The following is a 68,713-nucleotide window of genomic DNA, read 5'->3' on the forward strand; positions in this document are numbered from 1 at the left end:
GAAGCTGCAGCTCTGTGAGATCAGAGCAAAAGGTGAGAGGAAGGCGACAGATCAGCGAGCGAGTCAGAGTCAGGAGGATCCGTAAGACGACGCTGGGATCCGTCTACTTCACCGTGAAGGAGTCCAAATCCACACAGGAAGGCCTGGAGGAAACGGACGCAAAGGTGCTTAAAAGTTCAACTACGCTACCAGACAAGAGGCACAAATCCTCACAGAGAACAGAAAACCTGGGAAATGGTAAAAGAAAAATATTCTCAATTGAACTAAAAAGCCATCGTTGATCAAGAGATGACAGAATGATGTCTTCCCTGTTTATAATTCTGTTTGCGGAGTATTTTGTGAACAAAAATCTATTTTTCTGAGTTCTTTTGCGAACGCATTCCCTGTGGAGGGAAACACACATCATGATCATCTAACACAATTACACGTGATTCACCGCACAATGGGGCTTGATGGTCGGCTGCATGGAAACAGCCTTGGGGCTGACATGACCTGTGAAAACGGGTCTGGATGAAGTCTACCACCACGGGCTTAGAAGACTCCGTACTTCTCCTGTGCAGCTGCAGCACCCCCAGCAGACACATGGACTTCAGCATCTCCGTTACAAACATTTCCAGGCAGCACTGCAGCTGGATGAAGAGGCGACAGATTTCCGGAGGGATCTCTCCATCCTCTGGCCTGCAGCAGGAGGAGGGTGATGGGGGGGGGGGGCACAGACAGGAGGAGCATTCTTCATCCTGCAGTCACAATGACGCTCTCACAAATGTATTTTAGCATTTTAGAGCTTTTACACTAAAACAGGTTTTAAATGTATTTGAATAGGCAGCCTAAACTTTTTTCCTTCCCTCTCCCCGGTCTCGGTGGTTCCCCACGTGCCTCTCATTACATTACAGTGAATGGAATCAGATTCTCTGTGCAGCAGATCTGGACCCCCCCCCGCGCCGCCGCCGCCGCCCTCATACCCAGAGACAGAGATGACGGCCAGGTCTTGGTGCGCGGCCCGCGCCATGGAGCATCCTTTGGTCCGCGTGTGGTGCATCTGCGCGCGCAGAGGCGGGCAGTCCGCTGACATCTCCCCGACGGAGATGACCTGCTCCCGGTACAGCGCCACCAGCGTGTTGAACTCCTGCACGGTCTGCGCGGAAAGCAAAGCAGTGTCCTGACGGATGATGTGAGAAAGGCAACCATGACCCCCCCACCTCCATCACCCACCATCCTGCTGTCCTCCACAGCCGCCTCCATGCTCTCCCGCTGCTCCTGCTCCGTCTGCGCCCCCCTGCTGATGGGGAAAACGCTCCCCGCGGACCTGGGGCGCTTCTTCCGCCCGGAACTCATGCATGCACCCCCGCCGCCGGAGCTCCCAGCCGCGGACAGACAGCGTTACTGCGGCGGAGAAATGACGGAGGAACGGTCAGACGCTGAAGCTCCGGTTCACCCCGGAGAACGCGCGGTTATCCTCCGGAACGGCGCCCGAACAGCGGGCCGACGGGACCCACAGAGGCTCCCTGCGCATCCCCGCCAGAGGAGTCACCTTCAGCCCCTCCTGAAGGCCGGGAGGGAGGCTGCTTCTTCCGCCTCTCCCTCACCAGAGTCGACAGCGAAACAAGTCGTCACCCACGGTTAACCGTTTCTGAACATCCGTGACTCCCACAAACCGCTGACGAAAGACGAACCCACGGTGTACAGAAAACATCCACAGGCATGAGATCAGCCCAAAAGATAACAACCGTTTATGCCGTTCACCGATAGATGCCATAGATGCTTTTGACCAGGGCCGTATATGGACCGGGGTGGGGTGGGGTGGGGGTGTGGAAGCACTGCAGATGCCAAATGTGACGTTATTCCCTAGGATCTTATTCCCTAGGATCTTATGACTACTTACACTGTTATAGGGCACATCTGAAGAGAACCCAGAGAAAGGAGTGATATCAATCGGGCAGGGGGGGAGAAGCAATTAGAGGGCCCCTGGGCTATGGGGGACAATAATCAGAGAGCTCTATGATAATGAAAGCCCCTGCAAATGGTTGCTACTTTTTGCTATGTGGTAGAGCATACTGTTAAAACTCTTCTGCTATTTTAGATGACCCCCCCCCCCCCCTTAAAATGACGTGTTCTCCCTACCATGACAAAGGTGGATAAAGGTGGAAAGATCTCATGTAATCCATGGACACCAGTGAAGATCACAAATCATTGAAGAAAAAAGGTTCAGAGCACTGTCTAGTGGGTCTAGATGACCCAACTCCCAATGTTAAATTGTCTAGGACAGCACAAGGAGTTATGAACCCTCTGATTACATGTGATTTTACAAAGGGCCTCTGATTTACGAAGGGTTTGGAAGAAAAGTCCTGTCAGTGGGCCCTAAGGCCCAGGATGTGCTGTGTGACTTAATTTACGTGCTTAATAGCCTGGTGGACACATTTTCTTGATATCAGCGAGTCCTGAGTGACGTTATGACATCACAGTAACGTCATAGTGTTCTTTGCACAAACCCACAATGTTCCCTTCCCCTGTTCTTTCCCATAACTTCATTGCTTGACTCTTCGGTTTCATGCCTCTGTAGCTTCTCTGCAGGTCTCTCTCCTAAAAATGGAAAGCAGAACACTCCTCCATTCCTCAGACATCCTCTCATCACTCTTCAACATCTGGTTCAACCGTCCCGTCAGAAACAATACTCAGCTAAACTCTTCCAGACCTCCACAGGTGTGATGTCAGGACCAACTGTCTTTTCACTCTTCATCCTCTTCTTTTCTTCTTTTTCTCGTCCTGTCCAACCCCTGAGCAAGCAGATCAGAGCTGAGTGCCTCTTGTATTGACAGATTGTATTGTTACAATTGGGGTTTATGGGTCTTCAGACAGACTGAGAGTATATTTGTATAAACCCCTTTTGTATTTGAGGCTAAGCTTTATTTATGAAAATCATATTTGTATACATTCCTTGTTGGACCGGACGGAAAAAAGAAACAAAAGAGGAGAGAAAGAAACAGAGTGGGATGTCAGAGATGGGGGATAAGGGGTTAGAGTGGGGGCTAGTCGGTATTACAAAGTTAAAACGTGTCTTAAATTAGATTACAGAACTTAGTTCACACAGCAACAACAACTAATTACAGATTAGAAATATAATCATGCAGTAATTATTAATGATTTATCTCCCAAGATTTCTGCACATAGACAGGTACACACATTACCGATATTCATTAAGGGGGTGTAGAAAAAGATTTAAAAAAAAATACCCATGCCCGTATTTGTGCAAAGGTGAATAAGCGGGTGGGTTGAAAGAATGCGTTACTCTTAGAGTGAGCCTTGATCACACTGAATGCTCCAGCAAAGGCAGGAGGCCCGGCCCCCCACACCCCAGAGCTAGGGGCAGACAGCGCAGCAACCCGGCCGATCCAGGCATCCAAGAGCATCACCGTCAGACAAAGATCACGGAGCAACCACCCTCCCGTGCACCTGACCCCCACTACAGAAACGGAGACGGAGAAAGGACCCAGCAGCCCCCCGGCCGAGGAGTAGGAGGAACAGAGAACACGCAGAGCCGGAGCCCCAACAGGGACCAGCCCCACCCCAGGGCGCACCCAATGCCCCGACCGCTCGAGACCTACACCAGCGCCCAGACGAGAGGCACGCCACCGCACGGGAGTCCTGATCCCACCCCCAATTCCAGAGGCAGGCAGGCCAGCACAGCCCATGGTCAGCCCACACTGCGCACCCGAGCAACCTGCCCGCCAGCCCCACCGAGGTCAAGAGGGGGGAAGCGGCAGAAGCCGACTGCCCGAGTCAGAAGGCGGACGCAGGCGAACAGAGAGGGGGCCCAGACAGGGCCAGGGGACGCTGAGCCTGAGGACCAGAATCTAGTTGCTGTGAGCAACGATGGAAAATATTGGAGTGTCCAGAAATGCCCAAGAGAGGGGCCCCATCCGGCCCCCAGGGGATGCCGTCCAGCCCGCTCAGATGTTGTAGACTCCCTCCCTGCACGGAAAAAGAGCCGCAAGATCCGGGATGCAGGAGCCCCCACAGCGCCACCAACACCCCGGCAGCAGACGCCGGCCCATCCCACTCAGCATTGGGGGCAGGGGACAGGGAGCAACGTGACCATCCCCCTCTCGTTGTGTGTGTACGTGTGTGTGTTAAAGAAGTGCAGTTAAAATTGGTGGACAGGGGCGATACAGACTTCTCCATTCTACAACAGCAGAGTCTGATCACCCAAGCGTGTCCACCTACATGAGTGTGTTTATGTATGTTGGTGCTTAGTGTGTGTTGTATGTTCTAGGGGGGGTGCCATTAAAATTGGTGGATGCTTCCACCAATGGTCCCTACGTGTCTATAGCAAACAAAGCTTGATTGGGAGAGGGGGTCTATTTAACCATACTTATTTATGTCCTCAATTGCCCCCCCCCCCCCTTGATTGATTCATATTTGTCTATTGTTTATTTATCTAATTATTTATTTAGTTTAGCCCCCCACCACTATCAACTCCCAGTCTTCTTGGTGAGGTGTTAGGTGTAAAGAGGGAGACTTGTCATGCCCTACCATGCATGGTATTGTTGTATCTTCTTCTTCCTCTTTCGGCTTCTCGCCACAGCGAACAAGTCGCATGGTAAACTTGGCAATGTTTTACGCCGGATGCCCTTCCTGACGCAACCTTCTCAAACCGGGCTTGGGACCGGCACAGAGGTAGAGAAGGGAACAGGGAGCAGCCCGGAGTCAAACCCTGGTTTCACGGTTGGAAGGCGCCGCAAACCAGTACGAGCTAAACCGGCTCCCTGCATGGTATTGTTGTATCCCCGCCCCAAAGACCCCCACTCGAGCACGAGGCAGCAGGCCCGCTGGCAATGGGGCAGAGGCACCGCAGAGTGCACTAGCCCCCCCAAGACCACACAGGCAGGGAGGAGCAGGTCTAGACACCACCTCCAGGGCCGTAAAACAGAGCCCCAGGCAACCGGGTCCCCAATGAGAGCTCTGGTTCCCAGGCGCCTGAACCCCGGACCCATCAGACGTCCCTCGCCAACCACAAGCACCCCCACACCCCCCAGGCAGCCGAGTGTTCCACCCCCAACAAGCCCAGGCCAAACCAACAGGAGGTGCCCCAGGGCACAGGCAGGCCAACCAGAACGGCACCAACACCCCCCTGGGACCAGAAACGACGGGGGCCCAGCCCCGAACGCAGGCCTCGCCCAGACCAGGTGTAGTCCAGAGAAGCCGGGGTGCAGGCCGACCCCAGCTACATCCTCTTCAATGTCTTCATCACGTCCTCCTCACTGATTTTTGCCTCTTCCTGCTCCACAACATCTAACTCTTCTCCTCTGTGTTCTCTAACATGTTCCTCATTCATCAGATATTTCAAGTTCTCCTTCCATCTTTCCATCACACTTGTAGAACCCGTCCACATCTTTCCATCCCTGTCCTTCATCATCCAAACCTGCTGCTCATCCTTCCATCTCTGTTTCTCCAGCACTCCTTCCACCAGCGCCCAGCTTCAGACAAACTGCTTGGTGGCGGCTGTTGTTTTCCCGGGTCCATCCTTATTCAGCATGAAAGTTCTGGTAGCGATTTGCGGAACTAGTTCGGCTCTTGTTTTTATGTCAGATACCATTCCTGACACAACCCTCTGCTTTTAACCGGACTTGGGACAAGCACATGAAACCTCCGGGTTGTTGCTCCATATGGCAGCATTTAAAACTGTATGTAATCTTTACAAACTGGTATTATTACATAATAAATTCAGACGTGTTTTGTGGGAGGACCAAAGGTTTTGTTACTCTCCCCGAGAAGGAGCTGCAGATGATATGAATAATGTCATGCGTACACGTTGAACCAGAAGAACCTCACATTACCAGAGATGAGAATGCACGAGAGTTGCATTCATAACTGTCTCATGCTGGACAGTTAACAGGTTGGTAATGGGCTCTAGCTGATGATTTAATGATGGTGCAAAAATTTGCTCTGATTTGAGGCCTCATCAAACAGCCACTGCATACATTTTGCACATTTTTCAAGCGAGAGTTTGGTCTTTTGTGGTTCATGCGTGAATACATCATTCACAAGTGTTACTAGCGTTCATCATTTGTCAATGTGCGCAGACGTCCGTCGAGGTTTTCAACCGATGGGTCTTTACGGGGATTCGGTTTTGAGCTGTTCATAATCTTTGGTCGGTTAAGAATTACGCAGTTTATGCGTGTTTTACGTAAATCTTATGCAGTTTTTATGTAAATCTTACGCAATTGAGTGATTTTTGCAAGATGCATACACGCATTTGTGTCTTTCCACGACCGTTCCACGTATGTCTAACAGACTTTTCATGCGTGTACCACCGATAACTTTTATATCGCTTATACGGCATACATATCATGTACAAATTACGTGATTGCCTCACAAATCACTAATAAATTGCATATAAACAGCACAATAATCACACACACCATGTTCCACATTGATTTACGTGTTCTTTGTGTGGTTTATTTGTACTTTTTCTGTTCATTCGTGACACGTCTGGGAGAATTTCATGTAAAGACCACAACTTTTCTCATCTGTGCAATATGTGCAAAATGTACTTAGTGGTTGTGTGACACAGACTTTAGTTCCAATGTTCTTAGAAAAAGAAGGATCCTGTTTTTTTAAATATTGATTTATTAAAAAAAAAATTCTAATCACAATTTTTTTAAAGAGGTTTTTGGTTTTGCAATATGATAATCAAAGTGAAGAACCCATGTTAAGAATGTCCCCTTCCAAAATAAAAACAAGATGTTTTCAGTTCCCAGTCATTAAGTTCTATTGAAACAGACTGATCAGAAACCAGACCGACAGAACGCGTCCCTTCTTGGCGTCTTTTCAGCACATTTTCATGTTAGAACAGCCACAAATTTATTCCAGGAACCTCAGCAAATAGATTTCTGCCTCAGTGACTGATGAACTCCAATAAACCCCCTGCTACTGACAGGAAGATTTCTGCCAAAAAGTACAAACTTTCTAACAGCAAAGCCCCTTTTTAAGACCTTTGCCTAATTAAAACCAGACAGACTTTTACTTATTCAGGATCATCAGCTGGTGACCGTCACCCAGGAAGTTCAGGAAAAAGGAAAAATGGTATTTTTCTGTTTTTCTTTAAAACAAACAAACAAAAAAAAGCTTTGCTAGTTCAAATCAAGACAATTCAATAGCAGAAAAAAGTCCTCTCTTGTCTTGGGTCATATTGGATTGCTCACTCAGTAATAAACCTGAAACAGCAGCAACAGTTTGACAGAAAGGATTTAATGAGTTTCAGTAAGGCGAGTTTCAAAAATGTCCAGGTTAAATCAGAAAGTACAAAATAATATTCTATGTAAACAGCTCATTTTTATTTTATTTTAGCTTATTTGAAAGAGTCCTAAGAAGTGATCCCAAGCAAAATTCACCAGCGTACACTGTGTTGCATTTTCATGATTTTTTGAAACCGTACTGAACTGTATCCACACCTGAAGCGCCCACATTTACTCCGCAGAGCAGCACCTTTTCAGCTTAAGCTGGCAGCGTTTTGTCTCCATTTGAAGAACACAATCAGCCAGAGCTTCACATCTCACTCTGAAACAAAAGCTGAATTATGATCACTGCTTTGCCCCGTCGTCATGACTCAAATGTTCCACTTAAAGGTTTCACTGTAAAATAATAATAATAATAATAAACCCACACAAACAGGCGCCTCCAACCTGAAATCCAAAGATAAAAACCCAAAACAAAGCTTTTTTCAAGTCGTATTGTTTCAAGTTAAAACACAGAAGATATAAAAGACTGATGGCAACGCCCCCGCCCCCCCGACAGCCTGAAAACAGAGCTGCACTGCAAAAGCTGCCGTGCTTCTGGGACTCAGAAGAAGAAGTAGTACATCAGGATGCAGAGGAAGAGGAGGATCAGGATCCAGTTGAGCGAGTGGACGTAGACGATGACCAGGCCGATGTCCAACAGCCAGCGCCGCATGCTGTGGAAGTTCAGAGCTTCCAGCGTGAAGCCCCCGTGGACAAAGTGCCAGCGCCTTCCCGCCATCGTAGCACTTCGACGGTAATCTGAGTGACGACAGACCAAAAAAAAAGAGTTTTGATAAAACAGAGCAGTTCTGTTCTATTCTCTGATCTAAATAAAATCAAACAAAAAACAGCAAGTTGTTTTTATTTTCTTTGACTCAAAAGTTTTGGGGCTTTTATTGTCTCATGAATTTATGCAATTCATGCTTAGCATTTCAAAATAAAAGTCTTTAGATGTTTCTTTCACACTGGACTTTAAGCTACGCGGATTCTGCACCTCTACAGCCACTACGTACATTTAGCGCATACAACATGGATGGAAATTGGTCCTACTTGAATAAACGTCAAAAGCATGAGAAAAGTTGTGGTCTTTATGTGAAATCGCTGATTGAATTAAAAAAAAAACGTCTGTTTTTCGTTTGAGCTGGTGTAGGTACCAAAAGTGTTCAGCCTGCAATAAGTGTTCGGGGGTCTGACACTGATGATGACATCACACTACGGTAACCCACCTGGACATACTACGTAGCGTGGAGATCTGCTCGGGCTCTACATATTCTCATTTCACATTTCCTTTTGTAACCTAAAGTTCTTTTCCTTCATAGTTTGTGTCCGACATTATTCAGTGTAATTTGTTTGTAGAGATTTTGCCACAACCCACTTTGTAAAAAGATCTGTGGCTATTAGAAAGAACCGGCTGCCCCACGCAGGGGCCATGTTTGCGGGCAGGGGAGGGCGCTTAGTCACGGTATGAGCTCCAGAGTCTGACTCAGGAGAACCGTGTCTCTCGGGAGGTTTGTGTCCCCGAGCAGAGGAGCGGCTTTGGGACGGTGTTTGGGCTAACGGAGGCGTTCTGAGAAACCGTGCAAACAATCGTGTGAATTTGTGCTTCCAGTCGGGGCCAGACAAAATAAAGGCTGACGTTATTCCACGGCTAAATGTTGTTAGCACGTAGTATTAACCTAATCCTAACTTTTCTTCTGGGTAGGGTCTATCAATAAAAAATCACTGGCCGCACAGATTTTAAAAAACTATAAGCAAACATGCACTTAGTAATAATCACAAGAATAATAAAAGCCAGTTTAGAAGATCATCTCGCTCCATGTTGGAGCTTTGTTTGTTAACAACGGACCAACCTACGGCCAGTCAAATACTTTGCTGTCATCATTAGTGTCAGGACCCAAACACTAATTGCAGGCCGAACAGTTTTGGTTCCTACACCGGGAAGGTGAGGACTTCTGAAAAAGTTCAGCAGGTGTTGTGAATGGCTCACAGAGACCCAAACGTTTATGTTTTTAAGGGTTAGGGCTGCTGTAGGCTCAAGCATGTCACATGACTCTATAGTTCCTGATGTTTTAGCTACTTTTCAGGACATAGTAACTACCGTATTTTCACGACTATAAGGCGTACTTAAAAGTCTTAAACTTTCTATAAACTGTAGGGGGCGCCCTATGAGGCGGTGCGCCTAATGTGTAGTTGTGCGACTTCGGCGGAGGAGTAGTAGAAGACGGCATGAGAACCAACTCAGTTTTTCTCCTGCTGCTTTTCTCCACACTGAGTGTGTATGTGTGTGTGTGCTAAAATATGTGTGTGCTGAGTTACCGCGTGCCGGGCTCCCCTGTTTGCAAAAGGAGGGAGCAGACACTCAGCCAAGTGAGAAAAAGGTTTTCCTCCAAAGAAAACAGAGACTGGTTCTATTATGAACCCGCTCTGGAGGCTCCGAGGGTCCAAACGGGGAAGGGAACCCCAAGGAAGATCCGCCTTCAGCGGAGCAAATGTCTCCTGCATTTTCAGACCACCGTCAGAAAGAAAAAAAGTAATGCAGGAAAGGCTCAACACGTGATATATTTACAAAGAAAGACGGTACACAGAAAGAGCTTTTACAGTTTTAATAATATACCTGAGTTTTTCTTTCCACACTGTGCCTGTGCCACGGCAGTAACATGGCAGCACTGTGGTAGTACTAACAGCACTAACAGGGCTGGTTAAAAAAAACATACCAGTAAAAGTCACTGAGAGCAGCAGTAACTTATAGGCGCACGCCTATGCGCAGAGGCAAGCGCTGCACAGAGGCACGCATGCCGGAAGTTTTCTTCCACAACAGTGACACACCGTAACTCAGCACTAACAGGGCTGGTTTAAAAAACATGGACGTAAAAGTCACTGAGAGCTTTCTTCATCTTCCTCCTGTGCACGGAAACCATGTGTGAGCAGCTTAGCTGGCGTTGCCTTGTGCGCTCGGTGATGACGCAGCCTCGGGAGAGGAGATGTGCGGGAGGAAAAAAGGCTGTTCTGCTGTATGTGCGCTCTCTGAGTTTCAAACGTTGGGCTGTATCAACAGTTTGGTCCGAGCAAAGACATAGACGGCTGCTAGCCCTGTTCAAGAGCAACGGTGTCCCGTCTGATTAGTTACCATTTGCGTCCCGACCGGGACCGGACCGGAAATATCAGCAGTTTTCGACCACGGTCTGAAGCCTGAGGCTGGAAGGTAACACATGAAAGTCTTCCCCCTCAGTGTGGGATTGGAATAGCGTCAGATAGTCTTCACCACTCTCTCTCAGTGTCTCCTTCGTTGTTGTCGTCAGTGTCACTCTGAGGTAAATTCACTCCTGAGCTTGCGCTGTTCTCTCCGTCACGCAGCAGACCGGCTTTTCCAAACCCGTTGGTGATGGTGGATTTTTTCACACTGCTATGAACGATTGCTTTTAACTTGAAAGCAGCATCATCTGCATTTCTTCTTGCATTTTCCAGGATGAGGGTCTGTTCGTGCTATTCATTCTCAAAGCAGGAATTTACATTAAACTTGCGTCTTCCTCGACACATATACCGTATCCCCCCCCCCCATTCTTACACTTTCTGCTCGAGCGCCCCTAGTGGCCGTTAGAAAAAATGCATTAGAAAAAGAAAAAAATAAATAAATTAGCCGCATCATTGAATAAGACTTTTGTGACAAAAGTAGCGGCTCAAAATCCGGAAATTACGGTATGTGTCCAATACCGAAAAATTACCCATAACTGAGACCTATAACCTGGTGCGCCCTATGGTTGTGAAAATACTGTAACTTCAGTTGTTTGTTTGGACGGAGTGGAAGAGTTCTCACCCCAAAACCCGGAGAAGTGTTTACGCTGGCTGGGCAGCGGCCACTTGGCACAGGAGGAGTTCCTGAAGCTGGTCTGCCGGCTGGAGTAAATTTTTGGGAACAGAGTCTTTGAGGTCTGGTTGAACTCTGTTGATGGAGGAGACGATTACAGTTAAAAAGGTGAACTTCCTCCCTGTGAAGCAGGGACTCTGTCTGCTCACCTTGGTGGAAGCTGGTGTGGGAGATGACGGTGCGGCACAGCGGGCAGGGGGTGTTGGCGGGCCGGTTCTTGGTGAGCGTGCGGAGGCAGGGCTCGCAGAAGACGTGGCCGCAGGGGTGACAGCTGTACGGACTGAAGTAGATGTCCAGACACACGGCGCAGGTCATGGCCTCCCTGTCCGCCGCCTTGTCCGCATTGTGCAGGGCCCCCCCCTGAGGTCAAACACATGCGCTCATCAGGACAGGCTGCCATGCATCTATGCCCACCGAAAGAGTTTCCCTCGTACCTCCTCTTCCTCCAGCTGACGGTGCAGCCACCGCTCTCTCCTCCTCTCTTTCCTCTTCTGACTCTTCAGATGATTCTTCTCCCTCCGGCTCAGCGTCGGAGCGGGGGGGCTCAGAGTGGCCTGACGCTGAGGAAAACACAAAAACAAACAGACTCGGTGTGTAAATAAATCCATCTGGTGCATCTGAGGCTGCAGAGTCGCCGCCAAGTGAGACGAAATCCGTTCTTTGGGGATTTACCAGGACTTCCTCTTCCCGCTCAGCTGCTCTGTCGAAGCCAGACGTTCTTCTGAGGAGCAGTTCTGAACCCGCTTCATCCCCAGAAGACTCCAGGGGCCGTCGCTGCAGTCCCTGCCAGGGCGGCGCCGGGCGCACCAGCGCGCCCTCAAACACAGCTTCTGAGCGAACCTGCTGGCTGGAGGAGTGCGGGGCTGAAGGGCAAAAGCACGAGCCGAAGTCCCCGTCCTCCTCCAGGCTGCACCTCCTGTGAGGGATGCAGTACAGGGGGCTGAAGGAAAACAGCTGAGCGTCTTCCCTGTCCCCGAGGGGGAGGGCCCCCTCTGCAGGCCTGAAGCCAGGCGCAGCGGCAACGCAGTGGAGCTGCAGGACGTCCGGCACCGCTCCCCTGAGCTCAGACGCCTCATCTCCCTGATAGCTGTCCGTCAGCAGGCCGTTCTGTCCTCCGCCCGGCCTGGAGCTCCTCGGCTGGACCAAGAGGACGCGGTGCCTGTGGTCCTGATCCACCCTGCTTTTGCTCAGGTGCACGGCGGCGTCCAGACCGCACGGGCACACGGTGCGGTTGACGAAGTTAAACCCTCCCAAACGAGCCCTGCAGTTATGGCAGTTCAGTCTTCCTGCAGTCCACTGGCTCTGGAGACAAACAGAAACAGCGTTTTCTCAGCAGAGACGTCTCTAGCTTCACACCTAAAGGGAAGTCCTGTACACCACTGACTGAATTTGTTGGTCATCGTTTCTATGGCAACTACTGTCGCCAATCACGAATGAGCTCCTTCCACTGAAGGCGAGCTCAGGAGAATCTGTCAATCAAACATTGAGGTGGGGGCAAGCGGACACCACATGCTTTTATTGAGACACCTGATTGACCAGTTTATTACTTGAATTACTTGCAATAAAAAATTAATGTGAAAAAAAGAGGGTTATGAAAAAAGTCTTTAACAAACAAAGTATCAGATCCAGAACGGTTATTCTGACTGACGGAGTGACAGCTGTTTGTTTCTCTACAGACGTCTATGGGATTATAGATTCTTGGAGCCAGCAGTTACTTCCTGTTTGGATCGCCAGGGGGGAGGGGCCACTCAGTCCAGTTATCTTACACAGTCAATGCTGTGAACCCAGAACCGCTCTGAAGCCACATTTCTGCTCCAGGAACCAGATCGGGTCTCTATCGGTGGAGGAGAACCTCAGTGTGCAGAAGTAATTACTGGGAATAAGGCGTTCACATGCAAGACCACGGGAGAGAAACCAGTTCACAGGTTGCCCGCCCCCTCCTCAGCAGACTTTATTCAAATGCGCTTTCAGAAAAAAGACCCTTTCCTCCATCTGCAGCTCCTTCTAAGGTTTGTGGTTCCATTTCCTCCATGAGACAGCTCTGTCTGTCTGGTGAGGACAACACCCGAACAGGAGGGGTGAAAACTGGATCTCTTAAAAAACGGACTTCAAAAAGAACCCAAAATAGACCAGAGGGTCACATGACCACACAGTCAGTCCTCCGTCAAAAAAACCAGGCCGTTGATCCTTCCGGTTCCCCCCCTCCACTGATGCCGTTTCCTCCCTTTGATGCTGATCTCCTCAGAATCATTTCCTAAAGATTCTGGATTGGTTTCAGGGGTTTCATTGGTCCCATTCGATTCCCTTTCAAACATTTGGGTTGAACCCAATGAGACAACCACAGCGTGGGTCTACAGCCACGCTGGTCTGAAGACCCGTCTGTCCCAGCAGCACATTTCCTTTGTCATCTTTGGTAAAGTTCTTTTTAAATCATCCACCGTTTTCTGTGACAAAAAACTCAAAACTTTTTAAAAAGACTCACTTTATTTAATGAAATTGTTGTGAATCAGCAGCAGTTGAAAAAAAGCCGTCTGAAAACGCTCTTTGTTGTGATGCCACAACCGTGCTGGGTGGCCCAGAAGCTCCCTGCTCCACTCCATTCTGATCGTTGGGACGATAAATGAGAACTGGACTGAGTGACCCCTCCCCCATGGCGTTCCACACAGGAAGTACCCATTGTTCCAAGTTCCCATTGATTTCTATGTAAGGGTTAATTGTGCATTATCGACGATTAACCTGCTTATACAACGGTCACTTCCAAAAGAAATAAATATTCAACCAGATGTTAGTACTTTATTGTTATTTATTCTGAATTTTCGCCACAAAAAGCGGACTTTTGGTTACGTGGAGCGACGGAGCGGCCGCCACGACCTCCGATCTCATCTGCAGCGGTAAAGGAAATAAATCCATACGCTGATGGTCACGATGGGTTGAATAAAGCATCAGTTCAGAGAGAAAGTTCTCCTCTTACCGTTTGTTTTTGTCCAGATGATGAAGATAGAGTTCGTTTTAAAGAAGCCAGCGCAGTGATACAAAACATTTAAGCTATGTGACCAGAACTACATTTTAAAAGGGCGTTATCACTTTACAGTCCACACCCAGCATCCAATCAGAATCAAGAATTCACCCGGACCGTAGTATGAAGAGAAATAAGCAGCTATAACTCATTCATTATGTTCAGAATAACCATTATTGCTCTACTATCTTTCATGAACATGTTCCTGCAAATACTAATTTATTTTTCTTTGAAATTTTTTACTGTAGTGCAAGTTATTCTATAATTATTATTATTCTGTTATTATTCTTACACGCTCAAGCCTGATTGGAGGGAGTGGTTGCCATGGAAATGTAGACGGACCAATCACGGCTTGATGAGGACGTCCGGTTCCAACATGGCGGAGGACATATCGCAGAAAAATGGCAACTGAATTTTGGTTGGAACCAGAAGGAAAGCCTTTTCTACAGGTGATTCCACACGCGATTCCAGTTATATATTTTACATACAATGCTTTTGATGCAACCACCTGCAGACAAATAGATCCTTGAACGTCTTTGTTTTCCTCGTCTGAGCTGGAATCTGGATCAGAACTGCACGGCTGGTTAGATCTGACATTGCTGCCATTTTCGTTGCACCGCTAACGTTAGGTTGTGGGCGTGAGGGGCTGTAAGCTAGCGGGAGAGAGTGCACATGACTGCTTGATGGGAGGTGGGGGGCATGCTTAATCCATGCCAACAGTTCCGCCCACAACGCTATGGAGTCTTATACTGTTCACAATCAGATAAATAAATATTTAAATAAATAAATATGACCTCATGCAAATACACAATAAATCTCTCATAAATATATAAAATGATCATGAAATTGTGAAAAACCTGCACACTGGTTTTAAATTAGCCATTATATTATTCAATATATTTCATTTTGGCTTTAAAAACCTGTTCATTATTTTAAAACAGCATTTTAAAATATTCATTTTTAATCATGTTGAATATTATTATAATTGTTTTTTTTCAGAAGCTCGTATTTCAAAATCAATATTTTCCAAAGTAGCTTTGTTTTTATTTCATGTTGCTGTTTTTCACAATGACTTATTTATTTCATGAAGAGCTTTTTTAGGAGAATGAGTCTGTCAATCAGTGAAAGTGGGCGGGATCTAAACCCTCATTGGCTCATCCCTGGAAATCGACTCTTATTCCTCGATACCTGCTCAGCGGTGTGCCAGTCAGAGAGATTACATATTTCAGCGATATCCGCGAGGATTTGCTGACATTAGAGGATCAAATAGAGACAAACTATCTGTCTGCTGCAGAAGATGCAAACATTCACAACTCTGTTTTTGTAGTTTGAGGGTTTGTGTGGACCAAACCACAAAGGAGCTCCGGTCTCGAAGTCCCCGGTTGAAACACTCCTCATTCTTACCCCATTCACTCATAGCTCACATCGTGCCTGATGTCGGCTCGCAGGAGGTGAGCTGGCGGACCGACAGTCAGACCAGGCAGCTGCGCAAAGCAGGACAAGCCTGCTCAGGCCTCCTGAACCTTATGATATTTTTTCTATTTTCATTGAGACAATGGCTACGTTCACACTGCAGGCTGAAACGACCCAATTCCGAATTTTTTGCCCCTAAGCGGCCCAATTCCGATCTTTTCATGACAGTCTGAATGACACAGATCCGATCTTTTCAATTGCGACCCAGGCCCCGTGGGTTTGCCGGCCTGATTCCGAATTGTAGCCGTTCTTTTCAATTGCGACCGCCGTCTGACCGGCCAGGCGACTTGATTCCGAACTGTACGTCATCGACACGCAACAAACGTCATCATTTTGCGTTGAAGTAGGCGGGAACGAGAACGTAAACATTAACCATGGTGGACGATGCTGCTGAGATCAGTCAGTGGAAGGGAAGCGAGATCCCCGATTGGATTAATATTTGCATTTGGGCTGATCGCTCTTTTCAGGCCAAACTCCAGGGCTCTGATCGCAACTGGGCGGTTTTTGAAAAAATTTCCAGATAAATGGCAGAGCGTGGTGTTGAACCTTTACCGCGATAACTTTTTTTTTTCTTTCTCCCCTTTGACCGTGCTCAAGCGCGGGGACCCGAGTCGGTCCTCCTCCTCCTCCCTGTTCTGATCCTTAGATTCTCCAGAACGGGTTAATAAAGAGTCCATAGCATTTATTTTGGGGGAAACCTTCTTTTATTACCGTCCTCCGTAACACACAACATGAATGCGCGCACACACTGCCCCCCCACCTATTCTCTATCGCGGCACGCGCTTGCACACACGCGGGCGAGCGGCTCCAACACATACACATTTCCATTCCACAACAGTGGGTACAGACGATCCCGACTCCATTGCCTTCTTAAAATGAGAAGATTGTAATTCTGCTGCTCCTTCGTGAAAATAAATTTAATATTACAAAAAGAGCTCCGCTTTTGACAACACTGTTGTTGACATCTGCTCCGCAAACAAGTGACGTCGTTCACCGTTGAGTATTCTTCTGGCTTCTGCGCATGCGGGTCTCGTTTGGGTCGTGTCACGGTCACACTGGAGATCACAAAAGTTCGGATTTACTTGGAAATGTGAACGGTCTAGCAAACAATTCGGATTTTTTCAAAAAATCCGAATTGAGCATTAAGCCCTGCAGTGTGAACGTAGCCAATGATTATAAATCAGGTCCTCTGATTTTATTTTCCCCTCTCAGGGAAAATGTTGAACCTTTCCAGCGATGAGGTTTCGGACATCTTAACACTCTCCATGTACATTGTGCATCCATGCATTGTTACTGAGATAAGCACAAGCAACCGCTCCATGTGGCTATCAGGCTAATAACATTAGCTGATAGCTCCTCCCACACGCAGCATGGTGCATTCATGGAAACTCCAGTTCATAGAAGCTTAGTGGAACTCCAACCACTCAGCCTAACTTAGGCCACTACTAGATGTTCATGAGAAGATGAAAATTGCCGAACCGACCACAAAATTACCCGACATATGCAGAGTCGCCCAAAGCCACTTTTATCCGCAAATTTAGAACCAAAACTGGGGGGGGGGGTTACTAGGCAGTGGCCCCCCTCCTATGGTTGCCGTATGGAGTGGGCCCCCCCTCTTTCGGTTTTATTTGCACCTTAGACATGTAGGGTCCTTGGTAGGGGGGGGTGCTTGGACATCACTGCCAGCAAGCAGCGGATGTCCTCCTAGCACCCTACCCGCCAATTTTAACCGCACCTTAGACATTTAGGGCCCCTTGGTGGGGAGGGTGAGGGGACATCACTGTGAGTAATCAGGAGATGTCCCCTTAGTGCCCTACTCGCCAATTTTAACTGCACCGCCCTTAGTACACACACCCCTCCCCCCTCAATATATACATCCCAACATAAACACACACACATGCACACACACACCCTCTCAAACACACATACACGCACACACATTTTGCAAGGAAGGTGGGACCTAGGACCATCTGTCCCCTACCTCTTCCCTGGTGGGGGGTACGGGCCCCTTTGCAACGGCAGCCGTGTCCCCGGGGTGCCGGCTTCCTGGGCCCGGCGGTGCTCTCTCCGCGCGGTGGGGGGGGTTCACATTACATCTGAGCCGGGGGTGTTCGTGTCCCTGGGGGGTGGGTTCTGGTCCCTGCTCCTGAGCGCTGGGCCCCGCCAAATTTCCAACTGTGGCCGAGCCTGGTCGGGCCATATTTACAACACCCCTTGTGGGCCCTCTTTTTTTCCCCGGGGTTCCCCCTCCTGGGCGGGGGCGGCGGGCCCCTGCCTTGCTCCTCCCTGGACCAACCGTGGGCCGGGCGGGTGGCTGCCTGGAGTGCGGAGCGGGTCTCCCTTGGGGGGTCCTGGCTCGTACCTGGGGTGGGGGCGGGGGGATGCCCGGAACTCCTGGGTGGTGGTGGGGTGCTCGTCTGGGGCTGTGGGCGTCCTTCTCCGGTGGGGCCCTGCGTTGGGCGCTCCCGGCGCGGCGGGGGGCTGCTCTCCTGGTTGGGCTGGGGCGGCGCTCTCTTTCCCTCCGTGCCTCCCTGCTCTCTGGCTCTGGGGGCCTTGCGGCGGTCCTGCTGGCCCTGGCCTGGGTGGCGGGCTTGGTCGCCCGGGCGGCGGTTGTTCCCTGCCGGTTCCCGTGTGGCGTTGGGGGGATTTCGGCTGCCGCTGCTGCTGCGGTGGGGGTCTTGGGGTGGGGATGGCTGGGCACTCTCCCTCCTTCTTGTCACGTTCCACCATCCATTTTAGAAGAACATAAACACTCACCTGAGCACAGGTGTTAGCTCACCTTTGCAATAACAGTTTGCATGATTGAATTAAATATTTCACACTAGTTGGTTTTAAGGCATAAGTATGCGTGTGAACACTATCTGTTTTGTGTACATGTCGACAGGTGGACATTTTTGCAGCTAGCAGGTGTGTTTATAACATTTGAGTGTGTGTGTGGATAGGCCCCGCCCTTTTTGTACTACATTTGAACCTTACTATAATGATTAACAACCAGTAAACTTGTTGCTTTATGCTGCTTCATGGTCTTACCCCCCTTCCCCTCCTATTATCACCCTCCTACCCCCCCCTCTCTCTAACGTCCCTCTCTCTTCTTCCCCTCTTTCCTTTTCCGTCCGGTCCATCACCAAAGATTTTCAAACATGATTGAAATTAATAAAGTTTGGCGTCAATTACAAAAGGGGTTTATTCAGACATACCTTTGGTTTGTCTGAAGATTAATAACCCCTCTTGTTAAAGTAAAATATGTCCAACACAAGAGGCCCTCAGCTCTCATCTGTCTGCCTAGCTGCTGGACAGGACAAGTTGTAAAAAACAAAAAAAAAAAAACAAAAAAAAAACTGCCCAATTTCTGGTAACACTGTGGATGTGTTGAGGTGCATACTCCCCCTAGTGTTGAGGGGTGTGCATTGCACCATCACGTTTGCTGAAGCATCTTCGATCGATGTAGTCAGGGTGCTGCTGCTCATGTCTGAGTAAAGGAGTAGCCAATCACAAAAGTGTCTCCGCCTTGTCTAGTTTGATTGACAGACAGACTCATTCTCTTGAAAAAGCTCTTCATGAAATAAATCAGCCATTGTGAAAAACAGCAACATGAAATAAAAACAAAGCTACTTTGGAAAATTTTAATTTTGAAATCCAAGGTTCTGAAAAAAGACGTAGAATTATAATAATATTCAACATGATTAAAATGAATATTTTAAAATGCTGTTTTAAAATAATGAACATGTTTTTAAAGCAAAATGAAATATATTGAATAATACAATGGCTAATTTAAAATCAGTGTGCAGGTTTTTCACAATTTCATGATCTTTTTATATATTTATGAGAGATTTATTGTGTATTTGCATGAGGTCATATTTATTTATTTAATTACATATTTATTCATTTAATTATGAACAGTATAGCACTCCATACAACGCAGAGGTGAATTTCTGATTAACTATTGCAGCTCTGCAGAAACATTGTCCTAGAAAACGACACATCATCATAATAAGAGAGCACTGGGATCACTTTAACAATAGATTTTTAAAGATTAAAGAAGACTTCAGTCCACACTAAACACATCAAAGCCTACAAAAGCACCTGTCCTTGTACCAACAGGCTCACCTGGTGAACAGACGTCAGGATCCACTCCGGCAGCTGCTCCACATTCACGTGCCAAACGCTGCAAACCGCAGCTGAACTGTCATCTGAGGCCTGCTGGGAAAGAAACACCGGCGGCGCCAACCGTTAACCCGCTTTCACCCCGCAAACACAGGCGACAACAGCCACATCTTTGAGCTGAACTCTCAAACCGGTCTTCAGCTTCTGACCCACTTCTAGATTTTGGCCCAGGCCGGCTTCCCGTTTGTTTGTCAGACAAAACCCTCAAGAATGGAAGGAAAGTTTGTTCTGTTTCAGGCAAACTACCAAAACTTAAGAGTGCTCATCAAGGACTGACAGCTGAAAGAAAATGGCTTCAATGTATTGCAATGAACACAGAAACTCCAACCTTTACAGAAAAAAAAACAAGGCCCAACCTTTGACAGGCACTCTGAGTGGACGATGGCTCTGCGACACTTCCTGCAGCGCAGCATGGCTCCTCCTCAGGTCAGGCTGTGGCCTCCATCTGGAAAAACGGTTGAAAACAATAAAAATAAAATCCTCTCCAAAGACAGAAACACAGGAGTCCTCAGACAAAAGCGAAGGCACAGTCAACCACACTTCTTTCAACACAACATTCATTCTATAACATGATTTCTGCAGAGACCTCTCTGCAACCATTAAAGCTCATCAACATATCAATGCCGTCCAGCTTTTCTGCTAAAATCCCAGCTTCACTTTGATCGTTTCCACAGCTGGCAGACAGACAGACAGACAGACAGACAGACAGACAGACATGCTCTCGCTGGAGACTTCTGCAGAAAAACACCTTCAACACCAAACCGCAGCCCTGCAGAGATTCCCCCAAACTGCTGGAATATTCCTGAAGAAGCCGGTCTTTCAGGACATTCGTTCTGTCAGCTGACTCGACCTGCTGCCAAAAGAAACACCTCCGCCACCGGATGGATTTTTCCAGGGAAAAACATTAAAGCTCTGTCAGGTCAGGTGCAATCCAGGTATGGACACCTTTGTCTGCAGTCAGGTGATTTCCAACTAAATGTGCTTTAGATCAGCCACGATCAGCAAAGTTTGAGTACAGATTGTAGAATTTTATTTTTTAAGTCCAGTTTATCTTATTGCTCTCACATGAGGGAGTCGTTTTCCAAACTACGCCTTGCTGGGGTTGTGCGCATGCGCGTGAAGGTGCGGGCTCAGCTCCAGGCAGGCCGACTCCTCCACGTGAACTGGAACGTTGTAGCTCGTGATGTTGTTTAAACTGTCTTCCCAATGAGGAAGTGAACGTGGGTGTTACATGTCTTCTAAAGCGGGAGCACAAAGCCGTCACCCCACTCTGCGCCTGCGCAGAAGCCGTCCACATTCCTTCACCCTTTGGTCCAGCTTGGCGAACGTGGACGGCCACATTTAGACTCTTCGGTCGCCGTTTTTGTTCACCACGTGACGTCACCGTTTGTTTCAGAACAGCACGAAGCAGCAGAAAAGAAGCAGCGCTGCCTGTTAGCAAAACAAACCACTAAGCACCACAAAACAACAACAACAACAACAGAGCCCTCTCCCCCGCAGAAGATTTATTTCTGCCCGCTTTACGACGCGATAACCTTCAGGGTCGGTTCTTACCGGATAGTCCTACAGATTGGGTAATCTGAAGTAGATCCGAGACAAAAAAAAACTCAACAAAGAGGCTTTATGTGTCTTTAAATATGCACGCGACGTCACAGAAAAAATCTACGGAACGTCTGAAAGGTCAAAAATACATCAACTGTAACGCGTTTAAGGGAACCGATTGCGTAGCATAATTAAAAGTAAAAGTCAAAACCAGAAATGCTTTTTCATTTTCAAAATGAAGCTGAAATTTTTGACTCAAAATTAAAATGGAAAAGCAATAATGCTTTTTCATTTTCTTTTTCAACACTGCTTATTCTGTCAAATAGTTAAAATGATATGGAAAATGGTATTTGACATTTCATTTTCAAAAAGTTATCTGGTAAATGTGTAGCAAAATTCAGTTAGAAATGTCTACTTTGACAATTAAAATGGATTCACAGAAATGCTTTTTAATTTTCAAAACGAAGCTGCATCAAAGACTCAAAATAAAAATCAATTCTTCAAAATGTTTTTGCATTTTCTTCTTAAAAACTACTTATTCTGTGTCATAATTAAAACGAAAATGCAAAGAAGGGATTGCATTTGCATTTTCACATCCACCCTGCGAATAGTTTTGCACAGTTCAATTCCACTTAGCATTTCCAGCGGGGAGGCGGGGCGATGACCTCAGTGCCATATCTGTGTGTCCGGCTGCGAACAGACACAGACATGCTAGGAGCAGTGTAGCTTTGTGTTAGCGGCAGAGGAGAGGGCTTTGAGACGGTTGTGCACTCCTGATGATTTTACACAGCTTCTCAGGACTACGTAGCAGCATTTCCGCCTTCTGCAGTCCTCCTTTGGACGCACCGCGGTTCGTCGAAATTTCCTCCGGGAGTAGCTTTGTCTTCGGACCGGCAAGCGGATCGCCGAAGGCGAAAGTGCTGCTACGCAGACCATTTTCATTATCATTTTAATTAAGTGACAAAATAAGCGGTGTTGAAGAAGAAAAAGAAAAAGCATTTTGAACGCTTGTTTTTTCATTTTAATTTTGAGTCAGAAAATGCAGCTTCATTTTGAAAATGAAAAAGCATTTCTGGTTTTGACTTTTATTTTAAATTATGCTACAGAATCGCTTCCATAGAAACTGGATTCAAATAGTAATTTTCTGTTTTTCCCACTTATATGTATTTATTTTTAGATGCTGTTAACCAAAGCGACTTAAATGTGAGTTTGTGTGGTTACAAATAGTGATTGTAAATCATTGAATTAGGTTATTTTTGCATAGTCCCAATTACAGACTTAAACCTGACTGACTGAGACTTCTCTGTGTCAAACAACCCCATGGAAGAAAATCTGAAAACGTTTCTTGTCTACTATAAGCTCTAAAAACAAAAGGGGTTGCCGCAGTGAATCAGCTTTCACTGATTTGCACAGTTGGTTTTGCAGAGATTTTTTACACCAGTTTTTATCCAGGCTGGGGACCGGCACAGGGGGACCCGGACTTAAAGCGTGGACACTAGAGGAAGTTCATCAAATTTTAGGTTTTTGTGTGTGTTAGAAAATGTCACAAGTTGGGTTTTTGTTTATAGGATTGTTGAAACATCAAGCTACTTATTGGAATGTTGAAACTTGTGATTACTAGTTGTCTGTGAACGAAATCACAAAGTTGCAGTGTTTATTTTATGTGAAGGAAATAAAGATAAAAAGTAGCTTGATATTAGATGGTTACAGGTAGATGTATAGGAGACCTCTATATGCAGATGTCTTTCAGAAAACTTTTAATAAAGTTAATGTATGAGATGTCCAGTATAGTTGTCCTATAGACATCTGTCCTTGAAAGGATTCTCAGTTCGGCTGCTAGCCCCACCCTGCTTTCCCTCACAAGCAACAAGCAAAAAAGTTTTTTTTCTCATGCTTCATTTAAACACTAAAATACTAAAGACACGTTTTGTTACTTGCTGTGCTAAATTTGAACCCAGTGACCTGTAGTTCTTGCAGTTTTTAAAATCTGCTTTTTCTCTGTCCTGCATTTTGATGTTCATGAAATATGTTATTAAAAGTGAAACTAATGCAGATTAAACGTTTAATCCACAGTCTGGTCATATTTGCAATTTTTAAATATTAACAAAGGCCGAAAGTATGTATTTTTGAGCGTTTGTAATGAGTATAGATCATTGCCAGGGGGCAGTGTTGCATGAAGAAGGTTAATGCAAAGGTTTCTCTGACCGCGGTGCTGAAATCAGAGGACACTGACAAGTGAAAGTCGCGTCTCTGATCAACTCCAGTGAACAGAGATATTTATTCTGTGGAGAAAGTGAGAAAGTAAATACCCACAACGAGACTTTGAAGAAAATAAAGTTTCTTGAGAAAAAAAAAAACTCTTGGAGGAAACATTCTGATGGGGAAGCTGGCACTTCCTGGCCTGTAGACTTAAAAAAAAGGACAAGAAAGTGAAATGGAAGTTTTGAGTGATTATTCCGTAGCTCCCACGTCCTCTCAGTCTGAACCGTCGACAAACAAAGCAGGCAGAGTCTCTAACATCCTCACAGACAAATGACGCATTTTCCATCACAGGTATAAATACTCAGCATCATTCTCCCTCTGAAACCGAGACTTGCAGTTCAGAGCGTCACTAGCCCGCTATGCGCCCGACACGGCGTCCCCGAGCCACGCGCGCCGGGCACTCCGCGGAGTGACAGAATCCCCCCAAACTCTGCCAACAATGGAGGGCACAAACAACACCACAACCTGGCCCAACTTCGACAACTCCACCAGCAAACCCCCCAAACAAGAGGAGGAAGACATGAAGTTGAGTTATCAGGTGGTCACATCCTTCCTGCTCGGCGCGCTCATCCTGTGCGCAATATTTGGGAACGCCTGCGTGGTCGCGGCCATCGTGCTCGAGCGCTCCCTGCAGAATGTGGCCAACTACCTGATCGGCTCTCTGGCGGTCACCGATCTGATGGTGTCCGTGCTGGTTCTCCCCATGGCGGCGCTCTACCAGGTCCTGAACAGCTGGACGCTCGGGCAGGTCCCGTGCGACATCTTCATCTCTCTCGACGTGTTGTGCTGCACGTCTTCCATCCTGCACCTGTGCGCCATCGCCCTGGACAGGTACTGGGCCATAACCGAGCCTATCGACTACATGAAGAAGAGGACGCCGAGGAGAGCCGCGGTTCTCATCAGTGTCACCTGGCTTGTCGGTTTCTCCATCTCAGTTCCGCCCATGCTAGTCATGCGCTCCCAGCCGGGCAGCATGGCAGAGGACAGGGCGAACCCCAAACAGTGCAAGATCAGGCAAGACCCCTGGTACACCATATACTCCACATTCGGGGCTTTTTACATCCCTTTGACCTTAATGCTGGTTCTGTACGGACGGATATTCAAAGCGGCCCGGTTCCGGATCAGGAGGACTGTGCGTAAAACCGAGAAAAAGAAAGTGGCGGACTCCTGTTTGGCGATCTCGCCATCGCTTTTCCACAAAACTCCTCACGGAGACGCGCAGGGAAAGAGCTGGAAAAGGAGCGTGGAGCCGCGGCCGCTGGCGCTGCCGAGCGTCAACGGCGCGGTGAAGCACGCGGAGGACGGGGAGTCTCTGGAGATCATCGAGGTGCACAGCAACTCCAGGGGTAACCTGCCACTGCCCAACACCCCCAGCACAGTGCCGCTGTTTGAGAGTAGACACGATAAGGCGACGGAGGCCAAGAGGAAGATCGCGCTGGCGCGCGAGCGCAAAACGGTGAAGACTCTAGGCATCATCATGGGCACCTTCATCCTCTGCTGGCTGCCCTTCTTCATTGTTGCCCTCGTCATGCCTTTTTGCCAGGAGTCGTGCTACATGCCCCGGTGGCTGGAGGATGTCATAAACTGGCTGGGCTACTCCAACTCCTTACTGAACCCCATCATTTACGCATACTTCAACAAAGACTTTCAGAGCGCCTTCAAGAAAATCATCAAGTGTCATTTCTGCAAACCGTGACCGTTCAGTCTTTAGCTCCTTTCTTTATATGTGTAGTGTCTCCTTGACCCGAAAGAACCCGGGTCAAACCTCCAAAAGGACCGGATGAGGCTGTAGGTGATGGGAGGACTCCTGGCTGATTGTTGTTGATAATCACCGTCGTTCAGTATCTGCAGAGATGTGTGTTGCTGATGCATAGATGCAGCTGTGATCGTCTGACTGAAGCTCCTGTCACTCGTGTAAAACCCAATAAAGACCCATTTTCCAGACGTTGCTGATTTTCTTTGTCTTGGTTTCAACCAACGCAGACATCTGTGCTAAACTCTTTTAGAAAAACAGCTGAATGCGGGTTCGCTTCACCATGCAGATGGTGAAACTTTGGATTTTTACGCAGCTTTAGTGAAGACATTTCAGGATTTTAACTGTTGATTTGGAAAATATTTGAGAACCTCTTTATTTTCAAGTAAACATATTTTTGACAAATTTTAACTTACAGAATATTCAATTTAAACAGCTACATGGCATTTTCCTTAAAAAAAAGAAGTACAAATTCATTCCAGATGAAGTTTGTGGGTAAAACCAAAGACAGACACAAAGGCAGAAGTTGATATAAAGTTTTCCAAACCACAACACGCTCAAATGCACACACACACGCACACACTCACACACACACACCTGTTACCCCTTTCTGGCCTTTTCCTCCGTCACTTTCAGGACTGTATGTTTGTCTTGAAAGAGATGGGAAAAGCGGCACATAGATGGAGGCTGGAGAGCTGGTCGCCATAGAGACAGATGGGAGATGCAAACTCGGGGGGGACGAGGAGCAATTACCTGATCAAAGGCCTGCTGGGGCGCAGGGATACAGAGGTGTGTGAGGACCCCACAGCTGGCAGCGGCAGCAGACAAACAGGTGTTTTTCCCATTGTGTTGACTTGTTTCTTTATTTGTTCGCAGTAAGATCAGTCTGCTCAGCCTTTCTAGCTACTCTCTTCTTTACAGTTACAAAATAATAGAAAAGGGATGTTCAGGAGTGGGACATTTTTTCATTTCTATTTTCCCTTTTCTACTCTGTTGAACGTTTTTCCAAATCCTGCGTTAGGTTGTGTTTCAAGCATTTGAATCTGCAGAACTGTGTGTGTTTGTGGCTCTTCAACAGAGTGGCGATCCGTTCAACAGTATCTGGGTCGGTTACAGCAACCCTGTAACCCCAAAAGATGTTCAGCAGGTTCTGAAGATGGATGGATGGATGGATTTACAGAAACTTTTGGCAGGAATCCTTAATTCCAAATCAAGACGCTGATGGAGACGAGAAAGAGAAAACTAAAGAAAAGAAGAATACCTGCAGCCTGGTGCAATTGGAATCAAATTCATTTTTCTGATATTTTTTTGTTTGAAATCTAAAAATAATGCAAAAAGCCACAATTAAAGCTTAGAGCTTTTATCATCTCTAAATACATCTTTCTACGTGAGGGTTTCTTTCATCAACAGTGATTCAAAGACCACTGGGAACACTTTGACAATAGATTAAAAGATGATCAGAGTGGCACTTTAAAATCTCTTCTAGTATGCCCCCAAAACTCATTTATGATTAGGTTACTCATTTTCTTTAAACATTTTTAAATGATTTTCATGTTTTAATCACTGGATAGTGTTATTTGTTTATGCAAGTCTACAACAAAGTAATAAATGAAATGCTTGAGTGAACATGCATAGAAACTGGACCTGACATCACTTTTAAAGTTCTAAATGGTAAAAATGAATCCAGAAGTGGGTCAGTCTCCTTGTCTGGAGGTTACTACACCCACCTCTTTTCTGCACAGAAAAACCTAAGTGGGTAAGTTAGTTGAGTTCATTAAACGTCCACCTAACCCCCCCCACAATGTCACTACAATCAACAGTTTTGAGTTTTATTTGAGAAAACAGCTTATTAGAAGGCCAAAGCTCCTCCTGCTATCCAGTGGTCATGAAAGAAAAAACAAACTCAAACATCCCAAAAGTTTATGAGTGTCACGACGCTCTTAGCGTGAGGACCCAGACGCTGGAACCCAGAAGAAGAAAGGCAAGTGGTTTTGGTGAAAAAGGGGTTTATTGTTTCTCCAGGGATGGTTGTGTAAATAGTTGAAAGGTGTCCAGGCTTGAAGTCAGCTGGTGGCGTGGCTGGAGGGGTTAGTGCGGTTAGTGTGTGCAGTGGGATCTTCTGGCTTCACCGAGCAGCAGAATGGCAGGAAGCTGACATCACTCGTGTGATGATGTTGATCCTGAAGCAGAGAGCAAGGATAAATGCAAGGCTGAGAGCAAAACAAGACCATGAGAGCATAAACTGAAGCCCAGGCTTTATTCACCATAAGGGGTAACAAACTGGCATTGAACTGATGAGTGAGGTCTCCTTTTAAGCAGCATGGTAGATGAGGTGAGTGAAGTCAGCTGGTGGCAATCAGGGAGCAGAGCAGGCAGTGCTGGAGGGGGAGGAGTCTGACAGGCACTGTTACAATGAGCCCAGTGTTTAGTTTTTAGTACAAAGTCCAACTTTTTCACCCTGGTCAAAGGCAAATTCCTCCCGGCTGATCCATCCTGGATACAGAACATAACACGAACCAAGAAAACTCCACGTAAAATATTATGTTCCTGCTTGGATAAAAAACAGGATCAGCAGATTGAAGCCCTTCTTATGTGTTTTTTATCAAACAGGCGTCTTTCTTATGAAACTTCCTAATCACAAGATTACGAACACACATCCCTTTAAAAGCCAAGTTAAAAAAAAAGGAAGGTGCTAAACTGACGTCTTAACTGTACATCATTTAGTATTTTCCTCCTCCCATTAACCCTTGTGCTATCCTAGGCACTTTGACATTGGGAGTTGGGTCATCTAGACCCACTAGACAGTGCTCTGAACCTTTTTTCTTCAATGATTTGTGATCTTCACTGGTGTCCATGGATTACATGAAATCTTTCCACCTTTATCCACCTTTGTCATGGTAGGGAGAACACCTCAATGAAAGTGGGGGGGTCATCTAAGATAGCACAAGGGTTAAGGCAGGGTTTGGCAGACATGTCACCTTTTTGTACACAATGAGCAGAAAGGGAAAAAACGCAACGACTAAACCTCCAAACTCTCTTCTCAAAGAAATGAAACTTAACAAGGTCATTTAAAAGCTGCAGGATACTCAGATCACTCGAGCACGGTTGCCTTGTGTAAAGCTGAATGCTCTTGTACTCTCCAGGTTGGCTTCCTGAAGTCTGCTGAGTGCACTTGGCTGTGAACCAGTCTGCACGGTGGAGAAGGACAAGAGGCTGGATTGAATTTCAACGAATGCTCATGAACTGTTCAGTCATGTTCCCCCTGCAGGGCTGCTGGTGGCTCTCTGCTGTCAGAGGAATTATGTTCCGGCTTTTCAAGACATTGCGGGATGCAGAGATGGAGCGCAGCCTCCTTTTTTTCGTTTTTTTTCTTTTTTAGTAAACGTACAGAACAAAATACAAATATTTGAGCTGTAAAATGAAGAAAATTCGATATCTGGTTGTTGTGGATGCAAAACAATCACATCAACATCAGTACATATTTCCCGGTCTTTGTCCAGTTTACGGTGTTCCAGTCAGTACATCGAATAGTTATTTCCTTATTTTATTTGTTTAACATTTATTTATCCTGGCGAGATTTAAAAAACTTTTTTTTACTGTGCCAAGACCTTTTTAGAAAGACGAAGACACATAGACGGAAACAATCAAGAGAACACAGCAATAACACAAGACTATCATAACCGCATTTTGATGCTGAATTCTTTGTCTTGTTTTGTCTGTTTGTCCGTTTTTTTCTCATGGTTTTTCCATCTATCAGAATCTAAAGCTATGACGTATGAGCTCTTTGAAGTGATGTTTTCCTGATTTCACATAGATGTCTACGGTGGCCCATAAGGGTCACAGCAAAACACAAAATAACACACCACAATTCATCACAACACGAAACAATTAACTCAAAACTCAACAAAATCAGCTCACAGCACAACACTATCTTAAAAAGAAGGATACCTGCAACAGAATGCATTTTAGCGTTGTGATGAATTGTGTGTTATTTTGCGAATCTAAAGTGTTGTGAACCTTCTGGTCCACCGTCGGATGTCCAGTCAATGTGCAGTTACCTGCATTCAAATCTCTCACACCCCACTTTCCATGACAAAAGGGGAAATGAAAAAAGTGTCATGAAAAGCCCTCTGTGTCTCCAAAAGCACAGTGCGCTTTTATCTCACATGTGGATCAGGTGCAGACAGCATCACATAAATGTAACCCCTGGGAGGCAGCATGTCAAAGTGGATGCTGAGCAAATCCGACTGATTTAAAGTGTTAGCGCTCGTCTCGTTAGCTTGGGCTGCAGTGTGTGCGTCGTTGTGCTGATGGGATCATCATGTGAAACAAGCATTTGTGGTCATGCATGAGAGCCTCTACTGGACTAATCATCAAGCAAACGGAGCCTCTGGTGGGGGGGTCTGGATGCTTCAGTGGGCACCCCAGGGCCCCTCCAGGCCATGACTGAGTGTGTTCACAGCCAGTCTCCTCCACCTGAAACATCTGTAAGGATTTCTTTGGTCGTCAGGAAGCATTCAGCAGACATTAGAGCTGCACCTGAAAAGTTACATCATGCAATAAAAAGTCATTTTTTAAAGCTATTTAGTCCAATTTGATGAAATGTGGCCTTTAGAAAGAAAGCGGGACCTCCTTCCTGTTAGTGTGGAGCTCAGACAGCTGTGCCCGGCGGCTGAAGACAGTTATCCATTGTTGAGTGAGAATCCTGACCCGTCTGAACCTGCAGCAGGTGTCAGTGCGGTCACGCAGACAGTCATTTAGAGTGGAAGATCAGAGGTTTGCTGTTTGTTTGAGACCATCTGCAGGTGCTCCTTCTCAGAGATGGAAGTACAGATGTGCGTCACGTCTTTCTGCTTTGCTTTGATGCTACCTCTGTCCTCCTGGAAACCTGCACTTCACATCTCTCCCTACATTCCATACACACTTTTTTCCTGTGGATAAAAGCGGTCTTCCATTGTTATGGGACCCTCACTCTTGTACTGCAGTATTTCAATATTTTTAGAGTTGGTCCAATTATTTATATCCTTTTACACATGCCAGCGTTTTAAATGTATACACACATTTACATATATTGGAGTATCATAAGTTTCAGTTATTTGTGTTTGTTTTTTTTACATTGAAACATCTTTGCTGTCTGAAAATCCGGCCTCAGTTTGAGTTTAATTCTGTTCCACGTCTGAGCTTTTAGCTCAGCAGAAACCCAAACTTTCTATCCGTTTACCAAAACTGAAACCTGCTCTGCTCATTTTCCTCAACCACTTGCCTTTGGAAACTTACAAAGTCACCATCTTCATCATTCGTCATGAATCTGCTTTAGCTTCCCTGACTGTAATGAACTAACAGCAAGGTCTAATAAACTGACTTGATTACTAATTAGAGTCAGGCTGATCAATTACGATGACCTACATTCAGAAAAAAGTCTGGATTTCAAAAGGAACAGCTTTATTTTTGTCATGCTATGTCGTAACGTGAGCAGACCCAAACGCTAAAACCCAAAACGACAGACATTGGAAGTGGCGAGAATAGATTTCATTCTGACAAGTCTTTGATATCTTGGAGACTAGTGGCAAAGATGTCACCGGAGCAGGAGAGGCCAGATGCTGAGGAGGATTTCGGAGTCAAGCTGGAGTGACTTCTCGGAGGTAAGTGGAGCTTGATTTGCAAGGAACGGGCTTGAAGACGGGATGGAGTTAGAGCGCTGGAATTTTGAGGAGCTGGAATACGGACTTGAGGCTGATGGTCTTGTGGCCGGACCCAGGTGGGCGTGGATGGATGCGAGAATTCTGTAGGCAGATCGAGAACTTGGATCAGGCGTGAGCAGGGAATTAACAAGAGCATGAAAAAAATCAAAACAAGAGCTTAGAGAAGACCAAGTAAGCACCATAGAGGGGAAACGAACTGACAATGAATACTGGTCTGGAGCCGTCTTATATACAGGTGCAGGTGATGATGTGAATGCCTACAGCTGGGTCCAATCAAAGAGGAAGCAGAGAGGGAGGGGTAGGAGAAGACTCCCGGGGGCACCATGACAATTTGTATGATAAAGAAAGACACATTACCTAAATGTGCTGAACGCTCACAGAGATGTCTAAAGTTTAGCTTGAGTTTGGCTTATTTTTTTTGTCTTTTATCTTGTTCAAGTTCAAAATGTCAAACTTAGACTTAGTTCAAGTTCCCACGCTGAATCTGACTCCCCAAACCACAATTCCTGCTAAAAATAATCAAAACACAAATGTGTCAAAGAAAGAGTTCAAAAATGTACAACTACAAAGTAACAAGAAATCCTGCAATATTGATTGATTGATTGATTGATTGATTGATTGATTGATTGATTGATTTTTAAGCATTGTGGTCAAAGCAATAAACATAGGTCATATGAGGACTTGAATGACAGGTTGGACTCAAAGGAGGGAGAGGAGGATCTGTACAGAGAAACAGATGAAAGGATGAGTAGCAGGTTAGGATGATGAAGGACAGATGGAAATGTCTTGACAGCTTCATATGGAAGGAGAACTTTGAAGACCTGATGAATGAGGAACACGTTAGAGAAGAAGCAAAGATCAGTAAGGATGACGTGAGGAAGAAGAGGATGAAGAGCAGAAAAGTCTCAACAACAAACCTGTGGGGGTCTGGAGGGGTTTAGGAGAGGTGGCACTGGAGTTTCTGACTGGACTGTTTGACAACGTCTTGAAGGCTGAGAGGATGATGAAGAAATGTTCTGGTTCCATTTTTAAGAAGATGGGAGACATGCAGAGAACCTGCAGAGGCTTAAAGCTGATGACTCACGCTGAAGTTATGGGAGAGAGCGAGGAAGCTAGACTGAAGTCAGACGTGAAAGCTGTAAGACAGTGGTGAGATGTGCTGTAGGTGTGAGGGAGGAGTGCAAGTTGGAGGTGGGACTCTATCAAGGATCAGCTCTGAGCTCCTTCTGGTTTCGTGGTGATAGACTCAAAATATCATTTTGCTCAAAGAAAAGCAAAATGGTATGTGTGCTTACAATGAGGACCATGGACTTCCACGGAAATAACAGTGATCTGTACAAATTCTCCTTGCAGAGTGGACTGAAACACCGTCACTTCACAGCGTTTACTGCGCTTGTTTCTCTTACCATGTAGCTGGAAACTATAAATTTAAGTGCGGTAGACTATATTTTTCCTTCTATATTTCTCAAATCTGTGTGGGGCGCGCCATATATGTCACTATGTGACATAAAAGAGCCCCTCTGTTTTAGAGTAGCAGTTATCAGATCTTACCTCAGTGACAGTGATGGATAAGTAGTAGACTTTAAAGACTTTAGAGATTTTTACTTACCTGGGACCAGGTTTGGAAAGATGGTGGAGCTGCAGCGTACCTGTACAGCTGCTGCACTACAGATCACTGTGGGACATCCCAGTTCTCCTTCAGATTTCCAGAGCTAGCTGTTTTCAAAGGACTTGATGAACAAAAGCCCTGGTTACTGAAAGTTCTCACAGTGCAGCTGAAATGGTCGGCAAAAATCTAAAATGCAGTCATGTTTGTTTTCCCAGTTTAGCCTAATTGGAGTAATTGACTGCACATGCATTGCAAACAAGGCAGAGAAATGAGTTTGTCATAAATCCGACTCATAATTATTTAAATAATGTGCAAATAACTTCTGCTGCTCTGCCTCAACCCATGACTCATTTCACAGAGGCCAGGCAGCGTGGGAGAACGCTCCAGGACAAAACTCAACACTCCACACAGACTGAGAGTAACTTCTTAACTCATAACACTGACTGATCAGCAAACAGTGTTGGGTAAATTACTTTTAAAGAGTAATTGATTAATTTGCTTTGAGTCCTGGATGACATTGTAATTAAATTACTTTACTCATTCCCCAATGTAATAAGTAACTCACTACTCGTTACTTTACTTATTTTTTACTCATAAACGAACTGTCGGGGAAATAAAGCTAGCAAAAACAAGACACTTTAAAAAAATCCAACTTTTGTAGAGTGGTTAACAGTCAAATTAGAATCACATCCTTGTTTGTGTGCAATTTTATTTTAAATGTGAAATTTAAAGATGATGTTCATGAAAACTCAGCACAGAACAGTTGTTCTCTTTTTCTTAAGCTTTAAATTGCCCCCTTCACAAGAGCCACGATCAAAAATTCCTCCATGCATCCCAAATCTCTGTGTCTCCATTTTTCACCACATCCATAAATCTGCTCTTCGCTCTTTCTATGTGCCTCCTACTTGGCAGCAAACTGGACTTTGCATTGCTGCACACCAAAACCAAGCAGCTTAAGATCTCGTGTCCACTGAATGTCTTATTTACTTATTTATAGTTCTTTTCATGTTTAGTCCTTGCTGTGTTCCCTTTTGTACTGATGCTGCACTTTGGTTATTTATTTATTGGGTATTTATTTGGTGAATTGAACTGAGTGGCTGTTGTTGATGCTCCAAACGTATTTTCGTTGCTTCAATGACAATGACAAATAAATCTTCTTGAATCTTGAATCTTCTCCAACCTCAGCATCGTCTTACAATCACAGTCCCAGCTCTGAATGTGTCCAAACCGTCTCGTTCTGTTTTCCCTGACTTTCTCTCCAGCTGTCCCTCCGATGTTCTCAGTCCTGATCTAATCTGTCCTCGCCACTCTTCAGTCACACCTGGTTCTAACCTTCCTGTATCCACCTCACCTCTTCACCTCCTTTCCCCGCTGCTGGACTGTCGACCCGAATACCTTTGTCGTGGATATTTGAAACAACCAAATGGACAAACCTATTTGGGAAACAAACTTCAAAACGTGTTTTTCTGTAGTACAATTCAACCATTTCATACAAACATTCATTTAATTCTTTAACAGGTTCACTTGTGGTTTGTGTGATTTCAGCTTTTGAACCAGCTACGGTGTGCAGGGCTAAAGCTCCAGTGTTAAAGGTTTAACCCAGGGGTGTGAAATTCCAGGCCTCGAGGGCAGACCTACCCCTAGTTTTCCAGAAATCCTGCCTCATCTGCTGCTGATTACCTGGTTTAGGTGTGTGGAGCAGGTTGGTTGGAAAGCATAAAGGACACTGGCCCTCAAGGCCTGGATTTTGACATCCCTGGCTTAAGCCTTCCCCCTCATTGATGCTGCCCTCCTAAAAGGCCCACCTGCAGGGGGCAGACTTGAGCAGACATGTAGAGAGCATGATGTGTAGCATTTTTGCCTTTTAAAAAAAAATCTAAACTTTTAATAACTAGACATTTTAACATAAAAAACAGAAATCTGCCTTTTACTGAAAAAAATAGAACATAAAGGAAAATCAACTCAGAATATTTTTAGGATCTTCTGAGCACAGATAAAAAAATGATTTTGTAAACCCAGCCCTATTCTTACCTGCCTGCAGAAACTCAGTCAGGTCAGCAAATTCTAAATTCATGAGATATTTTCTTTAGAAATTTCTGAAATAATCACACAGATAACATTTCTTTCAAATCCATCTGTAAAAGTTTAATCTGTACTTTTACTGCTGAGAGAATATCAAATTTAAATCATCCCAAACGGATGTTTTGCTGAGTTTTATCTACATGTCAGAGAGTTTTCTGAGCGGGCCGCCCCCCTCTTCTGTCAGGCAGGGACAGAACTCAATTCAATGAAACCGGAGGAAGACTAAACTCAGATGTAACCCAGACTTCTGAAACACATGAGACTGGAAATGCCTGAAGTGAAAGCAGGTCCTTTTTTTTATTAAAGGAAGTTTTAAGCAGATTAATGCATTTATACAAAATAAAATCTTATTGGAACAAGCTTAAGGTCTGACAATTTGTAAATTGATAAAAGTATTCCTGGAAGTACGAAAAATATTCTCTTTGGAAGGTTTGGGGCAAACGACTCTAAAGCGAGGACCTCAACAGAAACTGTTGATTGAAGCTTGTGACTCTGAAGGAACCAGAGGTCCGTCTGCGTCCTGGAAGCTGACGCTCACAGAGCCGAGTGCTCAAACAGGATCACTGTCGACTGGCTGGAGAGACTCGACAGCCTGGAGGGCCTGAAAGCTCCAATCCGAGAATAAACATCTACATCCGAGCACGCGCCCCAAGACAGGTGGGGGCTCGGTGGAGTGGTGCCGATCACAGGCAGGGGGAAGGGGAAGGACAGGACGCGAGGCGTTGACGGTAGAAAGGGTGCGGCGTGCAGAGGTGGCGGCGGCAGGACCGGATGTGAGGGGAGTGGAAGGCAAAGCTGAGGGGTCACCGGTGAGGGCAGCGCAGGGGCGGAGACAGCGGGGGTCACTGCTGTTACGGTTTGGATGGAGGAAACGTTCTCAGTAAGGATCCCATTCTTGACTGGCAGGTCCTGACAGGATGTGGGCTGCCTGAGTGTGTAGGTGGCGCTGTGGTAGCAGCCGCTGTACTCCAAAGGGTTTCCTGCCCGGACCAGATTTAATCTGTCGAAAACACCAAGCAAACAAACGTTTAGCTTTTTTAATGGGATTTTTCAAACCAAACACATGAAATTCTGCAGCAGGACAGGAACACCTTCCTTTCTCTTTCGGCTTTTCCTATCAGGGGTCGCCACAGCGAATCATCCTTTTCCACCTCACTCTATCATGGACATCTTCTACCCTAACATTAGCCAACTTCATGTCCTCTGTTAAGACATCCATATATCTCCTCTTTGGCCGTCCTCTTGCCCTCCTGCCAGGCAGCTCCATCTCCAACATCCTTCTACCAATATATCCACTATCCCTCCTCTGAACATGTCCAAACCATCTCAGTCTGGCTTCTCTGACTTTGTCGCTGACACAGGCAACATGAGCCGTCCCTCTGATGTACTCGTTCCTTATCCTGTCTAACCTGGTCACTCCTAAGGAGAACCTCAACATCTTCATCTCCGCTACCTCCATCTCAGCCTCTTGTCTCTGTCTCACTGCTACCGTCTCTAACCCATAGAGCAGAGCTGGTCTCACCACTGTCTTGTACACCTTTCCTTTGAGTCTTGCTGGCACTCTTCTGTCACACAACACTCCTGACACTTTCCTCCAACCGCTCCAACCTGCCTGCACTCGCCTCTTCACCTCTTTTCCACAATCCCCATCACACTGAACTGTTGACCCCAAGTACTTAAACTCCTGCACCTTCTTCACCTCAGTCCCCTGTAACCTAACGCTTCTACCTTGATCCCTCTCGTTCAGACACATGTATTCTGTCTTACTACGACTGACCTTCATACCTCTTCTTTCCAGAGCAAACCTCCACCTCTCTAGCTGTTCCTCCACCTGCTCTCTACTCTCACTGCAAATTACAATGTCATCCGCAAACATCATTGTCCAGGGAGATTCCTGTCTTACCTCGTCTGTCAGCCTGTCCATCAGCATAGCAAACAAAAAAGGACTCAAAGCTGATCCTTGGTGTAGTCCCACCTCCACCTTGAACTCCTCTGTCTGACCTACAGCACATCTCACCACCGTCATACTTCTCTCATACATGTCCTGAACTACTCTGACATACTTCTCTGCCACTCCAGACGACCTCATACAGTACCACAGCTCCTCCCTCGGCACCCTGTCATACGCCTTCTCTAAATCTACGAACACACAATGCAGCTCCTTCTGACCATCTCTGTACTTTTCCATCAACATTCTCAAAGCAAAAATGGCATCAGTGGTGCTCTTACGGGGCATGAAACCATACTGCTGCTCACAAATCTCCACCTTCTTCCTAAGCCTGGCTTCCACTACTCTTTCCCACAGCTTCATTGTGTGGCTCATCAACTTTATTCCTCTATAGTTGCTGCAGTTCTGCGTGTCACCCTTGTTCTTAAAGATTGGGACCAGAACGCTTCTCCTCCATTCCTCAGGCATCTTCTCACTCTCTAGAATCCTATTGAACAACCTCGTTAGAAATTCCACTGCTGTCTCTCCTAAGCACTTCCATACCTCCACAGGTACGTCATCAGGACCAACGGCCTTTCCGCTCTTCATCCTTTTCAGAGCCTTCCTAACCTCATCCTTTCCAATCTCTGCTACTTCCTGCTCCACAACAACCACATCTTCCTCCCTTCTTTCCCTGTCATTTTCCTCGTTCATCAGCTCCTCAAAATACTCCTTCCATCTTTTCTGTACACTCTCTTGGGTTGTTAGCACCTTTCCATCTCTGTCCTTAATCACCCTTATCTGTTGCACGTCCTTCCCATCTCTGTCTCTCTGTCTGGCTAGCCTGTACAAGTCCTTCTCTCCTTCCTTTGTGTCTAACCTGTCATATAGCTCATCGTAAGCTTTCTGTTTGGCCTTTGCCACCTCTCTCTTCACTTTACGCTGCGCTTCCTTGTACTCCTGTCTACCTTCCTCAGTCCTTTCTACATCCCACTTCCTTTTAGCCAACCTCTTCCTCTGGACGCATTCCTGTACTTCCTCATTCCACCACCAAGTCTCTTTACCGTCTTTCCTCTTTCCAGATGACACACCTAGCACCTTCCTACCTGTTTCCCTGATAATCTCTGCTGTAGTTTCCCAGTCCTCTGGAAGCTCATCCTGACCACCCAGGACCTGCCTCAACTTCTGCCTAAATTCCTCACAAGTTTCTTCATTCTGTAGCTTCCACCACTTGGTCTTCTTTTCTGTTTTCCCTCTCTTCTTCTTCCTGACCTCCAGAGTCATCTTACACACCACCATGCGGTGCTGTCTGGCTACACTCTCTCCTACCACCACTTTGCAGTCATTAACCTCTCTCAAATGACCTCGTCTACATAGGATGTAGTCCACCTGAGTACTCCTACCTCCACTTCTGTATGTCACTCTATGTTCCTCTCTCTTCTGGAAGTAAGTGTTGACTACAGCCATTTCCATCCTCTTCGCAAAGTCCACCACCATCTGTCCCTCCAGATTCCTTTCCTTCACACCAAACCTGCCCATCACCTCCTCATCACCTCTGTTGCCCTCACCAACATGCCCATTAAAGTCTGCTCCAATAACAACTCTCTCTCCTCTGGGAAAACTCTCTATGACCTCATCCAACTCACTCCAGAATCTCTCCTTCATTTCTAACTCACAGCCAACCTGTGGCGCATACCCACTGACTACATTCACCATCACCCCTTCAATTTCTAACTTTAGGCTCATCATCCTGTCTGAGACTCTTTTCACCTCTAGAACACTGTTTACAAACTCCCCCTTCAGAATCACTCCTACCCCGTTTCTCTTCCTATCAACACCATGATAGAACAGTTTGTATCCTCCTCCAATACTACGTGCCTTGCTGCCCTTCCACCTTGTCTCCTGCACACACAGTACATCTACCTTCCTTCTCTCCATCATGTCTGCCAGCTCTCTGCCTTTCCCTGTCATTGTGCCAACGTTAAGAGTCCCTATTCTCAAACCTATGTTCCTGCCTTTTCCCTTCTCTCTCTGGCCACGGACCCTTCTGCCTCCCCTCTTTCTTCCACCAACAGTAGTCAAATTTCCACCGACACCCTGTAGGTTAACAGCATCGGTGGCGGTCGTTGTTAACCCGGGCCTCGACCGATCCGGTATGTCTAAAGTGTTGTGGATGATTCGCATGGTTATTTTGGCAATTTTTTACGCCTGATGCCGTTCCTGACGCAACCCTCTCTATTTATCCGGGCTTGGGACCGGCACAGAAGTTACTGGCTTGCAACCCCTGTGGCTAGATTAGCAGGACAGGAACACAAAGGACTAAATTTGATTTGAAAACTTGAGTCTCAGCCAGACAGAAATGAGGGTGAAGTATTTTATTCAAAAAAAGACATCCTGCCCTTTTATGGCGTCATTTGGTCAGTTCCAACTCATTTCATGGATTTGGGGATCACTGACAACCCCAGAGAAAAGAACAACCGGAATTCTGTCAAAAAAAAATGGGTCCAAATCCCGCCTGAAAGATGTGAGACTAACTATTTTCCGTAACGATGAGACGTATGGAATCTGTCGTCTCAAAAAAGACCTGATCAACATGTTCAATGGTGTGATCTTTGCGTTTTTGATGACCCAAAGACATATGGGTTTTAGTCTGCTTGCTTGTGTGGATTGCAAAGATTTGCATCAACTTTCAGAAAAATTGTTAAACACTTTTGCAAAATTCTAAATCCTAGCTATTAGACATTTCTATTGTAGACTTCTACCAGCAGCTTTTTTGTTACAAAAAAAAGAAATATTTAGGTTGTATATTCATTAGTTTGACTGTTTAAGTCATTGTATCTACTTGTAGTGGTATTTAGACTAACAGTCAGATAAACGTATCTGCTTAAATTTGGATTTTCTGCATTGCTTGGTCTTGACACATCATTCTTTGGCTTTAGTGAACAAAGACATTTTAAAGCAGTGTGTGAAAAGAGCGGGTCAAGTCTTAAATTACTGTGACTGTAATGAATCCTTTACTGTTTATGCTCCTCAATGTTTTTTCTGTGCACAAACTACTGAAGGTCTGCTGCAGCGTTTGGATTATGAGAAGTTCTGAATCCAAACACACCTGAGAGTTTTTCTGCCGATAATCCACTTTGTCACCACAGACTGAAGAACAGCCGCCTCTGCTGGAACACAGAGCCGCAATCGGAGCCCCCCGCCCCCCCTCACCTGAAACCTTTCCTTTTTTAAATCATGTGTTTGATTGAAGCCAGAGGTGGATGGGCGATCTGGAAAGCGTTTTTTTCTGGAGGAAGTCAGTCTTTTAACTGGGAATCGTAACCAAGAGCACTTACCCCAAAGCCACTGATGAATTCAGTTCTTTGCAGAAATATTTGACTTGGAATGAATGGAGGATTGTCAACAGGAAAGTCTGTTCAAGGAAAGAAACTAACTCAGAGTCAGACTCAAGTCTTGATTTGGATTTAAACGATCCAGAATCAACAATCTTCTTTTTAGTTCACAAGTAAACCTGCTGCTGTGTGTGGATCTTTGGTCTTCAAAGAAACCTGTCCTGGTGGATGTTTTGGAAGAAAGCAGAATTTAGGTTGTCTCCATACGTGGATGAGGGATCTCACTGTGATTCTCTGAGCCTCAGAAATGTCTCTGTGACCAGTTTAGACTTAAACATCTCTGGTCAAGCTTCTTTTTGAGATCTTTCAGCTGCTTTGCTTTGTAATCTTCTGTTGAAGATTCAGAAAACGGTCTGAAAAGAGGCAAGAAACTCAAGCTGATACTTTAGCCAGCTCCTTTTCAACCAAGAGGTTTGGACAACGTTTTATCATTTAAGTGAAATTATTGTTAAAAAATGTTACAGTTGCCCAAACAAGTTGAAACACAGATGCAGCAAAGACAAAAACACAGCTAAAATAGTTCCACTTACTGTTCCAAGAAAGACAACCTCAGAGTAGAATAATAAGACACACCAGCAGTGCATAACACAGGAAAACACCTCCTTATATACCAAAACTCCTAATTAGAGACTGCAGGCAGCTGTGACTGACAAAAAAAGTTACTTATTGTATTTACTCTGATTACATTTGGCTAAAATCTGTTTATAAATGTAAAAATGAAAAATAGTCAGACTTCTTAGAAATGCAAAATATTTATTTCCAAAAATGCTGAATCCCACAGAGGACAGATTTGAAACGAGATGGGGTGGAGAAGAGTCGCACCTTAATCTGGCTCCCCTCCCCGGAAATCTTTTGCCTCCTTACAGAGAGGCCTTGTGGAAAGGTGAACATTTGCATTTTATCTCCATGGTATTTTAGCCAAACCGTGTCGCTGCTGCTTCCTTGAGACGTTAGAAAACTGCCTGATTGGAAAATAAGAAACAAATAAACAGACGGGGGAGCTGCCAACGATGAGGGTTCTGGGCTGTTCCTCTGCATTTTGCAGATTGTAACAGTAAACAGCAGATGCAACTTCAGAAGATGCATGAGATGCATCCATCCATTCAATTTCAATTCAATTCAACTTTATTTGCATATTCCCAAATTCACAGTCGTCTAGATGGGCTTCGTATCGGTAATTGAAATAGTAAAACATAAAATCAAAAGGATCATAAATACATTAAATTCAATAGGAAAATACTAAATTGAACTAACAAACTGACTAAACTAAACTGGACATCCCTGCCCTTAGACCCCCCCTTCGCGGTAAGGAAAAACTCCTAAAAAACAGATTCTGGAAAAAACGAAGAAACCTCAGGGGTGCCCACATGAAAGAGGGATCCTCCCCCAGGTCCATCCATCCATCCATCCATCCATCCATCCATCCATCCATCCATCCATCCATCCATCCATCCATCCATCCATCCATCCATCCATCCATCCATCCATCCATCCATTTTCTTCTGCTTGTCCAGGACCGGGGCAGAAGTCTGACCATAGATGCCCAGACTTCCCTCTCCCTGGGCACTTCCTCCGAGGCGTTCCCAGGCCAGCCTAGACACCTAGTCTCTCCAGCATGTCCTGGGTCTTCCCCGGGGTCTCCGCCCTGTGGAACATGCCTGGAACCCCTCCCCAGAAAGGCATCTAGGAGGCATCTGGACCAGATGCCCTGAGCCACCTCAACTGGCTGCTCTGGCTGTGGAGGAGCAGCAGCTGTACTCCAAGCTCTCTCCAGGTGACCGAGGTCCTCCCCGCTAAGGGGGCGCCCAGCCCCCCTACAGAGGAAGCTCATTTCAGCTGCTTGTATCCGGGACCTCGTTCTTTCGGTCATGACCCAGAGCTCATGACCCTAGGCGAGTATTGGAACAAAGATCGACATTGAGGGCTCTGCTTTCTGGCTCAGCTCTCTCTTCACCACAAAGGACCGGTACATCGACAGGCGTAGCAGAGGATGCCGCACCAGTCTGCCTGTCAATCCCATGCCCTGACCTCATTTGTGAACAAGACTCCAAGATACTTAAACTCCTCCACCTGGGGCAGGATCCCTCCACCCACCCAGAGAGGACAAACTACCTTTCTCTAGGCAAGAGCCTCAGAGGCCAGTACAAAGTTGTGTTTGGGTTACAAAACCTCTGTCATGAATAAAAGGGATTCTTTCCCTATAATAACCAGGTGTGTGGCTCAGAGGGGTGTGGATGTGTGTACCTGTGTCTCAGCTGCAGGAGTCTGAACAGCAGCAGGAGGATTAGGGCTCCAGCCAGCGTCACCAGGATCAGTGCAACCTTCAGGTCCCAGCTCCAGCATGGTTTCCCAGCCGGTCCCGATGAGCCGCAGCTCCTGGGGGGCTGTGGCGTCTGTGGCTGGAAGACCCTCTCCATCCCCCCTTTGGGACTGATAATAACCCTGGCTTGGATATTGTCCAGAAGAAGTCGGTGTAGGCTGCTGAGAAAAGTGCGCCAGGCCTGATGAGGGGTGTGGATGGAAGAGCTGCTGCTGGTCTGAGGACCAAGCTCCATCGCTGCCAAGCTCAGATCAGGGAGAGCAGGCAGGCTCCTGGATGTGGACCCCCATTTGTGCCCAGGAAAGAGGGCAGGAGTCTGCAGGCCTTCAGAACTTCTATGGAACAAACAAATGGCCAAATCATCTCATGTTTTCCACAGTAGAGGTCAACTACATGATACGCACATGCTTGTTTTAATCTGTGTGTATCTTCCTGTTATTTTGTATTTTTGTATGCAATATGTTAACTCGTAGTTTGTATTTGCTGACTTCCTTGCAAAACAAGTTTTTAATCTCGATGCAACTCTCCTCTGTAAATAAAGGATAAAAAATAAAAACATAAAGAAGACGACTTTAAAAAAAAACTCACACTCACAGCAATCTTTGCTGAAAGATTAAATAGGTTTGCAGTTTGCTGTTGAAATAAAAAGTACGTTGAGTGGAAAATAAATCTCCACCTTGTTCTGTATTAAACATTATTCACTTTCCTTTGTGGCTGAGTAATTTTACAAGCTTTTTAAAAAAATAAATAGTTTCTTTGATTGAAAATTAAAACCACCAGTATCAGAAAGTATAAATTATTTGTACTTTTAATGTTTAGAATCCTTTCAAGAACAATGTTGAACTTGTGAAAAAGTATACACTGTGTATCACTTAGTACTTAGTACCCTGGTTACTCTGTTATTACCTTTGAGCAACAAGACTCAACTGTCATGGAGAAGCAAAACTACAAAAGCATTAAATACTTCAACCGCAAATAAAATGTATCATAGAACCAAAAGCTGCAAACATTGAGACGAAAGTAAGTGTGAAATAAAAATCAAACTTACACGTTTTACATGTGATGGAGCTGCAGGAAATGAAAACAAAACTTAGCAGGAGAATAATGAAAATGTTAATTCACTTGAAGGGAATGAACTGGTCCTGCAGTTTTCCAGGACCAAGTACTAAAACAAAACCTCGAAGAGGAAGTCAGTGAAACAGCAGGAAACGGCGCACTTCCCTGACTCACAATACAAAAAACTGAGATTGGAGAGAACTTCCTATCACCATGGTTACAGGAAATGAGTCAAGGATGTTTATTTTTTTTTTAGATTTAGTTGGAAATTGAAGCCTGCTCACTTTAGTTAATGATAAACTATTCAGTCATTAGCATTGTAATTCATTTTAAAGAACATTTCTAATTTGTTTTGTAACGATTACTGTACAATATGAAGGACATAAATGAAGACAGTTTATTTGTTGTTTGTATTTGTGTCTCACCCAAATGTTTCAGTTAAAGCAAATGTAAAAATATAACAAAATAATTCAAGTAAACACCAAGTTCTCTCATACTGTTCAAACCCGGAAGGATCAAATGTTGCCGTTTCTTCTAAAGACCTCTGGAGGCAGGTTGCAGAGTGGAGCGATTCCCCATTGATTCCTGGTTTAACCCTTGTGCTATCCTAGGCACTTTACCATTGGGAGTGGGGTCATCTAGACCCACTAGACCAGGGGTGTCAAACTCATTTTCACCGAGGGCCATATCAGCATAGTGTTCGTCCTCAAAGGGCCAGATATCACTTATACATGGAACTAAATGTAATGAAAACTAAAAGCAACTACTCCTTAATGTTAAATAACTTATTTTATTTATTTATTATAACTTTTTAAAGTGACAATTACAGTTGCATAGAAAACATATATTTGCTTGTTACTCTAACATAAATCCTTTTATATTTGATTCTGTCAGGTTAGGTTATTTGGACAGTGTTTAAGTCCTAATGTTTAGTTGCATTTTAAGTCAGATTCACCCTAGATATGAATAAATACACACCAATTTTTATTTTTTATTTTAAGAAATTACAAACTTTTATGCTCTCGAGGGCCACAGAAAATGACATGGTGGGCCACATTTAGGCCCGCGGGCCTTGAGTTTGACGCATGTGCACTAGACTGTGCGCTGAACCTTTTTTCTTCAATGATTTGTGATCTTCACTGGTGTCCATGGATTACATGAAATCTTTCCACCTTTATCCACCTTTGTCATGGTAGAGAGAACACGTCAGTGTAAGGGTGGGGTCATCTGGACCCCACAAGACAGCACAAGGGTTAAAAGCCTGATTTTACACAAAAAAATAAACTAATGTACAGCCTGGCCTTACTTTTTTATTTTTATTTCTATATTTGGGATGTTAGAGTTACAGATATGTATCGTAAAATTGAGTAAGCACTAGGAGTAACAGCAGAATCCATTGAAAACCACAGGTATGAACAAGATTAAGTTGATACAAAGGTAATTGATTTCTGGTCTAATTGGTTTTTGGCAAATTTCTCTTCCTGCTGTGTCCCCACTGTCTTTGTCTTTTAATGTACATTTGATGGAAGCAAAAAGACATCCAATCACAGACTCGCTTCCAGCGAGTTGGCTCAACTACAATTAGCTGAAGGTGAACCACAGTGAGGGATGTGAGTTGTGTTCTTTAAACCTATGAGAACCTTTTTTGCCATTAACAGCAAACAGTCCCTGAATAGATTAAAATGACACATTTAGGTTAAACCACAAAACAGAACAAAACAGTCTTAAAGACCCAAAATGTCAGGTTTTAAAGTTTGAATCTAAATGTCAACGACAAGATGTTGAGGATGAAAAAAAAAGTTCTAGCGAGAAGAAAAGAGTTACTCCATTTAAATGCCAAAAGAATACTAAATATCTGGGGGAAAGACCTGAACCAGAACATCAATGGGGAGTTTGCATGTTCTCACTGTGCATACGTGGGATTTCTAGCTTCCTCCCAGCGTCCAAGAACATGCTCCATAGGTTAATTGGTTACTCTATATTGTCCCTAGGTGTGAATGCGAGTGTGATTGTGGCCCTGCATCAGACTGGCAACCTGTCCAGAGTGTACCCTGTCTTTGCCCACGAGTGTCCGGGATAGGCTCCAGCAGCCCTGTGACCCTGAAAAGGACAAAATGGGCTTAGAGTTGGGAAGAACCAAGTTCTGGTCCATGTGTCGTCCAGCTTCAGGCCTTGATTTGCCTTGCAGAAACAAAAAGGTAGTCTGGTGAAAATGTCAATCCTTCATTAATTTTCTTCCGTTTTTTCCCATTCTGGGTCACGGGGCTGCTGGAGCCTATCCCGGCCACTTGTGGGCAAATGCAGGGGACAACCTGGACAGTTCGCCAGTCTGTTACAGGGCCACAACCACACGTCCATTAACTCTCACATGGACAATTAAGAGTTGCCAATTGACCTATGAAGCATGTTTTTGGACAGTGGGAGGAAGCCAGAGTCCCCAGAGAATTCCCACATATGCACGGTGAGAACATGCAAACTCCACACAGAAAGGTCCCCCATTGATGTTCTGGTTCAGGTCCCCCACCCAGGACTTGAACCGGGGGCCTTCTTGCTGTGAGACAAGAGCACTATCCACCGTGCCACCGTGCACAGTAACTAAAAACAGAAATCTGCATTGGCCTTTGTGAGAAATGGACGCCTCTTTTCCTGTAAACACAAATGCGCTGGTGTCTATCACTTTTGTATATTTTAGTTCAATTTTTCTGTTCAAGCCCAGAGCTGGTAACAGCCCCGTGTGTAACAGAACTTGCTTGACAAAGAACAAGAGATGAGCAAAAGCTCAACGCCATATCGGACCAAACTGAAAGAAATTCAGTGATTACTTAATGTGGCTTTTTTAAGAGAGCGTGACAGGCTGACAGAGCTTAAAAGTAGAAGTTTGAGGATTCAACTTTTTCTTTTCTTTTAACATCTTTGACTAATCATCACCAAATGGCTGTTAAGTGCTACTTGGTGGCTGCTGTTAAATTGGAGGACGTCCATCATATTCTTTGCAAAGCAGTTAACATCAAAAGTCTTGACGTGACGCAGTGAGGGGGAGTCCGATTCTTACAGTAAGTCGCCTAACAAATGGTGTGATTTAAAACGCAAATGAGGTTCAAACCTGTTGGGCTTTGACTTTCATGCCAGCAGAAAAAGCTGTGTTTTTTTTAGCCTTTAATGTTTAACCATCTGGACTCCCTTTAAACAGGCTGCATGGTGGTGTAGCGGTTTGCACTCAAAGCGAGAAGGCCTTGGTTCAAAACTGTGTCTGATAACAAAAGAACAAGGAAGTCAGTCGGAAATGAACCGTGTTTGGAAACGGAACTGTCTTTCAAAGACTGTTATGCAAAAACATCTGATTTAACTAGATTTAATTTAGGTGATGCAAGGATGGATTTAGCATAAAATCTAACTCTTTGTACTGAAGCATCAGGCTACCTTCTCAGTTTAGCAAGTGTTCATTTTTCTTACCAAAAACTCTAAATGTCTTATTTCGAATTATGTCATAGAAGCTACTCAATAGATGAAAGCTCTGTCAAGAATAGTACTAAGAAATGGTAATAATATTAAGTAATGTTAAGTAATTTTAAGGATCATGAGATTTTCTTTGGTACAAAAGATCTGTCTTTGATAGAAACAGACTGTTGGGTTGTGAGTAAAATAACCATTCCCTGTTTTTTCCAGTACAGTAGTTATGAGTCATAGATGAGTTAAAAAATTAAAATGTTCTTGTAAAAGTGATGTTTAAAGACCCATTTCAATTAACAAAAATGTTTTTGGTGTTTTTTAACATGTTTTTGTAACAGTTTTCTCAAAGTGGAGGTCAATATTAAAAAAAACAAAGTATTTCTGAGAATGTATTTGTTGAAATCATGGTGAATCCGGGGCAAACAAAAAAATGTAGTTTGAAAAGGCTTGTAGGTGTTACGTAGGTGCTACCGTCGGTCAGCCACAAGCTCCCTGTTCCATTCTGATGCATCTTGCAGACAAATTGTAACGGTTTCAGTTCTTTGTGTTTGGTTTCTTGATTTCCTGTTTTATTTTGTAGTATTTCCTGTTTTATTGTTGTTTTCGAGTTTTACCTTTCCCCCATCAATCCTGAGTGTTTCCACCTGTGTCTCGTTTGTCTGCATGTTTTTAAGTCTTGTCATTCCCTTCCTCCTGTGCTGCTCCATAGGTTAATGTTTCCCTGTTTCTAGTGGTTCAAGTGTATTTCGAGTTTTGAGTTTTTCTAGCCTGCTCAGCAGTGGTTTTGGTTTTGTTAGTCTGTTTTACTTTATTAAAGCACCTATTCCCCTGCAACCTCCTGCCTCCTCTCCTCTCTGCGCCTGGGTACGTCCCCTACCATTCCCCGTAACACAAATAGATCCATGGATGTCTTTGTTTTTCTCGTCTGAGCTGGAATCTGGATCAGAACTGTTCGGTTGAATAGCTCTAAAAGTGATCACCATTTTAGTTGTTGGGGTGGTGAGGGGGTGTGAGCTACCGGGAGAGAGTGTGAGCACAGGAATGTTGGGAAATCTGCACGGGCCTACTCCACAACCACAGTCCTGCCCTCAACTCAGAGGCCAATTTTCAATGAACTCCTGCCGCTCTGCAGAAACTATGTCTTAAAAAAAACGACAGTTCTTTTTTTCTACCCAAAATGGATTAATTATAATTAAAAGACCATTGGGAACAATTTTACAAAAGATCAAAAGAGGACTGGAGCGAACTTGGAGGTGCGAATAGCTATTTTGCAGAAAAATGTGCACAATTCTTAACCTCTAGGAGCTTGATTCACAGCATCTTAACAGAGGAAAACTGTCAGATTGAAGTCCACCTATTGATCTATTGTCCTTTAATTACCGTTTTTAGCCAAAATAAGAAAAATCTGTCATTTTCTAGGACATCATTTCTCCAGAGCGGCAGTAGTTCATTATGCGTCTGACTTGTGGTTGGGGCCTTTGACACAGAGCAACCCCACCCCCACTTCTCTAGTGCAGCTTTGTTCATTGCTTTCTTTTAACCAGTTTAACATCTTCTGTCCAGTCACAAACCTGTCCTGTCTTATCTTAGCTGTCATGGTTTCAGTTTGTTGTGTCTTGTTTTGGTCCTTGTTCTGTCTAGTTTCTGTTTCCTGTTTTATTTTGAAAGTCTCCTGTCCTGTCTGGTTTCTTCAGTTTTACTTCCTTTGGTCCCCATCTGCCCTGATCGTGTTCACCTGTGTCTTGTCTGCCCTGTCTGTATTTAAGTCTTGTCTCTGCCTTCCTCCTGTGTTGGTCCATTAGTTACCCCTGTTATGGTGTTCATGCCATGTTCCTCGTCCATGTTTCATGCCACGCCAAGTAAGTTTTTGTTTCCTTTGTCATCCTGCTCTGCAGCGCTTTTTGTTTGTTGGCCATCAAACCCCCTTGCCCCGGAACTTTGTGCCTCCTGCCTCTGCATTCTGGGTCCTACCGGCTTTCGAGCCTCCTCACCGTGACAGAATGGACCAACCAAATTGTCTGGACCCAGCAGAGCAGGACTACACTGGGAGCCGTCTCGCCATGAGGGGGGGTCGAAGTCGCCGTCGTCCCCGCCGTCCCCCACAGTCACGTTCAGTGGTGGTCCGGGATGCACCACAGCCACGTTCAGTGGTGGTCCCGGATGCACCACAACCTCCCCCAGTGGTGGTCCCGGACGCACCACAGCCATGTCCAGTGGTGGTCCCGGACGCACCCCAACCCGTCCCGGCTCCCAGGGGGGTGCCGCCTGCACCCCGACCCATCCCAGCTCCCAGGGGGGTGCCGCCTGCGCCCCGACCCGTCCCGGCTCCCAGGGGGGTGCCGCCTGCGCCCCGATGGGTCCCCGGTTCCACTGCCACGCCTGACCCGCCTGAGCTCGGCTCCACGCCTGACCCGCCTGAGCTCAGCTCCACGCCTGACCCGCCTGAGCTCGGCTCCACGCCTGACCCGCCAGAGCTTGACTGCTGGCCCGACCCGCCAGAGCCTGACTGCTGGCCCGACCCGCCAGAGCCTGACTGCTGGCCCGACCCGCCAGAGCCTGACTGCTGGCCCGACCCGCCAGAGCCTGACTGCTGGCCCGACCCGCCAGAGCCTGACTGCTGGCCCGACCCGCCAGAGCCTGACTGCTGGCCCGACCCGCCAGAGCCTGACTGCTGGCCCGACCCGCCAGAGCCTGACTGCTGGCCCGACCCGCCAGAGCCTGACTGCTGGCCCGACCCGCCAGAGCCTGACTCCATGCCTGACTCCATGCCTGACTCCATGCCTGACTCCATGCCTGACTCCATGCCTGACTCCATGCCTGACTCCATGCCTGACTCCATGCCTGACTCCATGCCTGACTCCATGCCTGACTCCATCATGCCTGACTCCATCATGCCTGACTCCATCATGCCTGACGACGCCTCCAAGCCTGACTCCATCATGCCTGACGACGCCTCCAAGCCTGACGACGCCTCCAAGCCTGACCTGCCTCGCCGGACCGCTCGGCCCCCCGGCCGTCCTCCGGACCTGCCTTGCCGGACCGCTCGGCCCCCCGGCCGTCCTCCGGACCTGCCTCGCCGGACCGCTCGGCCCCCCGGCCGTCCGCCGGACCTGCCTCGCCGGACGGCGCGGACCCCCGGCCGTCCTCCAGACTCCTTGGACTCTTATGCCCGTCGAGGTTTGACCTCCGGGGCCCCCCCCTCAGTTGACTTTGGGAACCTCAGAGCGGTTCCTTGAGGGGGGGGTACTGTCATGGTTTCAGTTTGTTGTGTCTTGTTTTGGTCCTTGTTCTGTCTAGTTTCTGTTTCCTGTTTTATTTTGAAAGTCTCCTGTCTTGTCTGGTTTCTTCAGTTTTACTTCCTTTGGTCCCCATCTGCCCTGATCGTGTTCACCTGTGTCTTGTCTGCCCTGTCTGTATTTAAGTCTTGTCTCTGCCTTCCTCCTGTGTTGGTCCATTAGTTACCCCTGTTATGGTGTTCATGCCATGTTCCTCGTCCATGTTTCATGCCACGCCAAGTAAGTTTTTGTTTCCTTTGTCATCCTGCTCTGCAGCGCTTTTTGTTTGTTGGCCATTAAACCCCCTTGCCCCGGAACTTTGTGCCTCCTGCCTCTGCATTCTGGGTCCTACCGGCTTTCGAGCCTCCTCACCGTGACATTAGCCAATCACCATTGAGTCAGGAAATCTTCTTCCTCCTCACTCATGCAGCCTATCATGGCAGACTCCACATGGTCACCACCGGCGCAGACCGAACAAGGCCCTTTTTTGACCCCCTTATGGCGGCTTCGTAAATGATGGTGGAGTCAACGTGTTTACCTCTGAAACCATTCAATGGGTGTTTATTTGTGTACTTCAAAGTAAAAAGAGATGCAACATCCAGACAAACTACACTGTGGTCCCAGCATTTTGTCACTTCAGTGTAAACATCTGCATGTAAGGAAATTAAACCAGAAGTGCATTACTTGATCTGCATGTGACCGTCCCATCCTGAGTTGCAGAATACCCTCTCTGGTGTATTCCAGCTCACAGTAAATTGGTCTATTTTTTTCTACGCTTCTCCTGACTTGTCACAATTGCAACAAGCATGGAGCTAAAATACTGGCTTCCTTCATGTACCCTAACCCCCCTGCAGTTTAGAACATTATGCTGACAATAAATGAATGTTTCTCCTTTGATCTCATATGTCTCCTGTTTTGTTTTTCATTTTAAATGGGAACATCCATAATCTCCACCCATTGCTTCACAATAGCACATGTAAACATGTTGCATGATTCAGGGCTTCCTGCTATTTTGTGTTTGCTATCTGACCTCCTGATGTGGTTTTAGGATAAAATAATCTGATGATAATCTCTTTGAGCCGCCCTGAGAGGCACGTCTCTCCATTTTGTCTTATTTTTGCTGGGACTTTCTCCGCTTCAGGGTGCAGGAGTGCATCTGAGCTGACATGGAGGAGAGGGAGAACATGTTTCCTGTCCAAATCCATCTGACGTTCTCCTCCTCTTCCTAACAGAGCACACAAAGGTTTCCTCCGATAGTTGGCAAAGGTCCACCTTTCTGCCCCTGTGACCCCCCCCCCATAAAAACACACCAACACCCTGCAAGAGACAGCCGCCCCCAGTGCTGGGGGGGCTGAATCAATCCATCCCTTTTAGCTGGAGCCTTCCTCTGCTGTCACTGCAGGAGAGGACAGGTAGACACAGGAAAGGCTGTCCGTCCATCATAGAGACAAACATAACCTCTGTGGACAGATCCTAGACCCCCCCCCACACTCAGTCAAATGGGGTCAGTGACACTGGCGACGTTGATGCTTTTGTAAATCTCAGAAAACCAGGACACAGAGCTGACTTCTCACTACAGCATCATGTGTTTGATGAAATGACAGACTCAAACTGTTGCAATCTTTGTGAGTAGAGACCCAAGCGCCCAGAACAAAATCTATCCCGTCGTTCGCGTCGCATGAAGATCAAAGTTGGCGGCTGGGACCAAACTACTGACCCGTGTAATGTGTCACACTCTGGACCACTGGCTCGCTGCATGTGCCCACTCAAAGGGGGAAAAACGGTCTAATTGCTTAATTGACGTGCAAAGTGCGCGTGTTAACAGCCCGACAGCTCCCAGTCCTCCCACTGCCCCCCCCGCGCCCGTTTGCGTCCTGGTGGCTGTCTGCGCTCCTGCATGTGTGTCCGTGGCCTCGGGCCCCGCGCTGTCAGATTAACTTTCCATGGCAGACAGCACAAGGTCATCAGAGAAGGACCCTCAGCCGGGGCTCCCCCGCCGGCGCCCAGCTGTCCATATTCATTTTCTGTTATCCCTCCTGCCCCATCAAGACAGCAGCAGCCTGCAGCCGCGTGGAAAAAACAGATGCACACATTCATATCTCCATCTCATAGTTTGCCTCCTGAAATTTAGTGAAATTGTTGCATAAGTTCGACACCAACATCAGTTCAAAGAAAAAACCTATTGTAATCTTTTAACTGATCATCAGAAAAAAGTTTGTTTTCTTCCATAAAGATGTGATGAAGTATTATAAAGAAAACTGATAGTATCCTCAGTGAATGTAACCCTTTTTTTTTTCTCAAAAAAGATTAATTTACTTTCACAAATTATGGCTGAAAGCCTTTTTATCCATGATTAATAAAGTACACTGGAGAAAGCGTATTTGTACTGGGATGACTGTGAGAGATGTGGAAGTGCCAGTAATTGCCTATTAGTCGGGTAAAACACCATTAATAGCCCTTAAAAGAGGTCACTAACCTTTCTTTTATGCAGCCCGAGTCTCTTCCTAATGCTTTGACAGCTGAAGCAGATGGATGCCCCTTGTTGTCAAAGCTGCAGTGAGCCTTTCTAATTTTTCCATGATGAAGAAGCTCATTGACTGATCGGCTCTGGGGTAAAAAGGGCTCACTGTCAACACACCATGCCTTGCAATGCAATCACTGCTCACTGACAACACAGCTGACCTACAGCCACATCATGAAAAATGGCAACTGAATTGACTTTATGTCATTGGAACTGGGAGTATAGACCATTTTTCTTGGGTAAAGTCCCACTGACCCGGTCCAGTTCTCATGTTTTTTCTAATATAAATGTCATTTGTGATGTCCTTTATTGATGTTATATTATATAGATTATTTCTGAATGTCGTGTTGCTGCCACAGAAATGAAATTTCCCCATTGTGGGATTAATAAAGTCATCTATCTATCTATCTATCTATCTATCTATCTATCTATCTATCTATCTATCTATCTATCTATCTATCTATCTATCTATCTATCTATCTATCTATCTATCTATCTATCTATCTATCTATCTATCTATCTATCTATCTATCTATCTATCTATCTATCTATCTATCTATCTATCTATCTGTGCAATCAATGGTTCCGACACAGAATGCCTGGTGTGCTTGCAGAACTATGCCACACCACTGTCACCTGTATTCAAGTACAAACTCACCCAGGTACAGTTATACTGTGAGCTCAAAGCCCAAGCTCTTCCCATTTAGAATGTTGCATCTGCCAGTGCATTAAGAACCCAACTAAAAACTAACAAAATTTAAAAAAGTATCAAAATAACCATGAAACAAATAAGAACCAGAGAAGTGCTGTTTGACTGCAGGAGACGCTGGAGTTTAAAACAAGTAACAGTGAATAAATACCAGAGGCTGATCCATAATTTAGCAGACGTTTGATATTTTGACAAGAATCTGTATCTGTCGGTTAAATGAATCCAGTGAGCCGCTGTGAAGTCAATGTAAAACATGGTTATTTGTTGTTTTAGGAAAATAAATCACTGATTTGAATGTACTGACAGTATTAATATGGAGATCACATCATATGTGATGGTAAATGTTCACCATCACTGGCTTTGACAGCAGTTATTAAACCGAATACCGTTATTTTGGGAGGATTCTCCGTTCAACTGAGCACCGTCGGCCTGCAGCAGCTTCTCCATCTGTTCTAGTTCATTTAGTGTCCGGTCTTTGCCACTGTTCATCAACATGCAGTACGAATCCACTTCTGCAGAGCCGTGTTATTGCCGAGCCCAGTTTACAGGTTCTCTGCCTCTGAAATTTCACTCAGAAGCTTTGACTTGACATGCACTTGATGATTCACACCTCTGATAAGGTGGCAGCGTTCAGCTTTTACTGTCAGAGCAAGCGCACTCTAATGTGGACGTGCAAGCGAAAGCTGAAATGTACATGAACATACTCAACGTGTATGACTATTACTTGTTTTTCAGCACAAGAATGAGATGTTAAGGTTTTGTATTTGCAGCTTTGCTTTTGTTTTTTCAACACAAATATAAGTTAAGGAGCTTAAGTAGATGCAAAAGATTTTGCAGCCAATTAATACAATACAAAGATCAAATAATTAGCAAAAAAATGCAATAAATTAAACCATCAAAATTCAAAGAAAAAACCTCAGACCTAATAATGCCTTTAATGCATACTGACCATTTTTTAAACAGCAGCATTTAAAGTAAGAGATAACATTTTACTCTCATAATACTACAGAAGCAAGAATCAATATATTTAAAATATAAAAAAGAAACAATTTTTAATATCCTCAAAGGGTGGAAGGTAAAGAAAAAAAAACGTAGAAGAAACCAAACAGAAAATAAGAAACTATGTTTTGTGTTCTTATCATTCTTTATTTTGTTAGTTTTTTTTAACTGAAAACATAACAAACTGTTTTACTTACTTACTGAAAGATCCTTAAAAATCTTGACTTTTGCCAAAGATTTTAGGGTCCATTCTTTTTTGATTCTGTGTTTCATTATGAATAAACTGCCTAAATGCAAACAAATGTATTTGTTTAGTCAAGAACATGAGACTAGCCCCCAAAAAGAAAGGAAACATCTGGATTTCTGCGATGAAACCTTAGCATGTAAAGTGGATGGAGGATTTTGTTTCTCTAACCTGATACACTTTAACCACATGCAAAAATCCAAAGGGAGCAACTCCATCAAATAAAGAAAATTCATCAAATTTACTCTTTTTATTGATATAGGATTCAACTTTGTTTTTAGCCATGTTCAGAACATGGGATGAGACTGTGAATGTGAAAATGGCAGTGAAAGGACAAAAAGCTATAAGGAACATTCTGGCTTCTAAACTAAGTATTGTAATGGTGAAACGTTATACTCAGTGCAGAATAAAGTCTATAGAGTGAGCAGTCAGCTTCTTCTTACGGCTGAAACATGCAGAGCCAACACTGCTGCTTACAAACACATGCAGCTCAGATCCACACAGGTCTGATTATGCTCTCAGCTTGGCTTTTATTGTAAAGCACTTCACTGTTTGTGATCTACAGTACCAAAAAAAGAAAAACATTTTATTTGAAAACACAGGAAAGGAAACTCTAACCTTGACCTCAAAGAGAGACTGCTACTTCACCTGTCTGGTGGTCGTCCTCTCAACAATCGATATTTGGTTGAGGAACCTGAGAAGCCTCAACAGTTCTTGTCCCAGAACCAGCTGTTTTTTTCTGGATCCGTACCCAGATTTATGAATACAAGTTGCTAATCTGCCAGCAGCAAGCACTAAAAACACTGATGACAGTTAACGATTTTGAAGGAAAATAAAAGTCTGTGAGATTTCTGAGATTGAAAAAAAAAAGGAAGGAAAAAGAAAAGGAAGGTGAATAAGTGTCCAAGGAGAGAAGTCAGAATAAATTAAACTATCCACAGGCTAATTAGCAATGCCGGTTTCTAAAGCTCTGGTCACAAATCCCTAAATTGCCACTGTGTGGCGACCTAATTGATCATTTTTCTCCAAATTTGGTCTTTGTACGGAGCCCGTGTCCTGACATTAAAAAATATCTCGTTCCCACAGATTAAGATCTTGTTCCCACAAGATAATAGCTCTTAGCTAAGTGTGTGCAAGTTGTGAGCAATGTCCCGTCATGCATCACGCATACCCAAAATGCTTTTCGACCAGCCAATCATTGGTCTTGTTGTTACACTTCAGTTACAGGGACACAGTGATTGGTCGAAATGCATCTTGGGTATGTGTGATGCCTGACGAGATCTTGCTCACATCCATGTTTGTAATGCTAGGAGCTAAGAGCTAAGTCCGGGAGGCAAAGCAGCCAGCCTAATCTTATGATATTTTTCTGATTTTCATCGAGACAATAATAGATCGATCATTCCTGCTTTTATTTTTACCCCTATTGAATGCTCACAGAGACACAGAAGTGGCGGCAGAAAGCGGCTTTTGCAGCAAGATGGACAGAGAGCGTACCACCAGGATGTGAATGAACGTGATTACCGATGCTTTTGTGCTTTTTAAAATAAATAAATCTGATCTCTAAACATCCTCCGTGTCTTCAATGCAATGTAATGAGACACACACAGACAGAAATGTGAAGGTATCTGCTGTAAATCTATGACGTGAATAACAGGATAAATGATCGGCTAGTTAGCATGTAGCCTGCTAGTTCAAGAGTATGTTAATAAGAGACAAGTCCTGATTATTATTATTCCTATTCGATCCTAAACTACAATATCAGCTGGCTGTCTGTCTACCGGCCAGCCAGCTGCCCGAATGCCGGCATGACAAGCAAAAGAGCTCCGCGGCGGAGCTAGTAGGAGCTATGTCCGGTGAATCGTCTGGCAAAGCAGCAAGCCTAGGAATAATAAATCTTATGATATTTTTCTTATATTCATTGAGCCAATAATAAGTTGATCATTCTTGTTCATTGGTCCATTCTTTTTCCTTTCTTGAACGAATGTGGGTCACGGAGACACGGAAGTTACCGCTGAAAGCGGCTTTTGCGGACAGACGCAGAGCACATATATCCGTGTTTATGAATGACTTATGACGTGAATAATTATTTTGTTCGCAAGAATTAATTGTTTTAAGGAACAAAATATTATCTTGTGGGAACGGAATATTATCTTGAGGGAACGAGATATTAATTTGTGGGAACGAGATATTAATTTGTGGGAACAAGATATATTTTAGTTTTTTAATGTCAGGACACGGGCTCCGTACCTTTGTAATGGGGAGGAGGAAGTTGCATTTTTACACAGTGTTCGATGACCGGAGAGGTTTTAAGAAAAAGTTTACGTTTACGGTGACCATATTTCTCTAAGAGTTGACATCTGTCAGTAGCTGCCTGGGCAGTTCAGTGACAGACAGAATGGCCTGCTTTTTACATACCTCAGAGCTACTGGTGGCCGGTGGAACTTGATATGGATGACCGCCGTCCGCAGACATTTACACATAATCGAATCTGAGCTGCTGCCGGCCCGCTATCCGGCTGCCACTGCCCTGTGGTAGCCCAACCGTTGCCTGATTTCTTTATGGCATCATCACAGCCTGACTGATGGTTACGTCTACATTAAAGACCACGCCAACAGTTTTCAAAAAATTGGGTGGCAGCATAAAACCTTAAAGATTCTCCTGAACCCTCCCCATCGCGAGGCAGCAGTTGTATTTCTGACGGCCGTATAAACAGTATAAATGTTGTATATGTTACGTGAAACCAAGGGAGGTAACCCAGAGGCAGGAAAGACAAGGAGGCCGAAGGACTAGGAAGGCTATTTAATGCCAAGTGCGAAAGCCAAACAAAGATCATCCAAAATGATCGCTGCGACAAACACAGACAGGAACAGAAACCTTAAAAAGGATCCAAATCAAAGCATCATAAGAAACAGAAAAAAGGCTGACAGAGAAGGAAGAGCGACCTCCAGAGGCAGTACAGCTGAGCAGCAGGGACTAAACGTATCACAACCCCCTCCCCGAAGTCCGGCTACCAGACGGACCCCGACGGGGCTGATCCGGGTGGAGGCAATGGAAACGAGCGATCAGCCCGGGGTCGTGGATGTGGCGTTCTGGGACCCAATGCCGATCCACAGGACCGTAACCCTCCCAGTCCACCAAGTATTGGACGCCTCGTCCCACTCTCCTAGAGGCGAGAAGCTCCCGGATGGTCCCGGATGGTGTAAACAGGTCCTCCGTCCACTATCCGAGGAGCAGGAGGAGGAGCTGGAGCAGGCTGTAGAGGAGAGACTTTAGCAGGCTTCAACTTGCAAACGTGGAACACCGGATGGATCTTCAGAGAGCGATGCAGCTCCAGTCTTACAGCCACAGGGTTGATAACTCGGGTGATGGAGAACGGGCCGATGTACCGGGGCTGCAGCTTCCTGGAACCACCCTTCAAGGGAACGTCGGTAGAAAACAACCACACCCTGTCTCCCACCTTGTACTCCGGGGCGGGGGTCCTCCGACGGTTAGCCACCATGGAGAGCCATTCCTGGTTCCGCAGAAGCTCTTGTCGGAACCTGCTCCAGGTACGACGACACCTCCTCACGAAAGCCGCCGGGCCCGAAGAGAAGGCCAAGTGTTCTTGGCGCGGAAACAAGGAAGGCTGGAATCTATACATGGCCTGGAAGGGTGAGTATCCTGTGGAGTTAACCAGGGAATTGTGGGAGTACTCTACCCATGGGAGTTGTGAAGACTAGGCCTTGGGATTTTTGCTGCACATAGCCCGCAGGGACGTCTCCAGATCCTGATTGTACCTCTCTACCTGGCCGTTAGTCTGAGGATGGAATCCAGAACTCAGACTGACCTTGATCCCGAGGAGGTTGCAGAACTCCGCAATGAATTGGGGCCCCGATCCGAGACGATATTGAGAGGGAGTCCATGAAGGCGAAACAGATGCTGCGAGACCAATGCTGCTAGTTCCTTGGCCGAAGGGAGTTTCTGCAGGGGAATAGCATGGGCTAATTTGGAGAAACGGTCGATGATAGTAAGGATTACCGTTTTACCCCTTGAGTTTTGCAGTCCAGTGATGAAGTCCATAGCAATGTGGGACCAAGGTCTGAACGGCACAGGTAGAGGGTGGAGCAGACCGGCAGGGGGGGTCCTGGGGGTCTTAACACTGGCACAGACGGGACAGGCAGACACAAAAACCCTTATGTCGGAGGACATTGAAGGCCACCAAAACCGCTGGGCTATGAGAAACCCAGTCCTGGTTACTCCGGGATGGCAGGCTAGCCGGGAGGAGTGCCCCCACTTCAACACCATGGTGCGTAAGGTAGAAGGTACAAACAAACGGCCCTCAGGACAGCCTGAGGGAATAGAGGCCGGATCAGGAGCAGAAGCCTGTACCTTCCATTCCAGGGACCAACAGGTGGTTCCTTGCACCATGTGGGATGGGATGATGGGCGTGGCCTCGGTGGGGTCCTCCTCCGCCTCCTCCTGTTGAAATTGACGTGAAAGGGTGTCGGGTTTATTGTTCTTGCTCGCTGGTCGATAAGACCTCCACAATGAATTGTTTGGAGGGATCAGGCTGAGTCAGAATAGGGGCTGTAGAGAAACGTCTCTTCAGCTCGTTAAATGCCCTCTCCGCCTCCTTATCCCAAACAAAGCGCACCTTAGCTGAATTGATCTTATGAAGGGGTGCAGCAACACCACTGAAATCTCTGATGAAACGCCTGTAGAAATTGGCGAATCCCAGGAAGCGCTGTAGTTGCTTCCGACCAGAGGGAACCGGCCACTCCAGCACAGCCTTAACCTTGGAGTCGTCCATCTGGATCCTCCCAGGAGAAACCACATAACCCAAGTACCGAGTCTGCGTAGAGTGGAATTCGCACTTTTCGGCCTTGCAGTAAAGGTGGTTCTCCAGGAGGTGCTGGAGTACGGCTCTGACGTGGGACTCTGGGTCAGGAGAGAAAATCAAAATGTCATCAAGATAGACGAACACAAACTTGTTAAGCATATCTTTCAGCACAGTCAGGAGGTCGATGGCACAGTCATAAGGGCGATGGGGAGGAAGAGACCTTGCACGTACCTTACAAAACACAGAGCCCAAATCATGATAAATAGACGGAACCTTACAGAGGTCTGGAGGATCTGGAGACAGTTGAACCTCAACAGCTTTACGAACTGAGGCAGAGGAAAGGCAATTAAGCAAACAAAAGGGGCTCCACGACAGAAACCACCCTGAAGACTTGATGTGAGGTTTGTGTCTGTTCAACCAGGGAAACCCTAAAATAACAGGAGGTTTAAGGGACTCAACAACATAAAACGACATGGTCTCAGAGTGGTTCCCAGAGATAGATACAGAAATATTAACTGTACGAAAAGAAACCTTGTGTATGAGGGTCCCAATAATGGCATGAATGTCTAATGCTGGAGACAGAGGTTCAGTGGGGATTTTCAGTCTGTCCACCACCTCCTGGGAGATCAGATCCCCATCAGACCCCGAGTCAATAAGAGTGTCAAATTCCACCTGGGCTCCAGCATATGCCACCAAAACCTTGGTAGACGGACGTGAAGGAGAGGAAAAAGAAGAGTTGCGGCTCACCAGTTTCCCCACTGCTGGGGAGCCCTTGCGTTTCCCGGACAGCTGCGCACAACGTGTCCCGACCGTCCACAGTAAAGGCAAAGTCCCTCCCGCATGCGGCGCTGCCGTTCAGCCGGAGAAAGACGGCCAGCTCCCAGCTGCATGGGCTCTGGGGAGGAGTTGGAAAGAGGCGGAGAAACCTCCACAGGAAGCGGTGGGCGGAAACCTGGAAGGCTGCGTTGCTCGCCCCCGTTCCCTCATTCTCCGGTCGATACGGACCGCCAGGTCGATAAGCTCCTCCAGGTCCTCCGGAAGCTCCCTCGCCGCCAGCTCGTCCTTGAGAGCGTCGGATAGACCCCGCAGGAAGACGTCAAGCAGCGCTTCATCTGGCCAGCGGGTGCCGGCAGCCAAGGTCCAGAACTCCACCGCGTAGTCCGAGACACAGCGGGATCCCTGCTGAAGACGAAGGAGCTCTGAAGCAGCAGCACGATGAGGCGTGGTGGGATCGAATACCGTGAGAAGCCGGGCGGAGAAGACCCGAAAGGAGCGGCACAGCTCCGATCCGCTCTCCCACTCCGCCAGTCCCCATTGTTTGGTTCTTCCGATTAGGTAGCTCAGAGCAAACGCCACCTTGCTCTGCTCAGAGGGGAAATCATCAGGTTTAAAGTCAAACTGCAGCCGGCAGGAAGTGAGGAAAGCCCGGCAGTCTGCAGCATCCCCACCAAACGGCTCAGGGTGACCCAGTCTGGTCTGCCGAGGGGAAGGCGAGGAAGCATGCTCCAGGTTGGAGAGGCGTTCGTGAAGCTGCTGCATACCCGACATGTATCCCCGCATCTCCTGAGCCAGGTCTGCCCGCTCCGTACCGGTGACGGAACCACCAATGGTGGAGGATCCAGGTAAGTCCCGTCGAGACGAATCTCCTGCTGGGTTGGACATGGTCGCAGCGAAATGTTACGTGAAACCAAGGGAGGTAACCCAGAGGCAGGAAAGACAAGGAGGCTGAAGGACTAGGAAGGCTATTTAATGCCAAGGGCGAAAGCCAAACAAAGATCATCCAAAATGATCGCTGCGACAAACACAGACAGGAACAGAAACCTTAAAAAGGATCCAAATCAAAGCATCATAAGAAACAGCTGTGGGAAAAAAGGCGGACAGAGAAGGAAGAGCGACCTCCAGAGGGAGTACAGCTGAGCACCAGGGACTAAACGTATCAGTATACCTATATAGCGCTTTTCTACTTTGCCTTATGGCCCACAGTGCTTTACAATCACAGTCTTATTCACCCAAACATCCACACACTGATGGCGACACTGCTGTTTTAGACTGGTGACAACCTACAACCACCAGAAACCCAAGGACACTTCGGGTGGGAAACAAAGCTGTGATCCTCTCATCAGAGGTCTACTGCTCTACCTCTGCACCAAGCTCCTCCAAGATGAGAAAAAAGAGAGGAGAAAAGAGGTAAAAAGCAGGTTGACAGCACACCAGCTAAGACATGAAATGGTAAGAAGCAATTCAGCTTAGCAAACATTTTCCCAAAATGTGTTGAGCTTCTGTTGAGCTTGGAAGAACTTTGAGTGGAAACGAAAAATCTTCCTTAGTCTCTCAGGATATTTATCAGGAGCAAAAAGGAGTTGTTGTGAAATGACAGCAGAGCTGAAAGACAGATTTGTCTTGAGTGTTTGGTTACAGGTGCGGTGAAATGTTAAGACGTTAGAAGCGGCTCTTTCTGGATTCATAACTAGTCTCTTTGGCAAACCTGGTGGCTTCACTGGCTTTTGTATCGAGGTCGATGGTAATTCTGGTTTCACAAACATCTCACATAACGAATGCTAGAACAAACTGCATTTGGTGTGCAACCCACCACTGTCACTACCATTAGGTATGAACAAACTGTATGTGTTTACTTTGATGACAACATTTTGTGTACCCCTGCAATGTGACTACATGCCCTAACAGTGACATGAACCTCTCATTTGGAATCACTTATTAAAATACTGAAGTGTAACCATTATTACATAAGCCTCATCTTAGAAGCGGATAAGTGTTAAACTAACAGAAAACTCTCAGTTATCTTTTGATCTATTTTTAAAGTGTCTTTTGATTATGATTTTGTTGTTTTTAGCCAAAACCAAAAAAGACATAGTTTCTGCAAAGCAGCAGGAGTTCATTAGAAATTTGCCTCAGAGTTGTCGGCTGAACTGTTGGAGTTAGCCCGTTTCCATTTCCCATCATGCATCTGTTTACACAGTCTCCTGCTAGCCTACGGCCCCTTATAACCCCAACCTGACATTAACGGTGCAGCAAAAAAGTTAAGCAATATTGGAGCCATCCAGCCGTACAGTTCAGATCAGGATTCCAGCTTGGACGAGGAAAACAAAAATGTTCATGGATCTATTTGTCTGCAGGTGGATGCATCAGAATGGAGCACAGCAGGAAGACTGTGGCCCACCGACTATAGCAGCTGCTACAACCTTTTGCCAGTATCATTTTTTGGTCTTCTCCTGATTTACAATTTGAATAGAGAAATACTCAGAAATGCAATTTCAAGCTTAATTTTCTTTATATATGTTCTTTATCTTGAGAAAAATACCACAAGAACACACAAAAAACACAACCTTTGTTGGAGTGGGTCTTTCAAAACTCTACACACCATTGGTTTTGTTACTTTTAATGGACTTTCCACTTTGGGAGACACGTCTGACATGTCAGAGAGGCGTAGCCTTAAGGACTGCTGTCTTGATGAGGCATTTTCTTACCAAGATTTTGAATAAAGCTTCAAGGACACCCCATGCTAAGGTCCCAGATGGTTAAAGAACAGTGGGGATTTAGCTTATGCTCCAAGGCCACAGCTGGTGAAGCCCCATGGAACTATATACACAAACACTGATTTAGAACTAAAACCAGCAAATTTGGTGATCAAGTGTGTTCTCAAGTTTTGCAAAATGCATTACATCTAAATGAGTGTAGAGGGCATCATAAATGTCAACAAATCATTTTAGTGAGCATTGCAGTTACTGCAACTGGATCATGTTGTGACTGAAAATGATGTGTCAGAGTTTCTGATACTGAAGATGTATATGGTGGCAGTACACTTTAACTATGTCATTTGTTTTTATTATTTTATGAACTAAAAGAATAAAATATCTGTTGAATACTGACAGCAAAAGCTGGTCTGAAGATGGATGAGTCATTCCCGTTTTTGTCCCTTTCGGGGTCACGAGGCTGCTGGAGCCTATCCCGGCCACATGAGCGAAGGCAGGGGACATCCTGGACAGGTCGCCGGTCTGGTGCAGGGCCACACATCACACACCCATGCACACTCACATGCACACCTAGGGGCAATTTAGAGTAACCAACTAACCAGGCATGTTTTTGGACGGAGGGAGGAAGCCGGACTCCCCGGAGAAAACCCACGCATGCACGGGGAGAACATGCAAACTCCACACACAATGGTCCCCCCCACTGGTGTTCTGATTTGCCGGGACTTGAACTGGGGGCCTTCTTGCTGTGAGGCAAAAGCGCCAACGACTGGATGAGTATGTCTTAGAAATAAACAAACTTTAGAAGGCTGAGAAGAATACACCCTAACATTTATAACAATTATAACATTATAACAGTTATAAAAATTATAAATGTGGGCAAACCAGGAGTATAAGCAGAGGGGAACGCTGATGACTTTTGGAAAAGCTAACATCTCTCACACCTTTTGGGAAAAAATTTCAAATTGATAAACCTGTGACTTTGTGATTATAAAAGCAGAAACATCAAGAAGATGAAGCTGTCAGCAACTCAACAAATGAGTTCCACACACACACACACACACACACCCACACCCACCCACACACACACACACACACACATATATATATATCTTGCTACCTGGTTGAGTAGAAGAAAATGGATGGGCTAGAGCAGGGGTCGGGAACCTTTTTGGCCGAGAGAGCCATAAACGCCAAATATTTTTAAATGTAATTTCGAAAGAGCCATACAATAATGTTGTGTCTCTTTCCCACACTGATGCACGGAGACTTAACCTCTTTTAAGGTTCTTTATTCTGGTTACTGTAGACCGCAACAATCGCCATACAACTAATTCATCAACTCCTGAATCTCTCCTGCCGAGACGAGAGAGAGCGCTTCTCCCAACTCTATATTCACCTGCTCCCGCTCCAGCCCTCCCATTTTCCTTATTCGGCCCATAGCTGAACCCCATTGGTCCAAATTACCTAACAACAGGCTGAGCGACAGAACTGAGAGCCAATCAGATCTCTGCTTGATGCCTTCAATGAACCCCAGAACTTTTAACGCGGCCCGACAGCCAAGTTAAACTCAGTCCGCGACAATATTTTTAAAACTAAATATACAAATGAATGAGTGCATTTGATGTAATTTCAACATTTTTAAAGTACAATAAGTCTGTGGATTCTTTTTAATAACATTGTTATGCTGTTGCTAATAAATGGTGAGTATTTCTCGTGGTAGTTTTGCTGATGGTCTAGTCTGGTTGATACGTGGTGAGTTTCTGCTTCATGCAGGCGTTGAGACTTTAAACGTGATCTTAGGTCTGAATGTTCTGTAGATGTGACAAAGACTGATCACATGCAGACATGGAGCCAAACACACACTCACACGCTGCAGTGAGTGACGGGAATTGGGTTTTACGTTTTTACAATCCCTGCGCGATTCACCTGCTGCCGGTCCCCACAACCCCCCCACCCTCTGCTTTCTTCCTCACACTCCCGTCCCCGCAACTGCGCGCTCTTTCTCAGAGACGAGAGCGCAGTTTTAGGCACGGCAATTCACAGGTTTCCGGGTGGTACAAACTCTGTGAAATAGATAATAGTAAACTGATAGTTTTTTCTCCAAGCACCGCTACTACTGCGCGCCTCTGGCATCGCATCGCGCCCGAAAAGGACTGGTCTAATGAAAAAAAGTAAAATTAAAGATTTGTCTGCGAGCCACATGTGACCATCAAAAGAGCCATATATGGCTCGCGAGCCATAGGTTCCCGACCCCTGGGCTAGAGTCTTGAGAAATTCTCTATGCAGTTTCATTTGCAACATTCAGCATTCCAATATTATTTACAACTGCAGACTGCTGCCAAAAATGTTTCCCCATCTTTACAACTTTCACTGGGGGTTTATTTATGATCTGTCTGTTTAGTGATTTTTTTTTATTGTTTTGTGCTTTGCTCTTTGTTGTTTTCATTGCAATGTATTGCATAGTCAAAACCTTTCTTTTTTCTTTACGGGTTTTGCATTTCAGTCTGTGTCTTTGTTTTTCTAAATCCACAATGAAAAAAATGATCACAAGAGGAAAACAAATCCAAATGTGTCCACTTTAACATTCATCCCATCTCACTGTGATGAGTTGGTGATTTTCTCTTACACCTTAAATGGATGTCTCAACTCTCTGGACACAAACATGTAAGGAGGAACAAAATCAGCAAGCCATTTGGCATTAAGGGAGGAGAGTTATCAGACAGCATCTCTCCCACACAGCCACTGATAGCTGCAATCAGCAAAAGAAGGAAGAAGGGGCTCAAGAGGCCAGCTCGTCAGCTCTGAAAAGGCCCTTTGTCCCAAGGCTGATTGAGTTGAAATACTCGGAAGATGTTGGGTAATTGTGGTCATCATAGTTAACGCCTGTGCGGGTGTTTTGTCTGAGGAGCTTTGTCATTGTGCATTCATGTGTTCAAAAGAGGATGGCCGAGAGGGTGACACTGTGATTGTGGAAGTCAAGAAGCCAAGCAAACATTGGTAGAGCTAAATATGGCAGATCATCCAAGATGTTTAGGCAAACGTGTTTATAGTCCATTCAGCAATAAACACAATTCTTCTATGGTTTTTATTTATTATCATAATAAATAATCTATGATTATTACATAATGGTTACCGTTACTGTTTACTTAAATCATGAACGAATGTTTTTAGAAGATAATCAATCATTAATAGGCACTGGATTTTGTTACTTGAAGAGAATCTTATCTGATCAGAATCGGATTTCAAAAACTGTAAAACTATACTATGAAGTGAATGAACTCAGTAGGAGTGGGATATATACGTTCGCTTCTTCCCGCTCCTTTTCAAGCAATAAATCAAACTCTGCTTATACTTAAGTTAATGATCACTGTATTTAATTAAGCAAATGTGATTTAAGTGACTTTTTTTCAGCCGTTTTCATTCATTTCATTTCATTCATTTCATCATTCCTGTAATGAGTTTGATAAATATGTGTAAATTCTTTGACTACATGCTTGAAATAAATCAAATCAAATCGATTCTCTTCACTTTATGTTGTGTGTGTCTGGACCCACATGTAACCCTTGTGCTATCCTAGGCACTTTAACATTGGAAGTTGGGTCATCTAGACCCACTAGACAGTGCTCTGAACCTTTTTTCTTCATTGATTTGTGATCTTCACTGGTGTCCATGGATTACATGAAATCTTTCCACCTTTATCATAGTAGGGAGAACACGTCAGTGTAAGGGTGAGGTCATCTAAGATAGCACAAAGAATAAACAGGGACACGCGCTGGACCTCTCTGAGGAATGTTTCCAGTACCGTGTTGAATCGATGCCACCAAGGATTAAGGCAGGTCTGAAGGCAAAAGGGGATCCAACCCTGTACTAGCAAGGTGGAGCTTGTAAACTGGAGTAAGTGTATTTTCAAGATGTGCAGATGAATACAACAAAATCAATAGAACTATCATAAAAAAAACCTTTTTTCTAAATATAATAAAAAACACAATTCCACTATTTTTGAAACTTTATTAGCAGCATCATGAGAAAAATGCTACAAGAACCTGTTAAATTAAATTTCATTGGAGTGGGTCTCTTATAGCTTAACCAGTTGCACTTGCAGAGGGTACTAATGGTGTGAGATGGGTTATTCTGGCATACATGAAACATAAATATAGTTTAGGCTCAATGTGGCGATGTATTTTTTATTTATTTCCCTTTAAGGGGTAAAGTGGAGATTGAATCCACTCAAGATGTGTCAAAGTGTCATCCTGATAAATGCTACATGCCAGAGAAAGTAATTGAAGCCATTTTCAGTGGTTTCAGTTACTGACAGGAGAGTGTGTGGGCATAAAACGGAGGGATTAGCTGCACATGAACATGCAGAAGAATGGCACTTTGATTGTTCGCATATTTGACTCCTTTTGTGTCGGACTGCCCTGTTTGGATAACTTACTGGCTTCATGGTGATCTGCAGAGCAACAATTCTTTTCATTTCAAGTTTCATTTGAGTCAAAAACTCGTCTCTTCAAAGTTTTTGTTTATTGTTCATTGGTAAAGACAGTTCATATTTTTATTGCATGTTTGCTGTCTGGATCAAAAGAACGGGATCCTGAAATAAGCTTCCTCCGTAGGGAGGCTGGGGGCTCCCTTAGAGATAGGGGGAGGAGCTTGGTCGCAAGGAAAGATCACAACGTAGAGCCGCTGTTCCTCCACGTCCAGAGGAGCTGGTTGAGGTGGATCGGGTATCCAGTCGGCTTTAGTCCTGTTCCACTGGGCCCCAGGGAATTCCCAACACACACTGGTCATAAAAATAAAATTAACATTAATGTCTTTCTGCTCAAAAGACAAGTTTACAAGGAAAAACAACTACAGTTGGATTTCTTGTATTTGTATTCTTCCTCAGAACTCGTTGGATGATCATCACTGACAGTTCCTTCAGGAGTCTCCTGTTCAGCTCCAAAACACGATTCTACATGGACATTTGCTCAGAACTGACTTTTAAATCTAGAGATTCATGAATCCAGACTGAATGGGTCTGCAGCCTCAACATTAATGATATCAATACATAACGAACAATTCAACTTTTTAACATTTATGGGTGTACAAACTATCATGGAAGGCATGGAATTGGATAGAAATTCTCATGGCAGCTGCTCTCAGTGATGGTTGATGCATAATGTGACCCTGTGGGTCTTCAAATGCATGCACGCAGGCACACAGCTCCCATTCAGACTTAATCTTGAAGCTACTAAACTCCGGCTTCAATCATGCAGTCTGTTTAAATTGCAGACCTTTCTCCACTTCAGAGATAATTACCCCCATTATTGTACTGATCAAGTGGCACCTGAAAATCCCTTTAATGTTTTACCGTCTTTGTGTTCAGTAGAAGCGTTGCCGCTCTTGTGTTGTGTAAGCGGAACATTGTCTTAAAAGGAGGCTGGAGAGGACCGTGTGGGCACAGGTTCAGAAACCCACCTGAGTCGTTTAAAAACTATCCCCAGCATCTGCACCCTTTGCAACCCCAGAAGGCTTCCATGTCTTTGGTCTTTTCTCGCATCAGCTCCTCTCTCACTGCACGGAGCTGCTGCCAGCCGTCCTCTTATGTTCTGAGTCAGTTATTTAGCCAGTTTGGGCGGGAGAGGGTGGAGTTTGTCAGAGAAGGGTAACGGCAGGAGGTCTCCAATACACACCCCCCCCCCCCCCCCCCCCGTGCAAATGTACTTCTCACCTCCATCTATAAAATCTTATCTTTCATGTAAAGAAGTTCTTCTCAGATTGTGA

At 45.5% G+C, this 68,713-nt stretch overlaps 4 protein-coding genes across 9 annotated transcripts in view; 1 reads left to right on the forward strand and 3 right to left on the reverse strand.

Annotated features, from left to right (window-relative positions):
* c6 (complement C6) overlaps positions 1 to 1,777 on the reverse strand; it is a 31,736-nt gene extending 29,959 nt beyond the window's left edge. The window contains exons 1-3 of the mRNA XM_020707901.2: positions 1,213 to 1,777; positions 963 to 1,135; positions 548 to 678 (exon numbers count right to left, since the gene is read on the reverse strand). Of these exons, the coding sequence (XP_020563560.1) occupies positions 548 to 678; positions 963 to 1,135; positions 1,213 to 1,335 (427 nt within the window). The 5' untranslated portion in view covers positions 1,336 to 1,777. The remainder of the gene's footprint in view (positions 1 to 547; positions 679 to 962; positions 1,136 to 1,212) is intronic.
* A 5,450-nt stretch (positions 1,778 to 7,227) lies between these two features.
* Positions 7,228 to 21,479, reverse strand: LOC101156836 (E3 ubiquitin-protein ligase RNF180). Of its 4 annotated transcripts, none has more exons than XM_004075141.4 (8): positions 21,350 to 21,479; positions 20,152 to 20,240; positions 19,739 to 19,828; positions 11,815 to 12,444; positions 11,577 to 11,702; positions 11,292 to 11,502; positions 11,092 to 11,217; positions 7,228 to 8,036 (listed from the first exon to the last, which is right to left on the reverse strand). In XM_004075141.4, the coding sequence occupies exons 2-8, from the start codon at positions 20,206 to 20,208 to the stop codon at positions 7,840 to 7,842; spliced, it is 1,437 nt and encodes a 478-aa protein (XP_004075189.1). In that variant the 5' UTR covers positions 20,209 to 20,240; positions 21,350 to 21,479; the 3' UTR covers positions 7,228 to 7,839. The 4 variants fall into 4 exon arrangements, with proteins under 4 accessions (XP_004075189.1, XP_011480405.1, XP_011480406.1 ...); XM_011482103.3 differs by having other exon boundaries at positions 19,739 to 19,831; XM_011482104.3 differs by lacking the exon at positions 21,350 to 21,479 and adding an exon at positions 20,544 to 21,184 and having other exon boundaries at positions 19,739 to 19,831.
* A 2,190-nt stretch (positions 21,480 to 23,669) lies between these two features.
* LOC101174848 (5-hydroxytryptamine receptor 1A-beta) lies at positions 23,670 to 25,543 on the forward strand. Its single transcript, XM_004075129.4, has one exon. The coding sequence runs from the start codon at positions 24,039 to 24,041 to the stop codon at positions 25,293 to 25,295; it is 1,257 nt and encodes a 418-aa protein (XP_004075177.1). The 5' UTR covers positions 23,670 to 24,038; the 3' UTR covers positions 25,296 to 25,543.
* A 9,250-nt stretch (positions 25,544 to 34,793) lies between these two features.
* On the reverse strand, positions 34,794 to 43,593 carry LOC110016122. Of its 3 annotated transcripts, XM_023961010.1 has the most exons (4): positions 43,436 to 43,593; positions 42,312 to 42,722; positions 40,011 to 40,087; positions 34,794 to 35,745 (listed from the first exon to the last, which is right to left on the reverse strand). In XM_023961010.1, exons 2-4 carry the CDS (start codon positions 42,408 to 42,410, stop codon positions 35,280 to 35,282), a joined length of 642 nt encoding a protein of 213 aa, XP_023816778.1. In that variant the 5' UTR covers positions 42,411 to 42,722; positions 43,436 to 43,593; the 3' UTR covers positions 34,794 to 35,279. The 3 variants fall into 3 exon arrangements, with proteins under 3 accessions (XP_023816778.1, XP_023816777.1, XP_023816776.1); XM_023961009.1 differs by lacking the exon at positions 40,011 to 40,087 and having other exon boundaries at positions 42,312 to 42,719; positions 43,436 to 43,584; XM_023961008.1 differs by lacking the exon at positions 40,011 to 40,087 and having other exon boundaries at positions 43,436 to 43,583.
* Between the last annotated feature and the right edge of the window lie 25,120 nt (positions 43,594 to 68,713).

The sequence above is a fragment of the Oryzias latipes genome, chromosome 12, assembly GCF_002234675.1.
Source record: "Oryzias latipes chromosome 12, ASM223467v1".
Classification (NCBI taxonomy): Eukaryota; Metazoa; Chordata; class Actinopteri; order Beloniformes; family Adrianichthyidae; genus Oryzias; species Oryzias latipes.

Coding starts and splice junctions, on each gene's coding strand:
- LOC101156836 (XM_011482103.3), bottom strand. CDS start 20,208: ATGCTGCGCTGCAGGAAGTGTCGCAGAGCCATCGTCCACTCAGAGTGC. Junction 11,503..11,576: donor GTCAGCTGGAGGAAGAGGAG/GTACGAGGGAAA, acceptor GTTTGACCTCAG/GGGGGGGCCCTGCACAATGC. Junction 8,037..11,091: donor ACACTTCTCCGGGTTTTGGG/GTGAGAACTCTT, acceptor GTCGTCACTCAG/ATTACCGTCGAAGTGCTACG.
- LOC101174848 (XM_004075129.4), top strand. CDS start 24,039: ATGGAGGGCACAAACAACACCACAACCTGGCCCAACTTCGACAACTCC.
- LOC110016122 (XM_023961009.1), bottom strand. CDS start 42,622: ATGGAGCTTGGTCCTCAGACCAGCAGCAGCTCTTCCATCCACACCCCT. Junction 35,746..42,311: donor CTCCTGCAGCTGAGACACAG/GTACACACATCC, acceptor TGTTTTCGACAG/ATTAAATCTGGTCCGGGCAG.